The sequence below is a fragment of the Vulpes lagopus genome, chromosome 3 (genome assembly GCF_018345385.1).
Source record: "Vulpes lagopus strain Blue_001 chromosome 3, ASM1834538v1, whole genome shotgun sequence".
NCBI classification, from domain to species: domain Eukaryota; kingdom Metazoa; phylum Chordata; class Mammalia; order Carnivora; family Canidae; genus Vulpes; species Vulpes lagopus.
This window is the reverse complement of record NC_054826.1, coordinates 13,377,960-13,450,032: the sequence shown is the minus strand read 5'-3', so window position 1 is coordinate 13,450,032 and position 72,073 is coordinate 13,377,960. Positions and strand designations below refer to the sequence as shown.

The window sequence follows — 72,073 nt, the reverse complement described above, 5'->3', positions numbered from 1 at the left end:
GTCAAGGAAGATTTACCCACACGGTACATATAAGAGGAATTAGGTTTTCACAGAATTGCCCACGTTAAACATAAATAACATGCAGAGAAACGGCACACAGACTACCAACACAATGACCATGAGCAGTCTATACCTACATGTCACAACGTCGATGGATTCACAAGCCAAATGCTGAGGCCAAGAAGTCAGATGGAAAAGGACACATACTGTAGAAAGCTACAGGTCATTAAAGCCACGCAGGCAGAACCAGACTCTGCTGTGACAAGTCAGCGCTGACAACCCTGTAGGGACCAGGCTGGGTCTGGGGAACAGCTCTGCCCCCTGACTCCTGATATTTTCTTTTCTTTTTTTTTTTTTATTGGAATTCAATTTGCCAACATATAGCATAACACCCAGTGCTCATCCCATCAAGTGCTCCCCTCAGCGCCCGTCACCCAGTCACCCCCACCCTGCCCACCTCCCTTTCCACCACCCCTTGTTTGTTTCCCAGTTTGACTTCTGATATTTTCACTCAAGGCTTTCCCTTATCGACATTAAAATATATAAATATGTATATGACATATATTTATATAAAAATAATGCATTTATAATTTATATATAAATATTATATATACATAGTTTTATATAAATTCTTGATGTATATGGGCATCAATTCTGTGACAAAATCTTTACCTGCTGAAAAATAGCATAATACAGAACCATGTTATTCATTACTCACTATGAAAAAGACCTCATTGTGCAGCATGAACAGTACTGATTCTGCAGAAGGTCATGTGTGGGGACAGCTACAGTAATCGTGTTAGTCAGCTTGGGTTGCTATAACAAAATACCATACACCGGATGGTTTAAAACACAGACATCTTATTTCTCACAGTTCTGGAAGCTGGAAAGTCCAAGATCAAGGTGTTAGTAAAGTAGGTTTCATTCCTAGACCTCTTCTCTTAGCTTATACATCTCTCTGTGTGCTCACATGACCTCTTCTCGGTGCAAGTGAGAGACAGAGAGAGAGAGTGAGAATGTGAGCAAGCTCTGGTGCTTCTTCTTATAAGGACACTAATCCTATTGGATCAAGGCCCCACTCTAATGACAACCTCATTACCCTTACTCGCTTCCTTAGAAGTTCCATCTTCAAATAAAGCCACACTGGGGGTTAGGGCTTCGACATCTGAATATTGTGAGAACACATTCAGCTCGTAACAGGAGTGAGGCCAGCTCATGGGTGGAGTCTTATGGCCTCCAGTCTGTGAATGGGCTAGATCCCATCTCTCGATCCCCTTTGTCTGTGGTCCCATTAGGAGAAAATCCATGAAGCAGGACACACCCACAGGTGGCTTCCTCCTTCACCTCACCATGGAGCATTGCTGTGACTCACCCGCTTGGGGAGAGGAGGTATACTGGTCAAGCTTCCCAGTGGCAGGCAACAGAATCCGGCCCACTCGGTTTAGGTAAAAAGAGATTTGTTTGTAGGTCTGTATCTCCGAATCGCTGAGACGGCTAAAGAAAAAGACTCTAGGGCACCTGGGCACCTCAGTAGGGTAAGCATCTGACTCTTGATTTCCACTCAGGTCACGATCTCACGGTGGTAAGATTGAGCCCCTCATGGGGCCCCATGCTCAGCGGGGAGTCTGCTTGAGATTCTCTCTCCCCTGCCCCTCGCCCCAGTCACACGCACCAGCGCTCTCTCTCAAATAAATAAATCATAAAAAAGAAAAAATGTTTACATACTACTCGGACATCTCATGAAAACTGGAGATTCTGCTTCTCAGTGTCTGAAGTTGGGCCCAAATTTCACACTTCCGATGAGCTCTCGGTGGCTTGGCCATGGGCCTGAGCCCACCACACCCCACCAGCCTTCTCCCCTCAGCCACCACCTGCAGGCCGAGCCCCCAGGCCGACTGTTGTCACAGTCCATACCCCCAGGTGGCCCTGCACTGCCCCCCATCTCACCCAATTTCCCTTCCTTCCCTGGGTCCTCCGGAATCAGCTTCTACTGGCAGCAAATCCTCTAGCATTGCCAGCTTCTCCTCCAAGTGATCCCATCATGCCCATGTTTTATTATTATTTTTTAAAGATTTTATTTATTTGAGAGAGAACACAAGCAGGGAGAGTGGCAGAGGGAGAGGAGAAGCAGGCTCCCCACTGAGCAGGGAGCCTGACATGGGGCTCGATCCCAGGACCTGGAGATCATGACCGAGCTGAGGGCAGACACTTAACCACTGAGCCCCAGGCGCCCCTTCACCCCTGTCTTACAAGAGGCGCAAGGCCCTCTGAGGACACCACCACCCCAGCCCTCTTCACCGATGCTGGGGCTTCCCTCACTTGAGGGGTGGAGGATAGGGGTCCTCCTTGCTCCTTCCAAAGTGTGCTCCTTGTCCCACCCATATATTCCTCCTTCCCCTTGGGTAACGGTACAGGGGACCTCCAGCAGACACCACCTTAGCCAAACTGTCAAAGTGATCGCCAATAGTGGGACAAATAAACACGACGGACCTCCTGATAAGATGTACTAAAATTAGGCTACATCCTTGCCAAAAACGCAGAGCCTGAATTTAATCATCAGCGCACATTACACAACCCAAATCGAGAGATACCCTACAAAATAATTGGCCAGTGTATTTCCCAAATATCAAGGTCAAGAAGGATTGAGTAAGTGCTTCAAATTAGAGGAAACAAAGAAGACAGGACGAGAAAATGCAGTGTGTGATCCTGGACTGGAAACTGAACCAAAAATAAGGACTTTGGTGGGACAGTAGTGAAATTCAAGTAATGTCTATAAGACTACGTATTTCCTGATTCTGACGATTATACTGTGGTTATGTAAGATATTAACGCTGTAAGAACCTGAGTAGGTGCTTACCCCAATCTTTTGTGCTGTTCTTGTAACTTTTTAAAGTCCGAAATTATTTCACAAACAAAGGGTTTTTTTAAACTACAGATTATTTTGAAGTCAGATTATTTTAAAGAGCCCTCACTAAGCCTCTGTGTTAGTGTCACTTACTGACCTTCTGGTCACCCTTTCTTTTTTTTAAGATTCTTTATTTATTTATTCATGAGAGACCGAGAGAGAGAGGCAGAAACATGGGCAGAGCGAGAAGCAGGATCCCTGCGGGGAGCCCGATGCGGGACTCAATCCCCCCAGGATTATGACCTGAGCCAACGGCAGATGCTCAACCACTGAGCCACCCAAGCGCCCCTGGTCACCCTTTCTTCATGCCTCAAAGATGACTTCATCCGTTCAATATCCTCTTCCCTCCTTTCCCCAACCCTCTCATCTAAAAATCTCCTCCACTTCTCAGCCACCTCTCAAATCTTGAACTAAAGTACCCAAACTATAGCTTATTGACCCCAAGTCCCACTCCAAAAACATTGAGTTTGTTGAGACCCCCCCAATTTACTGACATGACCATTTTTCCAGGATCCATCACCTACCCTCGCCCCCAGCACCATACACTGTCTGCCTGCTTCACCCACCATATATCCCATGTCCAACACTTTAAATGCTCTCTTGCAAACATTCAAACATTCAACCCCCTTGGCCATCTCACCCTCTGTTCTACTTACCTGCAAAACTCAATGTCACAGAAACTCACTATCTACCCAAACAGCTCAATGTTGCTAGGGGGAAAAAAATCATACTAACATGCTGATTGGTGCCATTTGAAATCGTGAATATAGGTGGGCAGTAATATTCAAACAGGCACTAACACGACCAGAAAACCCTTCTTCATGTCCCTGATAAATATGCAATCCCACCATTGAAGAAACCAAGCTTGGGTTGTGTTTAGATCAGTATTTTCAAAGAGACTTCATTGCTGGCATTCCAATAATTGCTGGGAGAAAGTGAAAGTTGAGCACAGAATGTCTTTCTGGTTTACTTTCTTTTTCATCTGAATAATTGTACTGTCACCATGCAAACAGAACCAAAAAAGAAAAAATTACCAGGACTTTGCAAAGTGAATTCTGCAAGTTTTAGGTCAACTCTTGTCTTTATTCACATGCACCGACCAGTCTCCCTTAGCTGGTTGCTGTGCTCCGAAATCAAGTCTCAAATTCAGAGAAGACTCTTGAAAAACAACAGGATGTCAGTGACATAAGAAATATATATTTGGGGATCCCTGGGTGGCGCAGCGGTTTGGCGCCTGCCTTTGGCCCAGGGCGCGATCCTGGAGACCCGGGATCAAATCCCACGTCGGGCTCCCGGTGCATGGAGCCTGCTTCTCCCTCTGCCTGTGTCTCTGCCTCTCTCTCTATCTCTCTGTGACTATCATAAATAAATAAAAATTAAAAAAAAAATATATATATATATATATATATATTTGGTGTCTGTCTCATTTCCTGGCCCCTGGAATCTCTGAAGTGAGGGGTCTTTTTGAATGCTCATGAGCTGACTAGTGGCTGGGGGCTCCTGGCTAGCGTCAGGACTGGGCCTGGCTGCCAGGGGAACCGGGCATACAATTAGGTTAGAATTTCCTGCCCTACCCCCTTACCCCCATCCACTTCCTGGAAGGGGAGAGGGGAGAAATTGAGATAATCGCTCATGGCCGATGACTTAATCAATCATGTCTACAGTAATGAAGTCTCCATAAAAACCCTAACAACCTTAACTGAAGGGGTTTGGAGAGCTTCCTGGTCGGTGAATATGTGGAGACGGTGGGCAGGCGGTATGTCTGGAGAGAGCATGGAGCCCCCATTCCCCACACTTCGCCCTATGCAGCTCTTTCATCTGGCTGTTCCTGAGTTATTATATCCTTATATACTAAACTGGTAATCTAGTATGTAAACTGTTTTCCCGAGGTCTGTGAGCCATTATGGCAAATCATAGAACTTTCTGGAAGCCCAGGTGACACCTTGGACTTGCCAGCATCTGAAGTAGGGAGGGGGGTCAGTCCTGTGGGACTGAGCCCTTAACCTGTGGGACCTGATGCTAACTCCAGGTAGTGTCAGAACTGAACCTCACAGCAGGACACCTCACTGCTGTCCGGACAACTGGAGAATCACTCGGTATACAGGAAAAGCCCCACATACTTAGAGACCAGAAATGTGAGTGTTGTGTGTAGAGAAGGAAAACATTTTTCCTTCCAGAGTCCCTTACACCAGTGCTGATCGAAGGGTAGTACTGGTCCAAAACAAATCAAGTACAGAAGTTGAAAGGAGGTGCCAGGAACACTTCAAGTAACTTGACATTGGTGCAACATCCAAGCACTGGGTATGTGGCAAAGGGCAAAGAACATTCCAGGGCTGTCCCACTCGCTGGTGAGCTGTGTGCCAGAGATGAGTAGGAGTCCTGAGCAGCAGAACCATATTACAAGATGCACTGTTTTACATTTCTTTGTCAGCTGTAAAAAAAAAGCATGTGCAAATCTTAGAAAATGTAAGCATTTATTTTCACAACTTGTTATACAATAATACAATAATTTTAATTTTTAGTCAAGGTAGCTTTCTTTTAAATTTATGGTTCATACTACCAGCTAAATTAGGAAGTAATTTATGTTGTTTATTAATTTACTTATTTATTTTTACCTGGTTTAAAGATTTAATAATACTTGTAATCATGAGATAGATTTTGGCGGTGTGGTTACTTCCCAGTCAAATGATGATCTTTTCCTTTTCTTTTTTTAGTTTGAAATAATTTCAAACTTTCAGAAGAGTTGCAAGAATATATAAAGACTTTTACCCCTTACCCAGATTTACCAATTTTTAACATTTTGCCCATTTGCTTTATAATTTTCTGTGTGTGTGTGTGTGTGTGTATGACCCCTGGAAGCCAACCCCCTTACCCCTTACCCTCCTGTATTTACCCTTTTAAATCAGTGCAGTGCGCTGCTCCTTTAATTAAGAAGGTCTTGCTATATTAAAACAAAAACAAAAACAAAAAAAACAGATAATCCTAATAGTATGTTTATTACGTAGCAAAAATCGTGAATGACATAAAAGCTAATATTTCGACATGATAAATACTATGATGTGATAATATAGAAGCTGATTGTAAACAATCATTATCTCTTACTGGATATGATAGTTACTCAAGAGGGGAGTTTCACTGACAAAGTCAGGAACAAGCTCTTAGTTTAAAAAAAAAAAAGAAATTGGTTCCTACTTTTTAAAGATGTGACTTGAACAGCCTTACTTCTTTGCCTGGTAACATCAATACTTTTAATGATTTTAATAGTTTTATGCAACATGTTCTCCAGCTGCAAATAAGATCTGAGGGCAAAAACGAAAGTTATAATTTGGAAAGACAAAATTTACAGACCATAATATCATTTACCATAATTTAACAATAATTACCAATACTTTATATACTAGATAGAATATTTTGAATTTTATTTTCCATCAAAAGATGGAAATGGATCTTGAATTCATTTCATCAAAAGATGATTTAATTTTAACTATAGCAATACAGGAAATATTGTTAAAATTGATTACTTGTGAAGGATTGGTGATGACTTTTGAAAATATAAACTCCCTCGTCTCAATCTCCATAAAAGTAACAAATGAGCATCTCAAACTAGCCCCTGTGAGCTGATTCTCCTATTATGTAAGTTATTAAAAACAAAACATAGAAACAGCATAATATACATTATCCCCAGAGTAACATCATCATCTAGACTAGATACATTTTAAGAAGTGATCAGATAAATCTAGATTAGACAAATTTTCAATCTAGGTTAGATAAATTTGAACAAGTGAGGAAACAAGTTCACTTATCACATTAAAAATTTAATATTTGCGCATAGCAAATATTAGTACATTTATAACAAATATTTGATACAAAACTAAAATACTGGTATCTGTGGCATTTGTTCACAACTGCATTTAGGCATTTAACATGGGAAGATAGCTATCCCACCCTAACAGTTTGTTCAGTTTTATTTACATTTGCAGTGAATGATGGATATTTTTTATTTTCTTTCTACTTTTTGTTCTGATTATATTTATTAAAATATATTCTTTGTTGAATCTAATCATTAAGAATTGCGACTTGTACTCTGTGTGTATTTTCATATAACTTTTCTAGTAATTTTTTTGTTGTATTTTACAAAAGTACTGGTGCACAACCAATTGGAGAGATGATATGTCTTTCACCACAGATAATTTGAGCAGCGTTGCTGTCGCCTTTGACAGTCCCTAGATGGCCACTAGGTGGTGTCCAAGGATCTCCTCATCGACTGCCCGTGTGGCCTTTGGAATGGCATCTCCAACTGAGAAGGAACAGGCACTTTGCTATGAACTTTTCCAGCGTTATCGGGCAATATTGTCATACCTTTCCTATTTGTCAAGCTCACAGAGAAGGCAATTCAGTCTCCCTTGTACGAGACATTTGTAAATGTTGAGATGGACCCAAATGAAGATGTGTATTTTCATATAAATACATTTTGCTAATTGTTGCTAATAGGCTTCCTGCATGAACTGAAAGCATGTCTATACACTAAAGCTGTTAGAACAACTGTCATCAAGAAGATTCTCTTTGAGATTCTTTGTCCAATAATAACAGAAGCCAACTACATCCAGGTCAAATTACAAAGGAAGTCTATAACAAAGCCTTTTCAGTGTTCACAGCTCCCAGAATCAGCAGGACAGTGGAACAGTGGGAGAGAAATCTGAAAAATAACTGGCTGAAATTAGTCCACAGAACAGATTCAAGAGGCCACATGCCTTGCATGTAGCTCTCACAAATATCAGATCCACGGCCAATAGAAAGACAATCTCCCCACACTAATAGACGGCCCACGACACTTACTGCTGTTCCCTCAGGAGCCACTCACAACAGAATAGTCCGATATTTAAAGATATGCAGGATTCTATTAAAAACACAAATGAAGTATGTAAAGCTTTCCATTCACAGGTATGGAAAGCCATCCCCGATGAGCCCGGCCATAACCTGTGACGGACATTGAAGTTCACCAAAGCAAACCGTTCCTTTGGCCACACTGGAAGGGTCATAACAAAGACTTCCTTACCACCAACACTTTTATAAGTTGCCAAGTCCTTTACCTTTCAATACATTCCTTCCTTGTAAAACGATTTGCACCAGTGGGGCAGACAGCAAAGAGAATAAAAATCTGTCTATGGCAGAAGTTGACCTCTCACATGATGAACTGTCAAGGCTTCCAAGCCTGCCACTTGCGACTACAAGCTGATGTCCAACTTGTCTACCTGCCTTGACAATTTACCCTGGCCATTTTTCCAAAGTTGCCAACATCTCCCACCGCTTCCAAGTATAGATTCCCTCACGAAACAGAGCACTCCTCTGAAACCTTTCATAAGCCAAAAGGGTGGAAAGCAAAGAAGCGATCACAATTAATTTATAATGGAAAAAATCTGGAGCATTCCCAGGCCCAAAAAATAGCCTTAAGCTTTTCTGATACCTCAGTACCCATCTTGCTAACAGCTGCACAGAATCTATCAAGATAAAGCACAGATGCTCACAGACACAGTTCAAAGCTCTGGCAGCTTGATGCAGAGATGCTGCATGTAGTTCCCAGGGAAGCCGCTGGGTGGCGCCACCCTCACTGCTCTGGGTGCACAGGGCCTCTGTAAGAGCTTGCTGCAAAACACTGAGCACTATTTTTGCTTTTTGTCTTTGTATATATATATATATAAAAGAAAATCTTCCTTGAATTTCTTTCAGTTAGCCAAAACAGGTACAAGGTCTCTTGTAAAAGCGAAGTGGCCTACTGCGACCTTTTGAAAAGCAGAAGATACCTGCACCCAAACATCCTCCTCTTCCTCTCCGTTTGCCAGAGCCACTTGGCAAACCACTGCGGAGGCTGGATGTGCTGGAAACCTCTTCCTGGTCGAGTGGCAGTGGCAGTGGCAGGTGACTTCTAATCATTGATGCACAGCAACATGAGATTGCCGCTGATCTCAGGTTCCTCCTCACGACCTTGATTCTCTGGTTCTGAGATGGTGAAAATTTGCGGCCTGGGTAGAGAGGAGTGTGCCCAATTAAATTGGTGGACCCAACTTTGAAGAATTTTTATTCCTTGGGAAATCGATCGTTTTTAGTTGATGACTTTAGCAGTTGTTTCTGGTCATTAATATGACTGTTTTTAGAGGCCACTCTTCACCAGGAGAACACACACGGAGAAAATAACTGAAGGAAGTTCTTTGCAAGGCCAAAGGCAAAGGTTTGAAGACACACTCACTTGATCTTCCTTTGACTTTAATCCAGAGGACCAAGCAACAGAGCTTTCATCCCAGTACTAGTTCTCTCTAACCCTATCTGCCTGTTATCACTCAGGTTCCCAGTTTGAAAAGACGCACGCAAATTAGGCTAATTCAAGCAGTGTGTTCATTAAAATAGATTATTTATAAAGGTGTGGGCAAAAGGCACAGGAAAACCAAAGGTCACCATGCTCTAACACGGAACTGGTAGCAATGGAGGAACTGTTACCATCCACAGCCAAAAGAGGGGAAAGAGCAGTTACCGGAACCCAAAAGAAGAAATTCACATAGAAGTCACCTTGAGAAGAGCAGTGATGAGAAGCACAGCAGGCCTGAAGCGATTCCTTTCCACCCCTTTCTCCTTCCATGATGGACCAAACCCAACCAGAAACTAGAGAGGATGGCCTGTTGATGTGATCCATACATACGCATCAGCCTCCAGGACACAGAACAAGGTACAATGGATCTGGAGGGAGATGGAACATGTAAGACACACACACGCACACACACACACACACACACACACACTCCCCATCATCCTCTCTGGTCCTTCATCTGGTAGGAGGACTAAGCCCCCACCACAGGGTGGGCATGAAGTTCTATCAACTACCATGTCGTGGGATCCCTGGGTGGCGTAGCGGTTTGGCGCCTGCCTTTGGCCCAGGGCACGATCCTGGAGACCCGGGATCGAATCCCACATCGGGCTCCCAGTGCATGGAGCCTGCTTCTCCCTCTGCCTGTGTCTCTGCCTCTCTCTATCTTTCTGTGACTATCATAAATAAATAAAAATTAAAAAAAAAAAAAAACTACCATGTCGTTACAAGTTGATACTGATTTTTCTCACACTCCCACCTAAACCTAAAGCTTTAGCCAACACTGGTGTTACCCACATAACTTATTTCAGAGAAAAGGCCTGAAACTAATATCACACTATATGTGAACTAACTGTAATTTAAATTAAAACTTGAAAAAAAAAAAAGAAAGAAAGAAAGAGAAGGGAGACAAGAAACCACCGAGTAACATAAAGCACTGCTACGACGCTCCTGACGTCCGCGAGGCCTGTGTTGGGTCACTGTGGCTGCCCTTTCCCACTGTCCACTCATGGGCTCCTTAACCTCTCCCAGCACCTTGGGCAGACCAGGGTTCAAACTCTGCGTCGCTACAGCGTCTGGGACACTTGGGAGTATTTTATGGGTTGTTGCAATTTTTCATTCACCAGGACAACTGGTCAAGGGGATATAAAAGGTCATCAATAAATCTTGTTTCCATAGTTCCCCATAGCCCAGCTTCCTCTAGACAATCAAGATCAGTTAACTCAGCTGACAAGTCCACTGGTTCAGTGGCTTAAGTCCAAGACGGCCAAGGGCAATGTCCACCACCAACTCACTGGAACCATTCCTCCCTCCCACACTCCCCCAAACTTAGCTGCTTCTCAAAGAATTAAGAGTGGGGGAAGGTAGCCTTAAATGAAAGATCTGGCAATTACCTTAACTAACCTAGTGATCAGAGTGAAGCAACCTGGCCCGATGGGCCTGAGGGCGTGCTGTGTGCCCCACGTACAGAACCTCAGCTACGTAGTTTTCTTGCCAAAGACATTTTACCTGAAGGGAGCCATGAGGAAAATGAAAAGACAAATCAAGAAGGTGAGATATACTATAAGATATACTATAGTTGGCTTGAACTCTTTAAAAAACAGTGTTTTGGAAAACACAGATAGTAGGTAGTTATTCTAGATTAAAAGACATTAATAGGGATGCCTGGGTGGCTCAGTGGTTGAGCATCTGCCTTTGGCTCAGGTTGTGGTCCTGGGGTCCCGGGCTGATTCCCACATCGGGCTCCCTGCAGGGAGCCTGCTTCTCCCTCTGCCTGTGTCTCTGCCTCTCTTTCTGCATCTCTCATGAATAAATAAAATCTAAAAAAAAAAAAAAAAGACACTAGGGCAGCCTGGGTGGCTCAGCCGTTTAGCGCCCCCTCAGCCCAGGGTGTGATCCTGGAGACCTGGGATCGAGTCCCACGTCAGGCCCCCTGCATGGAGCCTGCTTCTCCCTCTGCCTGTGTCTCTGCCTCTCTCTCTGTGTCTCTCATGAATAAATAAAATCTTTAAAAAAAAAAAAAAAAAGACACTAATAACCAACTGAAGGGCGTGAACCTCAACCAGATACTGACTGCATCAGGGGAAGAAACGAGAACACCCTGGGGAACAATTCAAGAACTTTAAATATAAACTGAATACTGAATAAAATGAGTGAATTTTTCTAAGGTGTGGTAATAGTTAGTGAAGTTAGGCAGAAGAATACTTTTCTTTTTAGGAGATGCATACTGAGGGCCAATGGCTGTCTCAAGGAAAAGCATTAACACAACTGGATTATGAACCCAAACCGCTGTTGCCCTCCATGGAGCACCATTTTTGCTTGCAGGAATGACTGCCAAACTATGATTATTCAGACTTGTGGATCTGCAGACATTCTCAATTATAAATAAACTGGGTCTCTCATTTCAAGGAAAAAAACACATTTGTTGCCACTGATGGGATTCAAGCTTTCAAGCAAAAATCACACAGTGCAACTAACCCTCCAGAAACTACCACTTGTCAAGTTTGGTGGCTCTTATGAAACCTTATCTGCAAAGGCTACTAAAATACTCCTTTCTTTTCCAATCACTTATTTCTCTGAGGTGGAGTTCTCTTCACATACTTCAACCCAAACGACATATCACAGAAGCAGGTAGGATAAACCCCACTTTCTTCTATTAAAGAGAATGGTAATAGGTAGAGTAATGTGACCCCTTCCCATTTTTTGTTTTGGAAAACATGGTTATTTTTCTTTTAAAACTGTTATTTGTGTTTAGCATGTCTTTATTCCTAAGAAATGCATACTGAGGTATCGAGATAATAGCCTATGGTTTGGTTCGCTTCAAATAGTCCATCCAGAAAGATTTGTACATTATGTATAGATGAGTGTGTGTTTGCATACATATGCATTTACATATGTATCTGCAATTTATTTTCAAACGATTCAGAAAAAAAGATGAATGTTGCAAAATAATAGGTAAAGGATATAAGGACGTTCTTTTTACTGTTCCTTCAATGTTTCTGTAGGTCTGAAAATTCCCCAAATAAAAATGTGTGTTTGCTGGGGGGGGGGGGGGAGGTTTCAAGTCCAAGGTCATGGGATGGAAGGCAAACACTCTTCTCCTGGTTCCTGGATGTGAGAGTGAGAGGGACCACTCCCATCTATGACCCCTTTTGGTCTTAGATGCTTAGAGCTCCCCCGACAAACGCCCTCTCAGCCCCTCCTCCATTTGTTTATAGGCTCTCCTCCCCCAGCAGGCCCTGTAACCCTAACAGGGGTACATCAGGATCTCACTCTGGCTGTGGAGCTGGAGGCAGCAGGAGGTGCTGTGGCTGCCTCTGCAAGCAACAGAGGTCCAGGGAAATTTGGAGGTTCCAAGTCCTCAGCTCAATGCCGCCTCCTTCCCCAGTGAGCACCCTTAAGAGATCTACGAGCACTAAGCATCGAACTGGAGCCACGATGGTGCAGCTCCCCACCCCTCCCAGCCAGTCCTGGGCTCGTTCCAGCACTGCTCTGCCCCCACAGAGGAGGCTCCTCCAAAGCTGCCAAGGAGCCTCTCTAGCTCTTTCAGTCTTAGTTTTATGTGCGTGGCTTTTACTTTTTCTTTCCCTCTGTACCTTCTCCGGGCTGTCAGTCCCACTTGCCGCATCGATAAAGGGTCCCAAGTCCCACGGCTTGGTCCCTGAAGCCTTGCCCCTCAACTGCACCTCCAGGCTACCACACTGGGAGTCGGTAGCTGTGGCACAGCCACGGACCACGCTTTCCTCAGGTCTCACTGCCCCCACCGACCCTCGCCCTGTCCTCTCCAGATACATGTGCCCGCTACACAACTTAGAGGGTGTTCCCTGGGGCCGTTTCTGGTACCCATTCCCAGAGCAGTCACAGGGCCAACAGGAAGCAGGTGGCACCCTCACACCGCAGCATGAGAAGGGTTTAATGGAGACCGTTTACAAACACGAGTCGAGTATAAGACCACAGAGATAGTTAACATTAGGCCCAAAGGGACGAGGTAAGGGGGTGACTACTGGAAATCAGGAGAGAACTGGGTAAAGCTCCTTGAGAGGTCACCTTTAGTGGAGAGACACAGCCAGCCCAAGGGGACCTGGGAGGGAGGGAGGAACTCCAGGGAACAAATACCGGACCTCTATTCTTAAGTCTCTTCAATCTCCTAGTGAGGCTCTGCACCAGCCAGAAGCCAGAGCGCAGGGGCGCCTGGGGCTGTGGCCATCCGGCCAGCCTGCAGGGCCAGAGAGCTGAGTGGATTTAGAAGAGCCCTGGAAGACAGCACAGCCCACATACAGTGGAGAGCCTCCAGGTCCAATTTCATTAGACCCATTAAAAAGTTAAGAAGGAAAAGAGATCATAAGGCCAAATCTCATATAATCCTCTTCTTTTCCCCAGTATTATCATCACCGGTTGTTTTTCCTACACTATCACAAAGCCCATGGTGCCTGAAGTTAGTGGAGACCAAGACAAAAGGAAATCCTAGTCCCTATACTCAAGAATAGTTCCACCTGGGGTGCGTAGATGGCTCAGTTGGTGGAGCATGTGACTCTTGATCTTGGGGTCCTGAATTTGAGCCCCATGTTGGGTGTGGAGATTACTTAAAATCCTTTAAAAAAAAAATTCAACCTGTCTCAATTTTAGGAGCTCTGGCCAGTGGCAAAACCTAACAGGTGCAATCCAACACAGACTCTTTGTGGGAGTTCAGCCTTGATTAAAGGGTTCGACAAAGTCAACCTAACCCTAGCATGCATGCTACTACGTGCTGGGGTGCAAGGATGAACGACCGCCCTTCCCGTTGGTGCTGCGAATGTGGTTTGAAGACAATGAACAAGATTCACTGGGTCAGACAACAACCCAAGCTTATGATGCCAGTGAACATCAGGACGACGGTTCCTGCGGTCGAGTCTGCCGCCCAATCGATGAAGCGAGAGAATTCCGCCACTGGCCAAGGCCTGCATCAGAGGAACATAGTGAGGTAAACAGTCTCAGGTTTGGAGTTAGCCAGACGTGGATTCGAATTCTGCTTCTGCCATGTTCTTTGTTGCTTTACCAAGTCAGCTGTACTCTGGAAACCTCCACTGCCACTTGTAAAGTGAGAAGAGAACCTTCTCATGGCATGATGAATATTAGATGGGAAGAGCAGTAAAATGCCCACCACTCACCACACTTCTCCACCCTGGCACTCAACGAATCCAAGTGGTTACTACTCCACTGGGTAGTTTACAGGAAGGGACGGTGTACATGAACTTCATAATTCAACTTAGTGCTTCCGCCTTTCCGAAGATAAAAAATTCCTAAAAAGGAGTCTAACCCAAATTTTTTTCAATACGTACAGGAAAGAGATATAAGTACTCCGGTTCCTTTTCTCCCTCCTGGAGATTGCTGGAGTTGAAAAGGTTACAGACCCAGACTTCATTCAGTGCATTTTTAAATTTCTTTCCAAGTTCTCACACCCATTGACCTTCTGGAGGCGGTTTTCTAATGGAAGTGGCTTGAGACAATACTGCTCTGAACATTGCTTCACAGCAAGTTAATAGCTTCCTTTCTGTTTAAAAATTTAAGAACCACTGTTACAGGACTCTAATGCATTGAAAATGTTCTCAATTGTTTGAGAGCTTTCTCTGCCTACCAGCTAATGACTCTATGCTGAACAAGAAGCATTTCCCTGTATTGGGGGGTGGGGGGGATAAAAAAAAGTCACAGATGAAAGACAGATTTGAGTGCTTGGATGACAAAAAAAAAAAAAACAAACCTTTGTTTCTGAACAAAGAATTTTAAGGAGGGAAGTCTGGGTGGCTCAGAGCGTGATCCTGAGATCCTGGATGGAGTCCCACATCAGGTTCCCTGCAGGGAGCCTGCTTCTCCCTCTGCCTATGTCTCCGCCTCTCTCTGTGTCACTCATGAAAAAATATAATCTTAAAAAATTAATAATTTTAAGGAAAATCATAAAGCTTCTGAAATTACTTCCCAATTAACATAAAGGGTTGGTCTTCAAACCTGACCACCAGGAGATACTCTTGACCCTAGATTGAGGTTGAAACCCTCAAATTCCTGAAAACCTTCAGATTGCTACTACCATACACCTTCTCACTACCCTTTCATCCTTTTGTATCACTCAAGCGTGAATCCACGAAAACGTTCTCTCTTCATCTTCCAAGACCAACAGTGAACAGAGGAAACAGCTCATACCTCAAAAAACAATAAACGGGAGAGGCTCGTGACTGGCTCACGCACCAGGGATGACTGCACAGTGGCCAACACGCACTGAACAAGTCCATGCTCTGAACTTGAACAGCTGAGCTGCTCAGAAGAGCAAAAAGTGAGAACCAAATGATCTCATTCACATTAAAATGGAGTAGAGATTTTTTCCTTAAAAATACTGAAAGTATTCACAGTTCAGGTGGCACTTAGGAAGAAGTTACCAGAAAACCGAATTGGGAAGTGACTGTAACTGACACACAAAGGTCAATTTAAACATATACTGAACGTAGCCACAGCCAGATGTTGCACTGTTTCGATCACACACTGATTTCCCCTGACCCCACATCCGCCCACCTGTCATTTAATTTTTTAAGATTTTATTTATTCATGAGAGACAGAGAGGCAGAGACACAGGCGGAGGGAGAAGCAGGTTCCCTGCAGGGAGCCCAATGGGGGAATTGATCCCGGAACCCTGGGATCACACCCTGAACCAAAGGCAGATGCTCAACTGCTGAGCCACCCGGGTACCATCACCCCTCATTTCTCTTTATCCTTTACAGCCAAGCTGCTGAGTCTCTGCTTCTTGTTCAACCAGCCTCTGCCTTCCCCACTGTCACCATCACCAGCAACCTACAAAAGACAGATCTGCAGAAATGGCAAGGTTGTAAAAATCAAGGAAAGCCTGAAGAAGTGTGTCAGAACAAAGACTAAAGAGACACAACTATCAAATGGGTTAAGAAGCTTTTGCTATAAAGACATTATTGGAATAATCGGCAGAATTTGAATGGGGCCTCTAGGTTAAGCGATGTTACCATGGAGAGAATATATTTACATATGTACCACTATTGCAATAACTATGTATGGGGCGGGGGGGGGGGGGGGGAGTCAGAGTAGGAGCTATCAGAAGACTTGGTGTTATTAGAATAGGGCAAATCGGAACTTCACATGGCTTTCAACACACATGAGCCACGACATACACAATTTTAGTGAGGTTCTGGTATGGCTGGTAGGAGGAAGCACTTTCTACACAGTGCTTTTGTTACCCTGGGATATGTAATCCAACTGCTGAGATTCAGAATAAGTGTTTTTCCTGGCTGAGCTAGAGTAAGAAAGTGCCCTAAAATCATTTCCAAGCTAAAATAAGTCACCCAAGAAGAAAGATAAACTATTTAAGCTTGATCAAGAGCCCAAGAGTGAAAGGAGTGTTTCCCTTTCCTCAGAAACACGTCATTGTTACTCTAGGGCTGAAATGGCTTTAAAAGCAGGTACAGGATGGTCTAAATTCTGTAAAGGACTTACAAAAAGCGAGTTGAGGAAAAAGTCCTGTGTAGCAAGACCTTGTACCTTAAAATGTATTAAGTCTTGGATGAACTGTTACACAGTAAATAATTCCATAATTTTTTAATGTTTTATGCTTTTTAAATCCATTTTTAATCCCGTAACTTGAGACATACTACAAAACTGTAAAGTCAGTGATTAACTGTGTAAATTCCAAGTATAATATTTTCCTTCTTGACTGGACTGAGTCAGTATGCTCTACAAATTTACAGTTGATTGGATGGACCAAGAAGAGTCATGGGTAGTCTTCCATGGATCTTTCTATCCCTGTGTAAGTTTCCCTGAACAGAAATCTGAACAATGAGATTTCAAAATATAACAAAGCAAAAGTACTAAGAAAAGAGAGACACTTTCTAAATGAAAATGTAAGTTTAAAATACTCAATGGAGTCTAGCATTCAGTGTAGTTAAGTATAACAAGAAATAATCAGACTACAAAACAAAAAGGTTAAAAAAAGAGAAGAGATTCTGTACACCTTAGAATTTGCAGTTCCATCTGGATTAGACAGATGGGGAAAACAGGCCCACACCACCTCAACCTGCACATCCTACCCCACCCTGTTCCATCCAGTCCAGTCCAGTCCGGTCCCAGAGGTCTTCAGAAGATTTATGCTAAGAATTCACATTCCAAAAGCACTCACGCAGGAAGGCATTCTATTTGTTAAACAAAACCCATTCAACAGGTAACTAAGCCATTTGTCTTGAGGTCTGTGAAACTGGGATGACACATAGGGCACATTTCTGATTTTTATTTGAACATTTAAAATATTCACAGATGGAATACTATATTCATTGACATCTCCATGGAAGATGCACCGAACAAAGCACACAGGTTATTCCACGATTACAGAATTACATATTTGTGACTAAGCCAATGTTTATACCCTTAGACTTTATCTGGAAAATACCACTTAAAAAAAAAAAATTTAAGTGTTTCACTGGATTACTTTCTATAAAAAGTAAATAGCAAAGAATTTTAGGAGATACCTAAAGATTAGCCAGTACTTTTTTAAAATTTCAAACTTTATAGTGCTCTCCTGACATCCCTAATCAGAAACACATAAGTAACACTCAGTTCTCTCTCCCCTCAATAGCCAAGCCAGGATGTACATACTTTTTTTTTTTCCCCTAAGTCCTTTTTTCCTATGTAGAAATACGTACATCATCACAGTAACTTGACGAGCTAATGAGGTAGGAGTAGTCTTCAAAAGCAGTTATGAAGCAAAGCAAAAGAGAATAATCAAATTATAGTTTTTCTTTTTTAGTGGTTGTTCTTTAAATAAAATGCCAACAGCACTGGAAATTGCTCAAAAGCTACTCATACTTTAAAAGATAAAGAAGATAACCCCATTAGGAAAACTCTTCTACAAGTACACTCAGGGCTGGCATTAATTAAATTCATTCTGGCATTATACAAAGTAAGAAACCGCTGCCTTAAAATGCCAAGTTTTCTTCCTGGAAGAAATCTTACCAAGAAGGGAAGTTTAAACAGGAAACCTCAGTCCTCTAACTTCTCAGTACAATTAACCAGTCTCTTCTTTTAAACCTTTTCATTTCCTATACCCAAAAAAAGACAAAAATTTCTGTATATTACATATCCAGTAATAGATTCAAATGAATTTAGCAGTCAGCTTATCAAAATATGTCAGGGAAGCACTCCTTACATGAAGGTTTTAATGACATAATGCTATACAGCTAAGAAAATGCCTAGGTAAGAGATTTCAGCACCATCCCTGTATTAGCAGATTGCTTCAAAATGTGCATACACCCTGAATTCATATATACCTAGGATATTTACCCATCCTCTCCTCTTCAACTACACCAAAATCAAAGTTCTGAGTTCTTATATCCTTTCTGTATATGTAGTAAAGGAATACTTTAAAAATCCATCCAATTAAGTTAATAGAACATATGTGTTCCCAAATAAGGGGAAAGTTTTCAATCAAGTATAGTTTGTTTAAAATACCATTTTGAACATTTTTGATACCTATTATTTGAAGGAGGCTAAAATACCAGGAGAGATTCCCCCAATTATGCACCTATTAGGGTTACTGCTAAAAACACTAGAAAAATTATCTAAAAACTGTAAAAACATACTCAAAACAGAACAGCTGCCAGAAAAAAAATGTAGTAACTATGTGTATCCTGGCAACTAATTTTGAAATCAAGTCCTCGACAATTCTACTATAAAATGTTTTAGACGCAGTAATCAAACTTGGTATAATAGTGCAACTCTCTGATATGGCAATAAACCATTTAAGATTAGCTACCAAAAACAATGTTACCAAGAATTTTTTTTTACAGGTCTTTAAACCTTTCAACTATTCCATCTAGAATTGTGTTCTATAAATGTGCTCAAAATATCATGTGTTTCATTTAGTTTGAAGAGAATTCCTTCTTCTTCACTGCCACTTTCTTTCATTTCAGTTGTAGTTCCCTTAAATTCTCCTAAGGCACACTATGCCGTGTTTATTGCTGCAAAGCCCCTGAAATCTGTGCCTCAATCTGGATCTGCTTATCACTATGCTTCAATGAAAATGATTTCAGAGTGCCTGCTAGAACTTCGTAACATTAAGTCTAGAATACTACTGTTCAGTAGACTAACTGCAAAGGAATCAAGTCTACTAAGAAAAGGCCAAAAAACAGAAGTATATGTTCCATATACTCTTTCTTCCAAAAACTAACCACATGACCTACTATGACAGTAAAGCTCAGCGATATTCCTGGCTATATATAATCCATACTCAATGTTACAAAATAAAATGTTAGGCCAGTAAGCTTTCACAATTTTTATTAAATCCTAATCTAATATAACAGTATCTGATTTTTTTATAGACATCATCCCATGGTGAACAAGTTTAATAAGTGAAAGCAAATCAGACATCTAAGTCATTATTCTCTGCAGACTAAGCAATAAGGTAACTACACAGAACACTACAGGTAACGACATACACTTACTTGCTCAGTTTTCATACAAGCCATGTTTATCAAACTATATCTCCTAATATTTAATACAGTAGAATTAGTGATTGTAGTTCTCATATATTTTAATTACAAGTACCTTATTGAGATAACTAACATTTTGACAGTTTCACTGACTTTCCAAAATTAGTATAATATATTCAAGAAAAAGAGCAAAAAGTGAAATGAAAACGGAACATGACAAGTTACTAAAGGAAAACAATGTAAAGAAAAAGAGGGGGGAAGGGAAATATCACTGGAAATACCAACAAGTCTAGACATTGGGCTGGAAGAAAATAGATCAACTATGGTTTTCACAAGTCAGAGTTTATAAATTCAATGCAATACAAATCCTTTTGAATGTAAAAGCCAAGGTGAAACTAATAGGTCTATAAACTGTTACTTTTGGCCTTAAACAGTACCAATTCTTTTGAAAAAAGGCCACAACAGTTAAGATTGTATTACTTGATTTTATTTTACACTAGGTGGCGGGCACAAAGCAATCCTCCTTAATCAAGTTGACAATTAGCTTCACTCAGAACACTTTTAATAATGCACATAAAAAAAAAGTATTCAATCTTACAAATTGTTCTGCAATCCAAATATACAATAGCTTGGAAAACAACGTTTAGAAAACAAAAGCCAATGTAAAAAGACAGATTAAAACAACTAGAACAGTACAGGTTTTATATGGCTCTGATTTTACAGTTTTCTTACTGCATCATCAATGTCAGAAATCTGTTCCTTCAGCTGGCTCCATTGCTCAGGATTTAAAGAAATACCTAAAACAAAGTTTTAAAAGTTAAAAGTCAGAAATCTATTTAAGCTTTGACAATTTTCATACTCCCAACTAAAATACTTTTTTATAGACAAATGCCAATGGTACCATACTGAGAGTCAAATCTTGTTAATTACAGATTCATCACAATTACCCGAGCAGACCAGTCTTATGTTCATTTTTATGTCCAACATTGTATCCTGCATAATACTTATTATAGCCTGTAAGAACAAGTGATTTGAAAATGTAACTCACAAAAGCTTGCAACCAAGCAGGCCTAAGTGGCCAGGTCCAGATTTGGCATGTGACACTCCATTTCTGTACCTAATTGGTTCCAACATTTGCTCAAAATTTCTATAGGAATTCAAGGTGAACAACTTTGTGCTAAGTTCTCCCAGAAGCATTCATTTCATTTTGGAAAAATTCCTGGGATGTGACCCATACAGGAGTTCTCAGAATGTACACAGTGACTAAAAATGCATTCTGGAGTCCTGCTGTCCGGGTTCAAATACCAGCCTCCCTATCACTAACTCTATGACCTTAAAAAAGAAAGGGGGGGGGGGAGGGATATTATCTGAGCCTCAGTCTCCTCACCAGTAAAATGGTATTTACACCTCAAAGCGCTGTTGTGAGTCAATAAATGAGCTACTCTGAATAAAAAGCCTATCATCTGACACATAAGTAAACATTTAAAATGTCAGCTAATAACAGGTCTTTTCTATTTAAGAGGTAAAAATGTAAAGAGAAAGTACTTTGCACTTGGAACTTCTAATATTCTAATACTTGACCCATACAAACAGAGAAATAAACTAAACAGAAATAAACTAGAAGTGGAAGAATTACTGTATTTCTCAGAAAACTGCTGGGAGACCATGAAATTGAGAGGAAGGCAGAAGAACATAGTGGGTCAACACTTTGGAAGGACTTTAAAGCTATCAAATTGTTTTAGTAAACATTTGCAGGAACAAAAAGAAATCCAGCATAGGGCACAACGAAATGACTTGAATGAGCAATCCAGCAGTAGCCCTGAATAAGAAAACAGGTTAGGTTCAATTAACCTAAGATCTGTATGAAGCAAACAAGTGGTCCTTCAAGATGACAGGCAGAGTAGAAGATGATAAGGAGGTATTTTTTTTATTAGCTAAAGATCAACCTATAACAGCCAACTACCCAAATATATGAATTTGTTAGTACATAAACATTCTCTAGCTATATGATAAGTATGCTTCTACAATGCGGATATGCCTGGGACTGGGTGAAGCACAACAGAAAAAGGACAAAGACCCACTAAAAGGATACTCACACTCCCCCCCCCCAACAGATATCCTTCAGGAGACGAACCCAAAGGAAACACTGTAAACCAGAATTTTTGATTCCTAATTTTACAACTTCCCAGATAATGTCTACCCAAGAACTCATGTAAATTTTTTTTTTAAGTTCTATCCAAGCAAATGAAGTGATATTAGGGGTATAATTTTTTCTGGGTTGTATTCCAACAGCTATTTAAGATATGTCACTAAAACAAGTTAAATACCACGTCTAAAAGATTACTACTCCAGCATCACCTTAATTCCGAAACCAGACAAAGACCCCACCAAAAAGGAGAATTACAGACCAATATCCCTGATGAACATGGATGTAAAAATTCTCAACAAGATACTAGCCAACAGGATCCAACAACACATTAAGAAAATTATTCACCATGACCAAGTAGGATTTATCCCTGGGACACAAGGCTGGTTCAACACTCGTAAAACCATCAATGTGATTCATCATATCAGCAAGAGAAAAACCAAGAACCATATGATCCTCTCATTAGATGCAGAGAAAGCATTTGACAAAATACAGCATCCATTCCTGATCAAAACCCTTCAGAGTGTTGGGATAGAGGGAACTTTCCTCGACATCTTAAAAGCCATTTACGAAAAGCCCACAGCAAATATCATTCTCAATGGGGAAGCACTGGGAGCCTTTCCCCTAAGATCAGGAACAAGACAGGGATGTCCACTCTCACCACTGCTGTTCAACATAGTTCTGGAAGTCCTCGCCTCAGCAATCAGACAACAAAAAGACATTAAAGGCATTCAAATTGGCAAAGAAGAAGTCAAACTCTCCCTCTTCGCCGATGACATGATACTCTACATAGAAAACCCAAAAGCCTCCACCCCAAGATTGCTAGAACTCATACAGCAATTTGGTAGCGTGGCAGGATACAAAATCAATGCCCAGAAATCAATGGCATTTCTATACGCTAACAATGAGACTGAAGAAAGAGAAATTAAGGAGTCAATCCCATTTACAATTGCACCCAAAAGCATAAGATACCTAGGAATAAACCTAACCAAAGAGGTAAAAGATCTATACCCTAAAAACTATAGAACACTTCTGAAAGAAATTGAGGAAGACACAAAGAGATGGAAAAATATTCCATGCTCATGGATTGGCAGAATTAATATTGTAAAAATGTCAATGTTACCCAGGGCAATTTATATGTTTAATGCAATCCCTATCAAAATACCATGGACTTTCTTCAGAGAGTTAGAACAAATTATTTTAAGATTTGTGTGGAATCAGAAAAGACCCCGAATAGCCAGGGGAATTTTAAAAAAGAAAACCATAGCTGGGGGCATCACAATGCCAGATTTCAGGTTGTACTACAAAGCTGTGGTCATCAAGACAGTGTGGTACTGGCACAAAAACAGACACATAGATCAATGGAACAAAATAGAGAACCCAGAAGTGGACCCTGAAATGTACGGTCATCTAATATTCGATAAAGGAGGAAAGACTATCCATTGGAAGAAAGACAGTCTCTTCAATAAATGGTGCTGGGAAAATTGGACATCCACATGCAGAAGAATGAAACTGGACCACTCTCTTTCACCATACACAAAGATAAACTCAAAATGGATGAGAGATCTAAATGTGAGACAAGAGTCCATCAAAATCATAGAAGAGAACACAGGCAACACCCTCTTTGAACTCGGCCACAGTAACTTCTTGCAAGATACATCCACAAAGGCAAAAGAAACAAAAGCAAAAATGAACTATTGGGACTTCATCAAGATAAGAAGCTTTTGCACAGCAAAGGATACAGTCAACAAAACTAAAAGACAACCTACAGAATGGGAGAAGATATTTGCAAATGACATATCAGATAAAGGGCTAGTTTCAAAAATCTATAAAGAACTTATTAAACTCAACACCAAAGAAACAAACAATCCAATCATGAAATGGGCAAAAGACATGAAGAGAAATCTTACAGAGGAAGACATAAACATGGCCAACAAGCACATGAGAAAATGCTCTGCATCACTTGCCATCAGGGAAATACAAATCAAAACCACAATGAGATACCACCTGACACCAGTGAGAATGGGGAAAATTAACAAGGCAGGAAACAACAAATGTTGGAGAGGATGCGGAGAAAAGGGAACCCTCTTACACTGTTGGTGGGAATGTGAACTGGTGCAGCCACTCTGGAAAACTGTGTGGAAGTTCCTCAAAGAGTTAAAAATAGACCTGCCCTACGACCCAGCAATTGCACTGTTGGGGATTTACCCCAAAGATTCAGATGCAATGAAACGTCGGGACACCTGCACCCCGATGTTTCTATCAGCAATGGCCACAATAGCCAAACTGTGGAAGGAGCCTCGGTGTCCATCGAAAGATGAATGGATAAAGAAGAGGTGGTCTATGTATACAATGGAATATTACTCAGCAATTAGAAACGACAAATACCCACCATTTGTTTCAACGTGGATGGAACTAGAGGGTATTATGCTGAGTGAAATAAGTCAATCGGAAAAGGACAAACAGTGTATGTTCTCATTCATTTGGGGAATATAAATAATAGTGAAAGGGAATATAAAGGAAGGGAAAAGAAATGTTGGGAAATATCAGGAAGGGAGACAGAACATAAAGACTCCTAACTCGGGGAAACGAACTAGGGGTGGTGGAAGGGGAGGGCGGGTGTTGGAGGGGAATGGGTGACGGGCACTGAGGTGGACACTTGACGGGATGAGCACTGGGTGTTTTTCTGTATGTTGGTAAATTGAACACCAATAAAAATTAATTTAAAAAAATAAAAAAATTAAAAAAAAAATAAAAGATTACTACTATTCATGAACTGAATGAGGATGCTCCAAATGCACTGCCAACATTATTTGTTTCAAATAAAGTAGGTTACTTTATTTTTAGTTTAGTCCTCATATTAGGACCAAATTCAGGAAATTAAATCTCACCTTTTCTTCCAGGTTTCATTTCACCTTCTGGATCCATCCAATATTCTCTAATATCAATTAGGACTTTCCCTTTAAAGTCCCGAACACTGACGTACCTCATTTTCCCAATCTGCAAAAGAAATAAAAACATGGAAAGGTATTCATTTTTTTAAGATTTTATTTATTTATTCATGAGACACACAGAAAGAGAGGCAGAGACATAGAGGAAGAAACAGGCCCCCTACAGGGAGCCCCATGTGGGTGGGGACCAGGATCACACCGAGCTGAAGGTAGACGCTCAGCCGCTGAGCCACCCAGGCATCCCAAGGTATTCATTTTCAACAGTGGTGTCCATACTTATATTCACAACTTGCTGCACATTCCTTCTACTTTTAATCATGAAAATAACTACTATTCTCAGTATCAAAACTACAACCAAAGGAAAGGTCACTGTTAAGAAGAAACCTTTCTTAAAAAGATGGAATTAAAAGTACATCTCATACTTTCAATCATATTCATGTTAAAGGAATCATTAGTAAAAGAGAGTAATACTATGAAAAACAGTATGGAGGGTCTTCAAAAAAATTAAAAATAGAATATATGATCTCAAAATGATCCAGCAACCCCACTTCTGGGTATGTACCTAAAAGAAATGAAACATCTTGAAAAGATATTTATTTATATACCTATGTTCACAGCAGCATTACTCACAACAGCCCAAAGATGGAAACAGCCCAAATGTCCATTGTCAGATGGATGGATAAACAAAATGTGGTATATATACATGCCGTGGAATATTATTCAGCCTTTAAAAAGAAAATGCCATCACATGGATAACTTTGCTGACCTATGCTAAGTGAAATAAACCACTCACAAAAAAATGCATATTGGGGCACTTGGGTGGCTCAGTCAGTTGAGTATCTGACTCTTGATTTCGGCTCAGGTCATGAGGGTCATGAGATGGAGTCCCATATAGGGCTCCACACTGGGTGGGAAGTCTGCTTGAGATTCTCCCTCTACCCCTCCCCGCCACACTCAAACTCTCACTCTAAAATAAATAAATCTTTTTAAAAAAGATGCATATTGTATGATTCCACTATACAAAAGAGCCTAGACTAGTCAGATTCAGAGACAGAAAGCAGAATGGTAGTTATCAGGGGCCAGGGGAGGAGGTAAGGGGAGTTATTTAAGTATTGCTAGATGAAAAGAGTTCTGGAGATCTGTTTCACAGTAATATGAACATATGTAACACTATTATTATATGCTTAAAAATGGTTAAGATAGTAAATTTTAGGTTGTCTTTTTTACAATAAAAATCATTAGAAAGTAAACTTTTGCAGTACCAACTACAACCACAAGGAATCCAGGCCCCACTAGCTATATACCATTTTAAGAATCCAGATACCCAGCCAACAGAACATGAGAAAGCTTTTCCTTTTAGACATTCATTTCAAATAACATCTTTAATACTTCACCCAGTCTCAAATTAAGAACTTAAAACTATCCATAGAAAACCATTTTTTGCAAACCTTATATTGTGTTTAACAACTACAAATTTCACAGGGAAGGAAAAGGCTTTACTCAACAAAATGTCTGGAAGCACTTTCCAGGATGTCGTACGCTACTGTAATATACTAACACCTCAACTAAGAAATCATACTTTCTGATCAAAACTTTTAACTCATTCTAAGACTATACTTCAATTTTAACTAAAAACTGGCTGTGATATTTGTGCTTGGAACACATTAACATGTAAAGATTCTGGATTTAACCTGTTCCTTTCTCTTCCAACTGGGTCCATTGATTATTAAATAATCCTTTTATTGGGATACCAAATATTACTGTGCTGTGCTGTGCTGATCAGTAAATTTTATTTGGCATCCATCTTGCCTATGTGCTCTTAGACTGCTTTTCCTTATCCCAGCTAGATCTGGTTCATTTTCCTTTAGTTTTCTACCCTCACATAAGTTTCATGCCCCTACTTCCAGGGTATGCCCCATGCTTTATGGAGAAAATGAAGTCCAATGCGTATGGGTAAGTGCCTTCAAATCTCTCTTCTCTGTACTCACATCATGATCAGTTCTTAAAATTTCTTTACTTTCCCTATGCCATTTCTTGCATATGAATTCTCTTTCCATTGGAGTAATTCTTATCTACCATTTGCTAACATGCTCATTCTCCTTTTTCAATAAAGCATTTCTCTACACTGCAACGTTTTATAACTTTCTCCATGTTTCCTTCTTCCTTTTATTGCTAAATTTTAAAAGGAAAAAAATACTGTTTTTAATCATTGAACTCCCACTGCCTAAAGTCACCAGTGATCTTATTGTCAGTTTTAATGGCTTAATTTTTATACAGTCTTCTTTGCACTGCACCCCCCCCCCCCGCCTCAATGCCTATCAATACTGGGTTCCCAGTAAACTGTTTTAATGGATAAATTAAATAGGAACAAAACAATTATCATAGTGAAATTGTTAATTGTGATTTATAATGCTGATTTAGTAACTAAGAAATGTAGAAGTATCTTAGGTAGCTAAGCACTGAACTGTACACATTGTTTCATTTTGGTTTTTACAGTAAACCCACTCTGTAGTAAGCCCTCTAGCTAGGAAGCCCACCAGCTACCTGTATATATATATATATTAAAATGTACTGAAACCCTACTAAATAAAGTGATACTGAAAAGTCAAGTAACAGTTTGGAGTGGGCTTGAGCAAGTGACAGAGACCTTAGGTATTAGGATCTAACCTTGAACATGACAGCTCATTAATTAAGTAAAAGAAAAAAATGACAAGGGCATAGAAGGGACTAACAGAAAGATACAACACTGCTGAGACTCAAGACAGGTTGAACAGATGGAGCTATACTGAAGAGGACTTGAAAAACCAGGAAGAGAACTCTGGAGCCTTTGTAGGTTCTTGAGCTAAGGACAAAAAAAAAAAAAAAAAAAGGCACAGAAGCAGAAAAAATACTGCCATTACTCTCTTCTGCAAGGCTTGTATTCCTGAGAATCTAAAATATGAAAATAGGGGATCTCTGGGTGGCTCAGTGGTTTCGCGCCTGCCTTTGGCCCAGGGCGCGATCCTGGAGTCCTGGGATCGAGTCCTGCATCGGGCTCCTGGCATGGAGCCTGCTTCTTCCTCTGTGTCTCTGCCTCTCTCTCTCTAGGTCTATCATAAATAAAAAAAAATAAATCCTTAAAAAAATAAATAAAATATGAAAATAGACTTAAAACTTTAAAATCTCACTAGAAAAAGAATAAAAAAAGACTGAAAACAAACCTTTCTTTTAAAGAGACAAACATGTTAATTACATTAATGGCATTTTACTACTCAAATTACTACAAACAACTATTCAACTATTTTAAAGAACATGGAACAATACAATGAACACACAACAAATGGATAGCTAGGTACTTTAATTTCTACCCTTGCTCCCTAGAAACTTCTCAGAAGCTCCTTTACCCATGACTTCATCGAGGTGTATTATAAATATTTTTGTTTGCTACAGATTAACAGAAGCGGCATTTTCTTCCTCCCAAGGGTGCTTGAGCTGAACCACATGAAGGCTATTCTTCAGCCATTTCTACCATGATACTGGAATTGAACACATTAACCAAATAAAGTCGAAATTAAAAAAAAAAAAAATGCTGACCATCCATAGCCAAAACTTTGTGAATTTACAACTTAATGTCCTTAACCACTTTCCAAATACCTTGTTTTTGATGTATATAGTAAACAAGAAACTATCCAAAGAAAAAAGTATAGATCAGTAAAATGATAATCTAAAATTTGCTAACGTTTCAGAGAACACCAGCACTGAAGAGCTGTGGGGCTGGATGGAAGCAAAAATGTGGAAACACAGACTAATAGTGCTCTACCAAAATTTGAGTCTCTTATTATAATCTAAAATTTACTGTGCATTTTGTAACTAATCCCCAGGGTATCAGTGTTCATTTTAACATAGAAAGTTTTAATGAACATCTCCAAAGAGGGGGCCCTACAGGAAAATGCACCATGTTTATCCCTATGGCTTTTCATTCTCTGCAACCACACCAGCAAAACTACAGCAGTACACATATTTGCTCCAGAGTTTACACAACAGTGGATGGCATCAGAGGAAGGAGAGAGTTAGAAGGATGCTTTGCCCCTAAGATCAAAAACAAGGCATGAATGTCCATGCTCACCACCTGTTTTCAGTATTATAGTGGGATATTAACCATAAAGAAAAAGAATTAAAAGGATGATTAAAACTCACAAATCAACACCACCACAGAAAGTTATAAGAAGTCTCTAAAAAGGGCACATGTAACCTATAATAAATATACATACAATACACATATATTTACACTAAATTATATAACATTTTTTCTAGCAGTAAACTGGAAAATGAAGAGAGAATACATTTATGATAGTATCAAAACACATAAAATAGTAGGGGTACCTGGGTGGCTCAGTCAGTTGAAATTCTTGGTTTCAGCTCATGTCCCAATTTCAGGATCATGGGATGGAGACCCTCTGAGCTCTGCATTCAGCAGGAAGTCTGCTTCTTTCCCTCTGCCCCTCCCTTGGTCCCCCACACAGCATGTGCACACTCTCTCTCTCAATAAATAGACCTTAAAATATATATATAAAATACTTAAGAATAAGTTTAACAAGACCTCTACAATGAAATTCACAAAACAGAAATTCAAGAAGATCTAAATAAATGCAGAGACACCATATTCATGAACTGGAAGACTCAGCACTGCCAACCTGCCTATTCCCAAATTGATCTTCAGCTTTACCCAATCCCAATCAAAATCCCAGTAGGTTTACAGTAAAACTTGACAAGCCTGATTCCATAATGTGTATAGAAATACAAAATTCAAAGAAGAGCAAAAATCATCCTGAAGGTGAAGAATAATGTCAAAGAACCTTTGCTACCTGATTTTAAGACTCACTATAAAAATGCAGTAATTATGACTGTGATACTGAAGTAAAAGACATACAGGCCAATAGAATAAGAGAGATCAGAAATAGACACATACTTTACATATTTACAGATTTTCATTACAAAGACCCAACATGAGGGACGCCTGGGTGGCTCAGTGGTTGAGCATCTGCGTTTGGCTCAGGTCGTGATCCCAGGGTCCTGGGATTGAGTCCTGCATCAGGCTCCCACAGGGAGTTTGCTTCTTCCTCTGCCTGCTATCTCTGCCTTTCTCATAAATGAATAAATGAATAAAATGAAAATCTTTAAAAAACAAAACAACAAAAAACTAAAATCCAACATGAGTCAATGTCTTTTCAACAAATGGTACAGAACCACTGGATAGCTCTGTGGGGGCAGAAATGAGCTCAACCTCTATTTCACACCACACACAGAGAAACTAAATTCGACATGGATCACACACCGAAACATGAAAGTTAAAACTATAAAAATTCTAGGTAAAAAAAAAACTGGCAAAATTTGTGTGGCCTCCGGAGCAGGTAGAGAAATGTCATTAAAAAGCATTACCCAGGGTAGCCCAGGTAGCTCAGCGGGTTTAGAGCCACCTTCGGCCCAGGGCATGATCCTAGAGACCCGGGATCAAGTCCCACGTCAGGCTCCCTGCATGGAGCTTACTTCTCCCTCTGCCTATGTCTCTCTCATGAATAAATAAAATCTTAAAAAAAAAAAAATTAACCAAAAAAGAAAAGTGATAAAAACTGATTTAATCAAAATTAAAACTTCTTAAAAATGCCTAAGAAAATTAACAGGCAAGCCACAGACCTAAAGAAAATATCCACTATACTGATAGCTGACAAAGAACTTGTATCTAAAATACATTAAGAACTCTTTCAACTCAATAAATCAAATGACCTCTATTTTTTTAATGGACCAAAAAAAAAGACTTGAACAAAATCTTCCAAAAAAGATTAAGACAGGAGACAAATGCAAAGTAAACTGTAACAAGCTCCTAGTACACATCCAGTAACTTAGGGCAGTAGCATTAAACCCTGACAAAACCCAATGAGGATATGAAGCAACTAGAATCTCACATGTTGCTGGTGGGTGCATAAAATGGTACAGCTACTACAGAAAAGAGTTTTGACAGCTTCTTATAAAGCTAAACATACACTTAGCCTATGGCCCAGTAAATGCATCTGATACTGACCCAACAAGGAAAAAAATAAATCCACAAAACTTGAACAAGAATGTTCCCATCAGCTTTATTCCTAACAGCCCAAGGTCTATCCAAAGTGAATGGATAAACAAACTGTTATATAACCCTACACTGGAATACCACTCAGCAATAAAATGGAACTACTGATACAATAAGAACTGGCCCCAAGATGTTATGCTGAGCAAAAACCAGGCCCAAAACAATACAAATCGTAGGATTCTGTTTATACGAGCTTCTAGAACAAGCAAAAAAAATCTATAGTGATAAAATCAGATCAGTGGTTACCTCAGATGGAGGGAATGCCTGCAAAGGGAAGGCAAGAGGGAACTTTCTGGGATAATAGAGCCTTGTTACAAGAGTGTGTTCATTTACCACAGCTCACCAAATTATGCTTAATGTGCACATTTCATTATATATATATAAACTATCTCTCAATAACGTTTTTTAAAAAAAGAGAGGAACTTGCCCAACAGTCATCACTCCCTTGAGGAGAAATGAACCTGACAAAGTCACCAACTCCCTTCCCGCCACCAAAAAAAAAAAAAAAAAAAAAGAAACGAGAAGGAATAATATATAGACAAGATTAATAAAGAGGGATGGCTGGGTGGCCCAGCAGTTGGGGGTCTGCCTTCAGGCGTGATCCCAGGGTCCCAGCATCAGGCTCCTTGCATGAAGCCTGCTTCTCCCTCTGCCTGTGTCTCTCATGAATAAATAAACTCTTTAAAAAAAGAGAGAGAAGAATAAATATCTCTACAATTGTGTTAGGAGAGGAAATAATAAAATCAGATGACAGAATGCATATAATCTTACATGCATATAATGTGGAATTTAACAAGGGGGGAAAAAAGCATGTACATTATATTGAACACTAATTCTTAAATTTTTTTGATTAACTTCTCCTTTAGAGATCTGATCAAAGTTATGAATAATTCTTTCATATACCAAAAAAAATTCAAAGAAGAAAATAATTTCATGAGTTTCTAGAATACATATCTGAATCCTCAACCTCACACCAGCTTAAGAATGGTCTCTGTTGGGGTTCCTGAGTAGCTCAGTCAGTGTCTTCCCTAGGCTCAGGTCATGATCCTAAGGTCCTGGGGTCGAGTCTCACATAGAGCTCCCTTTCCTACTCCCAACTTGTGTGCGTGCACTTGCTCTCTGTCCAATTAATAAAATCCTTTTTTAAAAAATTGTCCTGGGCAGCCCCGGTGGCTCAACAGTTTAGCGCTGCCTTCAGTCCAGGGCGTGATCCTGGACACCCGGAATCAAGTACCACGTCAGGCTCCCTGCATGGAGCCTGCTTCTCCCTGTGCCTGTGTCTCTGCTTCTCTATGTGTCTCTCATGAATAAATAAATAAAATCTTTAAAAAAAAAACTGTCTCTGTAATGACAGAATTTTAAAGGATCAGGTTTATCCTTAAATAATTAAATCAACTAGGGTAGTATTACTTACCCTTGTTTACCTTTGAAGAAACATACAGATCCAAGTCCCCTGTCTCAACCATTCTAACATTCTAACCTTTTAGGACACAGGTTCTAAATCTTTACAAGTAGGTCTCTGGACTGTCTTTAAGATCGTAAGTCCTACCTCAAGGAGATGATGTCTCTTTGAAACCAAGTTCTTAAATTCAGAGCTGAAGGAACCAGACACAAGCCAAGCATCTAGTAGTATTTCCTCTCTAGTCAAGATTCTGCCCAAAACATTCTGGAGTTTGAATGATCAGTGCAATGACTTTCCTTGGGTACAATTCTCTTCAAGTATTACATTTAAAGAGCTGCTTATGTTTACGTACGCTGCTTACCAGACGATTATTTCTCAAGTGATGGATATGGAGATTAAAAAAAAATCTTGTCTTAGAGTTACTAATAGCCAAACAGTTCTAATTTAGATCTTATTTGTTTTTGACAAAGTATGACTGAGAACTTGAGTCCTGACAGATGCTAGCAATGTCTTAAGTTCCATTTGGTGAGCTGTCTTCAAGGCCCTTTCTTGGTGTTAAAAAAAAAAAAAAAAAAAAAAAAAAAAAACCACATAAAAAACACATAGCTATTTATAAACACACACACCCTTTACAAAACACGAGTTTAATTTTTCCTTCCAAAAACCTCACCCTTCACCCGGCTAATAAAATTATCAAACCATTATTACAAATGAAAATGAAGCCCTCGTTTTATATTATACAACCAATGTATTCTAACATGCTCTTAAACCAATTAAAATTAAGTATTACCACCCAGCTATTTTTCTGTAGCCAAAATACCATTACAAGGAAAAAGCTATAATGGCAACAAAACTAAAGATTATCTCTTAGGGAAAAAAAAAAGATTATCTCTTAGAATGCCTATCACTACTAAGGTCTCTGAAAAGTCACTTTAAAAATAAAATACCTGGTTCCTCCTAGAGGCACTTTCAAATGGGTGAGGAGCCTCGTAGCTGTATGTTCAAGAAGCTTTCCAAGTGAGATTTTAAAAATGAACTCACTTTATTTGGTGAAATAGCCATCCCCTAAAAATAGATCTGGTTTTCCCCAAGCTGTTCTAACAGAATACAATCTCTAAATGTGGGTCCTGGTTTCTTCAATGTACAAGATAAAACCCATTAAAATAACACAGATACTCTTATTACACAGGCAAAAGGTAGGTATATGGTGAACAAGAACAGATCAGAGAAAAGCCCAAGATAGTTGCCCAGGTACTTGAAAGTTTTTACCTCCATGGCACATATTAAGTTAAAATATTCCTACGCAGCACTTCATTCTACATAACAGAGTCTATGAAAGGAAGGGACAGCCTCTTACAGATATCACATTTCATTCTGCCCCTTAAGAGAGCTTCCCACAGCACTTAGAATAATACTCAAACTCCTAAAAATGACCTTCCAACAGGAAAATGGCACAAGACCTGCCCCTCAACCTCCTTACCAACTAGATCTACACTCAACCAGAATTCCCAAGTTCCAGCCACAAAATATTTGCACAAGTCTCTCTACTCTGAAAAGGATTCCCTCTTCATGTGACTGGCTCCTCCTTTATGCCTTAAGCTTCAAGTACCACTTCTTTAGAAAGAAATTCCTAGAGGAACTTCTCTGTTAAAACAATCTGCCTTTTTACTTCTCAGCCCCTATCATAACTTAAATTATGTGTTTTATGACTATAATATTTATCCTCATAAATTCCATGGAACCAGAGACCACATCTACTTGGCTCATCACTACACACCCAGAATTCAGCAAGGTCTGATGAAATACAGTAATCATTCAACTTATTATCAACTCAAAGAAATGAGGGCCCTTTCATAATTCTTCCTTATATACAATGACTGATGTTCTCTACCAAATTAGTCTCCTCCTAAAAAAAAAAAAAAAAAATTAGTCTCCTCCTCTATTCTACCCATAACTAAAGAATTCATCTGCATTTTGTCTATACTTTTAATATTTTTTGACAGAGAAATACATGACTCGATATAATCATAGTGAAATGATTACTAGTCAAGAAAATTACAGTATCAGTTTAGTTACCATTTATCATGGGATCAGTGTACCTGAAATCTGTCTTAGCATATTCTGTGTTCCATCGTATTATATATAGCCATTATGTGTGTTTTCCTTATCCACACACAGAACTAAGCAAAAGCGAGTAAAAATATCCAACTTCTATTTTCCCAATCTTTTTTTTAAAAAAAAGATTTTATTTATTTATTTGAGAGACAAAGAGAAAAAAAAAAGCAGGGGGAGAGAAAAGGGAAAAGCAGACTCCTCCTGGAAGCCTGACTGGCTCGATCCCAGGGCCAACCGTGGGGCCCTTGGACAAAACAAAGGCAGACCCTTAACTGAGTGACCCAGACACCCCTATTTTCCCATTCTAACCTTAATCCTGGCATTATCTTTCAAGGCCATCAGGAAGTTAAAAATATGTATAAAAAATATGTATTTAACCTTAATCCTGGCATTATCTTTCAAGGCCATCAGAAAGTTAAAAATATGTAGTTTAAAATATATATTATGAAATAATGTATTTTATATGTACATACATGTGTGTACATATATGCATACATGTATACAAGTCAAATGTTTGCAGCTTCAATCTGTCCAACATTTTGGCTTCAACTAATATTTGCCCCCCCCCCCACCTTCTTGAAACATTTCCCTTGTTTTACCTAGATTTTCAATCCTATTTTATTCCCCATAATATACAGAGGGCCAATTTCAGTAAATCCATTTGCCACTGTTTTTTTTTTTTCTTTTTAAGGTTTATTTTAGAGCATGAGCAAGCATGAGTAGGGGGAGGAGGAGAGAGAGAATCTCAAGCAAGCACCCTGCTGAGGGCAGAGTCCAACACAGGCTCTATCCCAGAACCCTGAGCAGAAATCACGAGTCCGACGCTTAACCTACTGAGTCACCCAGGTGCCCGTCACCTCTTCTTATCAAGCCCAAACTATGTAGGCCAAATTGGTGCTGCTTCTCCAGTAATATCCCATCCATATCACACAGCCCAATACTAGACCTACCTCCTCCAAACTGCTTCCTAATAAATGTGCAGTTATCAATCTTTTTGGATGTCTGTAGCTTTTAAATTGTTTTACACTTAGCCAAACTATAGGCTTCTAGACTTTAACAATAATCTAGCATCTTATAATTTCTATGAAATATCCTTAATATGATACATGTTAGATTACTTTTAACATCTGTCAGATCAATTCCTCTGGATCTAAGGAAATTACCTGAAACATGTTATCATCTCTGCTGCTGCTGCTCTGCTTAGAGGATGACAGGGCTCTTGAAGTTTCGCCAGTCTTTTGCTTCTTCACAGGTTTCTCTGGCGTAACTTGCTTTTTCCTCTTTAACTTGAAAGAAAAACAAGCATAATGGTTAAAATTTGCAGACATAAGACACATCTCAGGTTCAACACTTCATTACTTTTTAAAACTTAAAAGATCAAAGGTCAAATAACAGTTCTTTTCTAGACCAGTATCCCACATATGATTTCCTTGGAAGGGGGTAAAAAAGATAGAAATGAAGGCCTGCTGCTTTTGAATAAGCTTTTGGAAGCCGTAAGTCTACTAAAGTTAGCAACTTATTTCTTATAAAAAATATGTATTAATTAGAAAAAACATAACCAACTAACTCTAATCTAGGATGTTATTTATGCCCTGCCTATTTCAAAAGGGACTTAAATTGACTTTGAAAACTTAGGAATATGCTAAGAAAGCTATTTACTACTGGGCATTAGAAGTCAACAACTCAAGAACTCCCTTATCACAAAAAAAAAAAAAAAAAAAAAAAAATTTCACTGGAAGTGGACAGCAATATGCTAGATTAGCATTCAAAATCAAAACAATGTTTTAAATAAAGCAGCATTGTAAAAACTTTATATAGCCTCATTCTTAATATAACCTAACAGCCAATGAAAACCAGCAGAGTTCCAAACCTAAACAGCAGAGGGCAGTCATGTTCCCTAATGGGAAGTAAAAACTAATGTTAGTATATTACTAAATTAGATGGAAGTAGGTAAAATATACACATGTATATAAACTTAAAAAAATGAATGTATTTAATGTGTTTATAGGATTAATAGTACTATTCTGGACAAACAGCAAAAATTAACTCAGCTCAATAAAGCAGAAAGTGATTTTTCTTTACATCAGGGCCTGGATATTCTCTATGGACTGGCACATAAGAGCTCAGTAAAAATTTATTAAATGAATATCCAAAAGCCATACTTCGTGCAAATTAAAAAAAAAAACTAATAGATATTTTTTTCTGGAGTATAGCTATGTATGCTCTTTGAGGTCTTATTCCAACCTTTAGGTTAATATTCTGTATTTCCTTAAAGGTCCATCTTCTCCAAGAGTTTCCCATAAGCTCACTTAACTAACACTGCCAAATGAACTTGAGACATCATTATGCAAGCTCCTAGGAAATAAAAAACAGTTCTGCATTGAAGGAAGCTCTGACTACAATGTGAGTTGCTCAGTTAGGCGGAATACAACACTTTCAGCAGAGTTGTCATCTCATGTAAAAAAGCCCGCTGTCAAAATGAGTAATTTCATGTTAGCTTTGCTGGGTCTTGATTTAACTAAAAGGAGAGGACCAGAGTATATAATAATCTAACCTAAAATGTAAGCTTGGTACATTTTAAGTAATCCTAGTGGGCTGGATAAAGATCAATGGCTGAGAAGGCAGTCAAATTTCTGAATAAAGGCAGAGGCTCTGGCCTAATTCTAATGCTACTCCCCTTAGGGAATAAGGTGGTGATTCTATAGCTTTAGGGTTCCTAGAAGTCCTCGATGTGAGACTCCTTTAAGTCTAAAGATTTGCTCAAGTCAGGCGTAGGGGCCAGGAGCCTGCTGGTCCAAGTACCCTAGGCACCTTGATCAAGTGGTCCAGGAGCCATGTGCACTTTCAGAGACCCCCATCTAGGCTCTCCCATTACCATTCCCATACGCCTTACTGTCCTTCAGACCTGAATGCGAGAAATACTGCTGAATGAAGTATCAGAGAAATGACTTGCATTAATAGTCACCTTTTTGTCAACCTCACTGTCAGAATCGCTGCCAGAAGAGCTTGAAGAAACAAGTTCCTTTGATTTAGGCATTCTGAAAGAAAAATACATTATACACAATAATTTACAAATTGTTCTATTACCTTCGACTTAACTCCTTCCGAAGCAAAAATTCAGGAAGTTCCATGGTTCTACCATTTTGTGGTACTGGAGTTGCTACGCTAAGCACAATGCTAAAATTCTTAGTCTATACTCTTCCAATTGAAAAGAACACCCAGAACTAGCCAAGAGAATCCCGCAAAGAGAAAAGAATTCAATGTCATACACATCTCACACTCCTATACCCCTTTCTCAAAGCCCATTGAGTCTTTTAATACTTCATTTTAGACGAGTTAGAGATTTATGAGTAAAACAAATTACAAGGCAGCTGACAGCAATCTCTGTTAAAACCAGGAATAGGAAAATTCTCAGCACTACTTTCTATTTCTCACTGATGAGACCTAACAGCATTATTCATTGCATGAACTGACCTCAACATTCAGAGAACACGGGGAACAGCTGCACTATACAGATGTAATTCATTTGCCCGTAAAATCCTATTTTTTCATATTTTGTTTAATTTTCCTTGGCTTTTTGACCATGCCATCAAAATAAGCACTAATTCAGAGTTCACACGGCTGTACATAATTTTTTACAGTTCATTACATTTCACACTGATGTCCACTCTGAAATATAACTAAATTTTGAAGAATCTGCTTAGGGGAGGGGCAAAATCTTTTCTCAAATTCATACTGTGACCCTAGCTCCCCCAGAGGTACATAGTACATAACCCAGTATCCTGCTTTCCAGTAGACTTTTACTGAGTACCTGAGCACAGCAGGACAGAGTCCTGTGCAGATCTACATTTGCAGAGACTTAAAAAAAAAAAAAAAAAAAGCTAAAGCCCAAATTTCAGAGCATTCCAAGACACTCTCTTCAAGGCACTTTATAATACCAGGTGAATTTGAATTATCAAAGTATCTTAGGCTGTCTCCATCTCCAAAAAGACTGAGTCCTATTAGTTTTTGTACTCCCTAAAGGGACCCATCTATGCAGCACACAGTCTGTAAATGTTGAATAAAAGGGGAAAAAAAAGAAAAAAAAACTTCATTTTCTCCTCAAAGAATACTAAGGAATCCAGCTCTCCAGATTAAACTTGCCTTGGCACCAACGCTAAATGTGTTCCACAAGAGGAGGTCAAGGTAAAAGAAGTGGGCCATCCATCCCGATCCTGGCCACTAATTTCAAAAAGCTCAAACATGCTCAACCAGCCATGCTGATTTTAACTGGTAATTTCTTGATGAGAACAGTAAATTCGGGGGGGGGGGGGGGGGTGAACCAGCAGCGTTCAGAACCACATTTTATATCCTATGGCTGCTACTGCTCCATTTTACAACCAGAACTCCAAAAAGCAATTCAGGTTTTTCTACGCTAGAAGCTAATAACGTCAACAATCATTTTTTTTAAAAGGTAATTAAATTAGACATAACCTTTTTTTTTTTTCCACTTTGAAACAGTCAAGCATAACTATACGGTCTATTAAAAGCTGCGGGCGACGCGGGGGGGGGGGGCGGGGGGGGGGAGGGGAGGGCAGCCTAAGCTCATTTCAAAGAACGACCTCGTAATTAACCCAAATTAGAAGGCCATTCAACAAAAACAAAAACCAAAACAGAACCTTTAAAAAAAAAAAAGAAGAAAAAGGTAATGCTAACTGAAGCCACTCTGAGCTCTGGACAAGATACATTTCCTCGTTTACTTCATCAATCTTCACCCTTCAAAAGAAAAAGGAGGAAGGCCAGTAATTCAGGCAGGTGATACTGAAATGCTAAAGCGTAGAATAATATACAAAAACGCCACGGAGGGGGGGGATCTTCGGTCCTTGAGAAATGGCGTGGAGGGAGGACTGGAAAAGCCGAGGGGAGAATCAACCGGGACTAACTGGGGTCAGGCGGGCGTGCGGGCCCCGCGGCCGCGAGGGGGGCGCGCGCGAGGACGCAGCCGGAACGCCGGGCCGCGGCGGCTGAGGAGGGGGAGGCAGGCCGGTCGCAGGGGGCGTGGGAGGCGGCCGAGTGCGGAGGAGACCGTGTGGAAGGGGAGGGACTTGCACCAAGCGCCATTTTCTCCTCTCGAAGCGTGAGCTCCCCCGCGCGCCGGCCGCCCTCCCCCCGCCCCCTCAGCCCCGCTCCGACGGGGGCCGCCCTCGCCCTCCCCCACACGGCCCCCCCCACCCTGGGCGCCGGCCCGGGAGCCCCAGCCAGGCCTCGGGGGGGGGCCGGCGTCCGCGCCGCCGCTGCATTGTCCCGGGGGGCGTCCCGGCCCCGTCCTCGCGGCTCCCCGCCCCCGCCCGGCCGCGCCCCGCCGCCCCCCGCCGCCCGCGGCCGCCGCGCCAGAGCCAAGCCCGGAGCCAGCGTGTGGCGCCGAGGGGCCTGCAGCGCCGGGGCGCGGGTCGCCGACGGAGGCGAGCGAGGCCCGGCGGCGCCGCCGTTCGCGCGGCCGCGGCCTGCGGGCGAGGGAGAGGCCGCGGGCGGCTCGCGGCCCGGGGCGGGGGCGGGGGCGGGGGCGGCCAGGCCGGGTTCGAGGGGTGGGGGCGGGGAGCCGGCACTCACGCTCCACTCTCGCGGCCGAACTGCCTTCTGCTCGCTCGCTTGCAACTGACAGAGAAACGGAAGTGACGGAAGCCCGGAGACGCCGGCCCCGCCCCTTTGGGGCTGCGCACACGTGACGGGGCGTGGCCTCGCCTCCGAAACCAACACCGAAACCCTTTCCAGGGCCTTAAAGGGACCGGCCCTCGCCCTGAGCCGGGCCCTTGAAAGTGAGGTGCTCTGCAGGTGGAGTCTCACCTGTGAGTGGATGAGGGCACGAATGAAACGGGAAGGAGCAACATTGAGCTTTGCACGTGTTCCACAAATATTTCTTTTTTTTTTTTTTTAAGATTGCATTTATTTATGAGAGACACAGAGAGAGAGGCAGAGACACAGGCAGAGGGAGAAGCAGGCTCCCTGCAGGGAGCCCGATGCAGGACTCGATCCCAGGACCCCGGGATCACGCCCTGGGCCGAAGGCAGGCGCTAAACCTCTGAGCCACCCGGGCTGCCCAAATGTTTCTTGTACTAAAGTGAAATGTCCAAACTGAAAAAGCCCATTTTATGGCCCTTACCCCCATCCCCAGTATTTAACTCTGGTTTGTAAAATCCGAAGGAAGTAAGCCAAAGTCACACATTTAATTCCAGAAAGTATAAGAAATCTTGACAGAAGTCCTTGGCCACACACACCCTTATGTTTAAACTGATTCCTAGAGGTAGTTCGCAGAAGACAAGAGAAATCTATAGTACAAGCAAGAACACGGCCAAGAGATTATTTGAGTGTATGTTTAATGAATGCCTACTCTAGCCAAGAATATATATAAAGCTTTATTTATCCAACACACATTTATCAAGCACCCACTATGTGCCAGGCACTGCATGAGGCACTTTGCATACATTACTCATCTTAACAAGCACTTTCCAAAGTAGGAATAATTAATTACTCTATTTCCTAATGAAGAAAAACCAAGGTTCAACAAGGCTGAATAAGCAGCTGGAGGTTATACAGGGAGTGAGTCACGATTCAAACGCCCCGCTGCCTGACTCACACTACTGCAGACGGAGGGAGAATGCAAAAGTTCTTATCCCTTTCCCGTTCATGCAGCGTCAGGCTAGATAACCACTTTCAAAAAAATGAAACGCTTACTGTATAATTCCTTTTATATGATGTTCCCCAAAAAAGGCAGAAATAATCTATGGGGATCTAGGTCAGGTTACCCTCAGGGGATATCACTTCAAGCAAGAAGGAATCTGCTAGGATGCTGAATACGTCTTGGTCTGGGTGACAGTTACACAGGTGTACACAGATGTAAGATTTCACTTAATATTTGTACATTTCACAACACACAAGATACACTTCAATGAGAAAGTTGAAAAGGTAACAAGTACTTAATTTGTAAAAAAAAAAAAAAAAAAAGCATGGTTGCTTGCTAGCCTAGAGCTTGCATACCCAAAGGAAGTTTGGGGAGCTCCCTCATCAACACTATGGCCGCTGACCAGAGTTCCCCTGAGGCCAACAGTGCCCCAGGGCATTGTAGGGGGCATTGTGGTTGTACTGAACTCAATACTAGGGTAACTAGAGGATCACTGGGCTTCCCAGGCCCTGAAAGCCATGAATGTGGCTCTCCCTGGAAACCTGGGGCTGGCTGAGAAGGGACAGGGTTCAGAGCTCTGGTTGTAGCCTTCTGCCACCCAACCTCTCCTCCTCCTTCTTCACAACAGAGTTACAACTCTCTTTGCTCAAATGCAAGAAACGGTCCAAAGGTCCTTCTCCAGTTTATGTACTCATTCAGTAAACATGTGTTTAGCACCTACTATATGTTAGCACTATTCTAAGTGCTGGGAATGCAGGAATAAACAAGATTGATAGGGCTGCTGTAAACACATGAAACAGCATAAATAAGCAAACATTTTTCAGATACGTGCTATGAAAAAAAAGAAAAACAGGATGATGCCATACAGACTGTTGGGTGAGGTTAATTTAGATATGATTCGGGATGAAATGCAACTACTTGGGCATGGACCTGAATGAAAAGGGACAGCAGGACTAAAAATGTTGGTGCTGGAGGTTTCTTTCTTTCTTTCTTTCTTTCTTTCTTTCTTTCTTTCTTTTTTTAAGATTGATTGATTGATTTGGGAGAGCGAGATGGTGCACATGTGCAAGCAGGAGGAGCCCAGGAGCTGGAGGGGCGGAGGTTAGAGAGAATCTCAAGCAGTCTCTGTGCTGAGCACAGAGCCAGATACCGGGCTCCATCTCACCACCTTGAGATCATGACCTGAGTCCAGATCAAGTGTCGGCCACTTAACCAACTTTGCCACCCAGGCTCCCCGGTGCTGAGAGTTTCAAAGAAACCAAAGGCCCTAAGGCCCGGATGAGTGAAGATCAAAAAATTCACTTGATGTAGAAGCCCATCAGAGACCAGAGGCTACAACAGATATGGCCGACATGACAGCTACCCAGGCTCAGTGCCAGGGATGCCCAAGTCCTAGGAAATGCTGGCTCTGCAGAGCTGCAGGGGCCCAGTTCTGACTTTTCTCCAGGATCCAAGACAGCACCTCTGCCTTTTCCTTACTCATGATTACTAATCAATGCCAAGGAATCCCACAGCTTCCCTCCAGAGGTGTCTGTGCCCAGAGAAATGGATCTGTGTTAGCCAAGCTGTTGTGTTTTGAGATATCGATGTACATGAAATAGCACAAGGCTCTGTATAATTGTCAAATGACAGCTACTGCCACAAATACTATAAAATTCCACAGATAGCTGGGCCTCCAGATTGGAATAAACTGGAAACACTTTGAAGAGAAAGACAGTCTTAAGCTTGACCTGGGGGGATGAGAGAGAACATGTGGAGTGAGAAAAGAGGAACACTCTGCAAGGTGTGACCACAAAATGACTAATGCACATTGAGAAATTACAAGTATCAATCAATTGGAGTAGAGTCAGCACAGAGGAAGAGTAAGAAATTCTTCGGAAAAGTAAGATGAAGCCAAATGGGAAAAGGCCCTAAATGAAGTCCAAGGAGTTTGGATTATCCCTTATGAAAAAAACAGTGAAGTGTGGAAGATTTTTGAGCCAGGGCAGTTAAAATGATTGGGAATGTCTGGAATGATATGAACATAGGGTTGAAGAATGAAAAAAAGAGCTAGAGGCTAGAAACACTGTCAAGGAGGTTTCTCTGATTCCTAAAATAAGAAGTGATACATTTCTAGAATATCAAAGTGACTGTCTATGGGCTCGGCCCCTGCTGAGCTCTCTGTGCACATGTCTGAGTCCAACAGAGAGACCACCAGGAGTAATAAGGAGAAGAAAGAGCTGTTCTAAACTTAAACCCACTGGGTCCAAGTGACTTTGCTTTAAACCCATTTGCCTGCATTAAATACAGAGGAAACAGAGTCGACCTTCCTTCTTTATGATTATGGTACCACTGTGAAATTGTGCGGCCTCAAGGTGACTACCAAAAAATAAACTCCGAGGGCCTCAGTGTGTAAGAGAGGACACAGTACCCAGGACAGAGCAGAGGCCACAACCCCAGCAGAGCAACACTTGGTAAAAAATAGTACTCAGCAGATATCACCAGGCCCTGAGTCAACCTCACTCCCTATAAGTAGAACAGAGATGTGCATTCTCAGGGCCACCCTAGCAGGAAACATGGTTCAGAATCTCAAAACATGAAGAAGAACAGCAGGTAGAAGAATGGCAAAGGAGTTGGCAAAGTAGCTGCAGAATCCTAGAGAAGCTCAAAATTATAGGCCTGAGATGCCATGGAAGGGTTGAGGGGGCAGGGAATGGTTGGGACTATATATGGAGCAAGGAGATCAGTGGTTCCCATCCACCCCATCACACAGAAGAAGGGAGCTGTATCTTCTCTGGAAAAGCTGGAGGGAGTATGTATGGCCTGTGTGAAGGGTTTGAGGAACAAGCTGAATCCAAAAGCTGCGTCTAAGTCTGAACACTCCAGTGAAACATCTGTCTTCAGACCCTTTCCCTTCTAGGATTATTTGACTTTTAAAAGATTAAATGTAGACAAAAATTACAGGTTAGTTCCTTAAAAATATATATTTTGTGGGGCGCCTGGGTGGTTCAGTAGGCTAAGCATCTGAATCTTGATTTTGCCTCAGATCATGATCTTGGGGTCGTGAGATCAAGCCCCATGACAGGCTATCCACTGACCCGGAGTCTGCTTAAAATTCTCTCTACCCTCTTAGGGTCTTCACTGAGTCTGAGAATTTAATTGACATAAGATAAAGAGGAGAAAAGCATACAAAAAAAATTTAATGCAAGTTTCGCCTGGCACTACGGCCCACAGAAGGAAATGAAGACTCAAAGTAGTTGCAAAACCTACAAGCCTTTATATTAGGTTGAAGTAGAGGCAATTGTGGAAAAGTAACTCAGTTATGTGGGGGAGGCTAAAGAAAGATAAGAATTTGAACAGGGCCTATTTGTACAGAATTCTCTCAGTCTCAACATCCTGTCTTGATAAGAACGTTACTTTCCTTCTGGTTTGGGAAAGACATCTTCCATATGGGGGTTTTATCTTCTGCATTTAGTTAGAAAAGGGGGGATAGTCAGTGTCATTCTTGTACCTGATGGGTTTTTTTTTTTTTAAGTACGTTTAGCTCAAAATAGTTTTGATATCAATTTCAAGGCATATTCTGGAATGACATATTTGGTCTCCTTCAAAATCTTGCTTACTATTCTAGGTAAATCCAGCACCAATACATATAAATACAGCGTCCTCGGTGTCTCCATTCCCTCCCCCTTTAACAAAAGTTTTCATTCAGTTTCTGTGTCACTGAGCGAACTGGGCGATATGCCTGCAGCCGGTTTGGATTTCGATTCTCTGAGCTCTGGGAGGAGGAGAACTGTTAAGGAAGTATGAATTTTTAGAAGCAGGGAAATGTGAGGCTTTGCATGCAAATGTAGTTGGCTGTTTTCTTGGGTTTTGAAACTTGGTGAAACTGTTAGCAAATCCTTGAAAATAAGTGACTTCCACTTTTTAAAAAAATATGCATATAATTCAAAACAGTAATAAAAATCTATGTTTACATGTAGGTGAAAGAGGAAGGAAGTTTTTTTTATTTACAGCAAAATAGGACTGTGGTTGTTTTCAAATAATAGGAGGGAGGTGAATTCATGAACCTTTGTACAGAACGGGGTGGGAAATTGCTCCTTTTATAAAAAAAATTATTTCTTTATTGTAAGTAATCTCTATTCCCAATGTGGGACTCAAACTCACAACCCCAAGATCAAGAGCCACAAGCTCCTTGGACTGAGCCAGCCAAGCGTCCTGGGAATTGTTCCTTTTATAGGAAAAATCCCAGAGGGAATCTTTGGATTTTTGGATCTTTGGAATCTTTGGATGTGAACGTCGTCTGTGGAGGCCCTTCCTCACTCCAGGTCTTGCTCTGGAAGAAGTGGATGATACAAACTGAGCTGAATTTGGAGTATCTGTAGGTAGACAGAAAGGGAGGCGCTTTGGGGAGCAGAGATGAGAAGAGAAAAGAAAGAGTGAGGGAACCAGTTTATTTGCCCTGGAAGATCAGAGCTTGAGGACGACGAGACAGATGGGAGAAATTCCTAGAGCCCTGGAGGGGGTAGGGGTGGACTTTTCAGTGATTCCCTGCCGTGCACTGCCCTGCGAACACCTCTGTTACTCATTGCTTCCAAAACTTCAGAAGAAGATTTGTTCAGGCGGCAAGATATTATTTTGAAATGTTACCTGGAGTAGTGCCCATTCCCCACACTTCCCACTTTCTGACCCTTACCCTTTCCTGACTTCCCACTTCCCCAGCTACAGCATTCCATGAGGAGCAGGATATTAAAGCAGAGTACTGGGCTGTGTTCTGGGCTTTTGACTTTTAAGGTCTTAGGATTCCATCCAAACCACAGTGAGATACCACTTTACACCAGTAAGAATGTCTAAAATGAACAAGACAGGAAACAACAAATGTTGGCAAGGATGTAGAGAAAGGGGACCCCTCTTGCACTGTTGGTGGAAAAGCAAGATGCTGCAGCCTCTCTGGAAAACAGTGTGGAGGCTCCTCAAGAAGTTAAAAATAGAGCTATCCTACGACCCAGCAATTGCACTACTGGGTATTTATCCCAAAGATACAGATGTAGTGAAATGACCTGCCCCTCAAGGTTCACCGCAGCAATGTCTGCAATAACCAAACTGGAAGGAGCCACAATGTCCTTCAACAGATGAATGGATAAAGAAGATGTGGTCTATATACACAATGGAATATTACTCAGCCATCAAAAAGGATGAATACCTACCATTTGCTTCGATGTAGATGGAGCTGGAGGGTAAGGGAAAGGAGGGAAACTGAGCAGGGAAAAATTAGAGAGGAAGACAAACCATGAGAAATTCCTAACTGTGGGAAACCAAGTGTTGCAGAAAGAGAGGAGGGTGGGGAGATGGGGTGACTGGGTGACGGGCACTAAGGAGGGCACTTGATGGCATGGCATGAGCACTGGGTGTTATACTATATGTTGGCAAATTGAATTTAAATAAAATATTAAAAAATAAAATAAAAAAGAGGGGAAAATTTTTTTAAATGAAATCTTAGGATTCCAGGCATAAATTATAGATTTAAAACAATAGGTAATTAGTCAAATCCTGTTCTTTCTGTTCCTACTCCAACCCCCTGGAGATGTTCTCCAGATTATGGAAAGGGAGAGCCAGAGAGAAATAAGATAAAAGTTATCTTTGGTGTCTTTGAGAAGTACTCCTGTGCCCTGTTTCTAGACCAGCCCTGGGGGAAGATCCCCAGAGAATTTGAGGATCTGAGAGCAAAGCAAACCAGGGACTTGCTAGCCAGGTGGGAAAGCTCGCAGAAGTCCTCTGTACCCCACATGGTGTAGGGACGTCTGTGTGCCAAGAAGGGCAGGCCTACGCCAGCCTCACTCATTTCCCCGGGCCCACCAAGGTGCCGCAGGACTCAGCAGAATGTTTTCCTCACTTGCCAAGAGTTGCCCAGATGTGGAGCTGACAACGAGGAGATCTGTGGAGGCCTTGCGGTCAGGGCAAGGAGATCCCACCAGCCGTGATTGGAATAGACTGCACAGAACAAAGGACATCTCAACAAACACCAGTGTGAAGAAGCAAGAAAGACAAGAACCAGACATGACCACTCTTAACTGAAGACCTTGCATGGGCAGATGGGGGAAATAGGCTGGATCCCACCACCACCATTCTTGATGCTCTGGCAGCATAAGCCCACCCACCCCACCCCTGCACAGAATTTAGAAGGGGAGAAAGTAGGAAGGGGAGAAATCAGGGGTTTAACCTGAAATTGGCCAGGATGAAGTTTCTGCCACTAGATGGAATGAATAGTGACTGAAACGCAATCATAGAAAACCTCCCTGGTCAAGAGGATCTAGGCTAAAATAGGGAACCAGACTACAGCACAGAATGATTAGACCTCCAGAAGATTTTTAGACAACTTAGCAAGACTACTGGAGATCCTGCAGCAAGTGAAGTGACAACCATTCATCTGAATATTAAAGTATTGGGGTCTTTGGACATCTAGAGGTCTCAGGAACACCTAGGAGGGGGGCATCTGGATCATGCATGCAGATGAGGAAAGAAGTGCAAGTGAGCCCGGGGCACCCTTTGGTGCAAGGATGCTGGGCAAGTGGGAAGAGAGAGGAGGGTACAACACGACAGGGTGGTGCAACCTCTCCCTAAGAGGAGACACTGGAAATATCTATCTTCACTAGCTACAAGCTACATCCCTCAGAGGAAGAACAGTGAGAAAAAACTTCACAGGCTTTGAGGAAGGTTGAAAAAGTAGTTTTCTTTCTCCTCTTCCTATCCTGCTAAGAGTCTGGGAACTTAGATCTAGAGACAGGGAGGGAAGGAACTAGTGAGAATATTCACCCAGTGGGGGCACCTGGGTGACTCAGTGGTTGAGCATCTGTCTTTGATTCAAATCCTGATCCCAGGGTCCCAGGATTGAGTCCTACATCAGGCTCCCCATGGGGAGCCTGCTTCTCCTTCTGCCTATGTCTCTGCCTCTCTCTGTGTGTCTCTCATGAATAAATAAATATTTTTTAAAAAAAGAATATTCACCCAATGTCATGCAGGCCTGGCTTCAGGGAGACCTAACACCAGATCAATTAAAAAAAAAAAAAAAAAAGCCAACAGCAATCAAAAGCAAAGAGTAAAATTCCTCCTCTGTGGACAGCTAGAGACCAAAATGGACAAACTGATAGGAATGTGGGGTGAGAGGGAGGGTTGTGTTTGCTCCTGAATGTGTGGGGCTATGCCCTTCTCACACGAATTTTCTTCTACCAAACAGGGTACTACAGGCTTTTTTTTTTTCCCTATTTATCTGCTGAAATTAACTTTCATAGTAGAACATTAAAAAGTTAATAATTTATAGTTCCCAAAGTTTAATACTTCTCACTCAAGTAATTATAAATAAATATAAATTATATGTAAGGTCATATGCAAAGAGTAACAGGAATATATTTAAGGAGGCTATTTAAATACAAACTGCTAAGCATTTTTTCCCCTAGGGTGACTTTTCCGAACTTGGTAGTAGAGCTATTCTTAGATCAAACTTTCATTAGAAATGCTACATCACCTTTTATAGAAGACTGCATTTTATAATGACAAAAATATACATACCGTTTTTACTGGGTGAATAGCGTAACTCCTCTTACTACCTATACCTGACATATTGAATACCCTATAAAATGGTGTAGTTTCTAGTAAATATGCCATAACTTACATCCAAATGAATATTTTCCCCTTCAGAAGTCTTCTTAGAAGCTATGCGATTATCACAATGACTCTGACATTGGTCAGAGTTAACTTTCAGAACTCTGTTTTGAGAATAGCTGTCAGAGCTTAAAGCATGGTCTTTTATTTGTCCCTGGTGACGGGAAATATTTAGCATTTGAGGTCAATTTTTATTTGTTAAGAGCAAAAGAAGTCTCAGATCCATGATTATATGAGTCATTAAAACATTCATAATAAAATGATATCCTTATATGGATGACTAACTGGCCTTGGTGGCAACCCCCACCCCTCAAAAAAAGAAGAAGTATTCCAGCATAAATGTGGTATCACTGAACAAGTATATAACCTCCCAAGGAGACTACCACGGAGGACTGTTCATTTAGGTGTTGTATTGCTTAGTCAAACTTTTTGGGAGGGCTCCATACTTAACATGCATCCTATGTTGCCTTTGATAATCAATGAAACCAATATGAGGGGATGCCTGGGTGGCTCAGCGGTTGAGCATCTGCCTTTGGTTCAGGGCGTGATCCTAGAGTCCAGGGATCAAGCTCCACATCGGGCTTCCTGCATGGAGCCTGCTTCTCCTTCTGCCTGTGTCTCTGCCTCTCTATTTCTCTGTATCTCTCATGAATAAATAAATAAAATCTTAAAAAAAAAAAAAAGGAAGAAATAGAGAAAAAAAGAAAGAAAGAACCCAATAAGAAAATCCAATCCAAGCATTTTCCTCTTTACCTAGGGCCCAACCCTCGTGTTTACCTGGCTGATTGGCCATCACACCCTAGGAAGACTGTCTATACGCAGCATGAGCCATATCGGCCAACAGGGTAGCATAGTGACTGAAATGACAATCAAATACTGTCATAGTCTCTGGACTATGGAAACAAGAACTCCATCTGCCACAGCCCTGTTAAGCCACTTAACCAGAGACCAAAGGGCTGAGTGATGCCTGCATTGAGAAACCCAACTAATCTAGTGAATACCTCTGAATAATGGAGTTCAGGGTGGCTATGTAGGATATTGGATCTGGACCATCACAGAAACCTACAGATCAGGGTCCACATGGCAATGCTACTTTATCTCATTTAGAATTGTGGTCTTTTTACATCACTCTATCTTTAGTAAATACATGTTGTTCAAAAGCAGTCAACTTCTTACTTCCAGTTTCAAACATTTAACTATGATTGAGGAATCAAGATAGATATATAGATTCTGGTATCTCTCTCTGTTTGTTAAAAGTTCTACTTTTTAATAACACTTTAGGTGGACATATGTGCTTCAGTGACTTCTGCTAGGTTGTTAGGCCTAGACTGCAAGCTTAAATAGTTTGGAAAGCTAAAATAAATTAAATTAAATATTAATTAAATTAAATATTTGGAGTTACATAGAAGCATATCTAACTATGTCAGACTGAAACATAGAAAAAAATAAGGAGGGGTTGGCTCAGACAGTGGTCAGTGGAGCGTGCAACTTGTGATCTCAGGGTTGTGGGTTCCAGCCCGATGCTGAGTGTAAAGATTACTTAAAAATAAAACCTTAAAAAAAAAAAAAAAAAGCCAAATAAGGAAAACAGGAACCTACACACAGAGGGACATAGCAAGGTGAAGAAATCAGTGACATCATCTTTATTTTAATTATTTTTAATGGAAAACATGAATGAACAATTTTAAATGATTTAAAATTTAAATGACTTAAAAGTCATTGTAAATGATTCCTCTCCAGATATTTTTTCTATTTATTCTCTAAAAGAACTTCAACTGTTATAACCATTAGCAATTTCAACAACTCTGCTGTTTTACTTCTCTGCTTTTTCTTGTTCTTCGCCATTGCTCAAGGTTTACCTTTAAAGAAACTTCTGGAGACCCCTTACCACATTAGATTCTGCAAAAGTATATTCTCAGATTACTAATGTCTCTTCCCAGAAAATCTAGATCTTTTTTTTTTTTAATTTTTATTTATTTATGATAGTCACAGAGAGATAGAGAGAGGCAGAGACACAGGCAGAGGGAGAAGCAGGCTCCATGCACCGGGAGCCCGACGTGGGATTCGATCCCGGGTCTCCAGGATCGCGCCCTGGGCCAAAGGCAGGCGCCAAACCGCTGCGCCACCCAGGGATCCCTAGGTCTTTTTTTAAGATGAGATGTCTTCTATGAAACTGAGTGGTTCTTCTCCAGTATAGTTTTGTTATAAAACTTGCCTATTTTAAACACACTACACAAATTTACATCTATTTAGGTTATTTATGCAATTTTTATTAATTCTTTGCTATTCAGACCCAAAACTGGTTTACTGGTTTATTCCTAGTACCTGTGGATGTACAATGTTCATTTGGAAATAGAGTCTTTGCACATGTGATCCAATTAAGATGAGATCATACTAAATTACAGCAGGCTGTAAATCGAAGAACTGGTGTCTTTATAAGAGAAAAGAGACAGAGATTTGGATACAGAGAAATGGAGAAGAAAGCCATGTGATGACCTCGGCAGAAACTGGAATGAAGTGTCTACAAGCCAATGTCCAAGAGATTGCTGGAAGGCACAGAAGCTAGGAAAAGGCAAGGAAGTATTATTCTTCCCTGAAGCCATCACAGGTAGCATGACTCCGCTGACACCTTGATCTTGGACTTCTAGCTCCAAAACTGTGAGAGAATACATTTCTGTTGTTTCAAGCCAGCCAGTTTGTAATAATTTGTTAAGGCAACCCTGGGACACCAGCATCACACAGCTGGTGTGAGTAAAGGGGCCAGAGTTTGATCTCAACTGCCTGCATCCCAAATATCAAGCACAACCCATAGTCCATGCTCTCAAGGGTGGTGTTTGTTGTTACTTGATTCCCAAACCTACTCAGGGTTGCTCCAGACTTCATAAGCTAAGTAGAAGTGTTAAGCCTGCAGAATTCAAGGTAAGAGTTACAGGTGCCCAAACTCCGTGTTATTGTCACTCAGAATTGACACATGGTGGCTGTATAGGGTGACAGAAAGAATGCTGAACAGCCGAGTGCAGAGACCAATCGTGATATCCACCAGAATAGGGCGAGGGCAAGTCATTTCACCTCTCTGCCTCTCAGTTGCCTGCTCTGTCAGCAGTCGAACTAAGTATTCCATGTGATTCCAGACAACTGTGTAACCAGCTGGCAGGACCCACTGACCCACCATGGGCTGTTATTATTTTCACTTTTGTTCCTCCATTTGGTCTGCAAGTTTTATTTTGATTATTCATTTTTTAAAATGTTTTATCAGGGGCAGCCCAGGTGGCTCAGCGGTTTAGTGCCTGCCTTCAGCCCAGGGTGTGATCCTGGAGACCTGGGATCGAGTCCCACGTGGGGCTCCCTGCATGGAGCCTGCTTCTCTCTCTGCCTGTGTCTCTGCCTCTCTCTCTCTCTCTGTGTCTCTCATAAATAAATAAAATCTTAAAAAAAAAAAAGAAAGCTTTAAAAAAATAAAATAAAATAAAGTGTTTTATCACCAAATTGGTCACATTCACATTTAAAGATTTCTTTCTTGTATCTTCTGTTCATTCCTAGGCATCAGAAATTAAAATAATGGAACTATTTTGATTTCCATGCAGTGGCACAGTATTTCTTGCTCCTTCCGAGGTGACAGCAGCTCACACTTTTAAGGAAGGACCCAAGCCGGAACAATGCACTGGTAGCCACAGCAGGTGCAACAGCAGAACTGTTTCGAAATCAGAGCAATGAACCGTCTCCAAAATAAATATAGTTCAGTGATTAACTATTGAAACCATCCACCATGCAGAGTAATGTAAATACTCAAGTGGGTTGTTTTCCAGGATGACCTTTCTTTAAGAATGTAAAGTAGGCAAAAATGCATCTGCTTCTACAGCTGTGACTGAATAGAATCAAGCCAACTCCCCCAGTGACACATCCTGTCCAATCTGACAGGTGTGGAAAGTAGACATTCTTAGCTGTGAAGGACTATTTCACTTTGACTTGCCCTGCTTTGTGTGTGCCCAAAATAGTGCTATTTGTAAAGTGCTCTAAAATAAAAAATTAAATACAACTGAGGAACTTTCTAGGCACCCTCCTAAACACTGATTCTGTTTCTTCTCTTGAGGCTCCAAGAGCGGAGGAGTATGAAGAAGGTCACTGCATTCGAGAAGGATTCCACTCTCTCCCATGATTCTCTCCCAGACTTGGAGGTAGAGATCCCCACAGCCGCACAGCATCGCAATGACTTCCTCATGTCTTCCTAAATACACAGCCAGGATTGTTACCCGTGTTATTATTGTTATTGTTATCTTTGTCTTTTTTATGATTCTGGTGTAGGAGAATCTGATTTCCTGAGCTTCAATGTGAGATGTCCATGATTATATACACTTAACACACACATGCACACACACATGAAATTGGGCTCCCAATTGATGAATAAACAAGTAATGTTTATTTAACTCTATAGGAATTAAAATTAATAAATACTGAGTCCTATAATCAAGTACTCTCAGCAAGGTACTCTCAACAAAGTTTATTCTTTCAAAAAATAATTGATTCCAATTATGAAATAAATAAAGTCACAGGGATAAAAGGTACAGGGGATTCAGTCAATGGTATTGTAATAGCCTTGGATGGTGACAGATGGTAGCTACACTCGGGTTGAGCATAGCATAACATCTAGTTATCGAATCATGTTGTTTCATACCTGATTCCAGTGTAACATTGTGTGTCCACTATACCTCAATTAAAAGTAAGTTAATAAATAATAATATTAAGGAAAAAAGATGATTGAATCCAGGACTGGAGTAGCAGTTAGAAGATAATTAAAGTGACTGCTAGGGATCCCTGGGTGGCGCAGCAGTTTAGCACCTGACTTTGGCCCAGGGCGCGATCCTGGAGACCCGGGATCGAATCCCACGTCGGGCTCCCGGTGCATGGAGCCTGTTTCTCCCTCTCCCTATGTCTCTGCCTCTGTCTCTCTCTCTCTCTCTCTCTCTCTCTGTGTGGGACTATCATAAATAAAATTTTAAAAAAGTGACTGCTAATTGGATATGAGGTTTCATTTTGGGATGGTGAACATGTTCTGAAATTGGTGGTGATTGTTGCACAACTCTATGAATATACTAAAAACCACTGAATTATACACTTTAAAGAGGTGAATTTTATGGTATGTGAATTGTATCTCAATTTCTTTAAAGATAGTTAAGGAGTAGCTAGTATGTGCCAAAGAGCCTGAGCTAAGCACTAGCCTTTTGAGCCACCTACTATGTGTCAGACCCTTTACTAGGTCCTTTGCATTCATCCTCTTATTTAATCTGTATAACCTCCCTAGAGGGAGGGAGTATTGGTACCCCATTTTACAGCTGAGGAAATGGATTTAGAGTCTCTTGCTTAAAATCACACATGTAGAATTAAGCAGAATCATGTGAAACTGCCATTTTGTAGGCTATTTTTGTGTTCAAACATCATCAGTTTCTTACAGCTCAATCTAATGAGTAGCTATATCTGTCCAAGTTCCTAACGGTGCACGTGGGAAAACCGCTTTGGGGAGACGAGGCAATAAAGAACTATGAGACAGCCAGAGCCTAGCTCCCTGAATGACAGTGCACACCAGAAAGGGCTTCGTGTGAACAATAAGCTTCTATTGCATGGAGCCACAGAGAACTTGAGTTTTGTCTGCTATCCCACTGGTACCACTTATCCTAACAAATATGCCAGGGCTATGGAACTCCAGAGACTGTGTTCCTACCCGCTGGTAATTTGCCTCTTTCAAGAAGTTTAGGGCCTGGTCACAGATACATGTACAACAGATTAGAATATACTAGAATCAAAGATAAAAATGGCTAAGTTCCATAAAGTGAAAGAAATGATAAATTATAGGGTTAATGTAATAAAGGACACACAAAAAAACAGTGGGTTAGCCTTTTAGCCAGATCCTCCATCTTCCAGTAACACACCAAGATGACCAACAAGAAGAAAAGAGGAAGGGCTCCGGCTATATGTTCTCTAGGCCTTTTGGAAAATAGATTTGTTCTTCCAGCCGCATCCATGCAAGTGTACAAGACAGGTGATACGGTGGCCATCAAGGGAGTGAACACTGTTCAAAATGAAATGCCCCACAAACGTTACCATGGCAAAACTGGAAAAGTCTACAATGGTACCCAGCATGCTGTTGGCATTGCTGTAAACAAACAAGTTAAGGGCAGGAGGCTTGCCAAGAGAATCGATGTGCGTAGTGAGCATATTAAGCACTCTAAGAGCAGAGATAGATTGCTGAAGCCTCTGAAGAAAAATGACCAGAAAAAGAAGGAAGCCAAGGAGAAGTTACTTGGGTTCAACTGAAGTGCCTGGTGGCTCCATCCAAGAAGCACACTTTGTGAGAACCAACAGAAAGGAGCTTAAGCTGCTGAAGCCCACTCCCTACAAATTCATGGCATGATAAAGTGTATAAAAAAAAAAAAAAAAAAAGAGGGAGGTCTGGGTGGCTCAGCCGTTGAGCATCTGCCTTCCGCTCAGGTGGTGATCCTGGGGTTCTGGGATCCGGTGCCCGCATTGGGCTCCCTGTGTGGTGCCTGCTTCTCCCTCTGCCTGTGTCTCTGCCTCTCTCTGTGTTTCTCTCATGAATAAATAAATAAAACCTTAAAAAAAAAAAAAAGAAGACCTCTAAACTGTAAAATGTTTCTCCTAATTGAGAAGTGTGATAGCCCGTCCCCCAAAGAAATATTTAAAGCAAAAACAAAGAGAAAACAGTGGCTTCCTGAAACAAAGGGCTTATTCTTCCTACAAAGTAACAAGCCTGGAAGTGTGCGAACCAGGCTGGAATGCTGTCTCCATGGTTCCACCAGGGACCCCCCATACGTCTACCTTTCCACTCCGCCATCCTTAGCTTGTGGCCTTCAAGTCAAAGGGCAAAGGCTCATGCTAATCAGAATCAATCCTTTTTAAAGACCTTCCTCTGAAGCCCCTCCTAGAAAGGACCACAAGGCCAGAACTGTCAGTGGCTGCTGTAGCTTCAAAGGAGAGGGTGAGGGATCCCTGGGTGGCACAGCGGTTTGGCACCTGCCTTTGGCCCAGGGCGCGATCCTGGAGACCCGGGATTGAATCCCACGTCGGGCTCCCGGTGCATGGAGCCTGCTTCTCCCTCTGCCTGTCTGTCTGCCTCTCTCTCTCTCTCTCTCTATCATAAATAAATAAAAACTTTTTTTAAAAAAAGGAGAGGGTGAAATGTGATTGTTTTTAAGACGGTCACGTGTTCCACATTCACAAAATCAGAGTTCTCTTAGTAATGGAAAGTGGAAAATGAATATTAGGTCACACGGTCCTCACAGAGGAAGAAATTCCAAAAGCCTGAGGGGACAAAACATTGGCAAATGTCCACTACAAGGGGTGGCCAGAATTTGAACCCAGGTTTGATTGCTCCAGAGCCATTACTCTTAATCCCAAACCACACTGACTCCTTCATGCATGTACAGTCTAGAAAAACGTGCATACTGTTTACCAGAACACAAGGACAGCATACCAGCTTCCTATCGCTGCTGAAGCTAACAACCACAAACTAGGTGACATAACACAGATTTCTTCTTTTACAGTTGTGGTGGCCACACGTCTCACGGAGTTTAAGTGCAAGATGTTGGAAGGGATGTTTCCTTTTGGAGGTTCTGAAAGGAGACCATGTTCCCTAGTCGTCTTGGCTTCCAGCTTCTGAGGGCCACTCACAGTCCTTAGCCCATGGCCCTCTCTGGAGTCCCTGCAACATCACACCTCCTGCTGCAGTCAATTCTCCCTCTGCCTCCGTCTTGTAGGGGCCTTGGGATCCCATTTGCAGCCCATCCGGATAATCCAGGAAAACCTCCTCATCTCAAGGTCTTTAGCTGAATCACGATGGCCAAGTCCTTCTTGCCACCTGACGTACATTCACAGGCTCCAGGGATTAGGATGTGGCTATCCTTAGTGGCCATTATTCAGCCTGCCACAAACAGTACGTTATAAATTAATAAGTGCAAGAGAAAAAGGATGACAGCATTGGCAAGTGCTTTGAATAAAATGCTAAAGTAACATGTAGAATCTTAAAACAAACAAACAAAACCAGACTCTTAAATACAGAGAACAACCAAGCCACGTAATCAATACCACGGAAAGAGGTGGGTAGGTAAAGTTGATGGAGGGGATTAAGAGACACAAGCTTCCAGTCGTAAAATAAATAAGCCATGGAGATGAAAAGTACAGCATAGAGAATATAGTAAAAAATATAATAACGTGGTATGGTGACAGATGGCGATGACACTTGTCATGGTGAGCACGGAGCACAAAATTGTTGAATCAGTCAGTACATTGTACACCCAAAACTAATATAAGATTGTATGTGAAGTGTACTTCAACAACACATTTTTTGTAATTAAAAAAAAAATTATTGTTAAGAGAGCTCACGGAGAACCATAGGATTCAGAGGGTCGAAAGAGAGATACTGCTTGGCTAGGCAGAAAGAGGAGCACCCGCGATTTGGAAATGAGAAAAGTACTGCGGACATTCTAGGGAAGCAAGACAAATAATCCGGACTAAGAATAGGCTGGGGCAGAGCTGGAAGGAAGAATCTGAGACCAGGAGACTTTGTGAGGGTTTATCTCTAAAGCTGGACAAAAGGAGATTCAAGATCACTCAGGCCCCTGGGAACGTCTGCTCGCAAGCATCCTGTGACCTGCTGTACCCTTTCCAGTAGCATAGGCAGCTCCAGCCCCTCTGAAGCTGGGGGACCCACAGGCCAGGCGGAGGGGAGGCAAGAGAGCTAGCTGGAGCGCTCTCCAGGTGGTGCTGCACTGCCCCTGGCATCGCAGGACCCCAAGAGGGAGCGGCTCTGTGCATTCTGCGCCCTAGGCCCCTTGCTAGCTCCTCTCCTCTCCAGGCCTGGGGAGCTTCTAGATGAGCAAGGCTTGTCTGGGCCTTGACCGGTACACCTGAACAATGTAGGATGTTTTATTTTTTTTTATTTTATTTTTAAAAAAGATTTTATTTATTTATTCATGAGAGACATAGAGAGAGAGGCAGAGACATGGGCAGAGAGAGAAGCAGGCTCCCTGAGGGGAGCCCATGCGGGACTCCATCCCAGGACCCCAGGATGACGTTTTAAACTGTATACTTTATCAGCCTTCCTCCTACCTTCCTCCTGCCCCTTGCAGACACTTTAGTTTCTGAGCCTAGACAATCGTGCTGAAGCAAGACGTTCCCTCACACAGGGGAGCCCGCAAACAGACACTGGTTTCTGCCATTTGCTTTCAGTTAACTCCCTTCACAGTCCATGTCCCTCAAAGATGTAAAAGGAGGCCCCAGCCGGCTGGATCCCCTCCTGCACAGGGGCCCCCCTGACCTCAAGCAGGTCTCTCTGAGGACTAAGGGAATTGCATAGGAGGCCGGGCCCTCACAGCCCCGTGTGAGCCTCCTCCTGTGGACTGCCCCTGCACACCCCACAGGTTAACTGGTGGTGAAACAAGGCAAGCTGAAGAAGAAATAAGGGTTGCAGCTCTCCAAGTCTGAACAGGAGTGCTTGTTTTCATTACTTTTAAAAATATGTTGCAGGCACCTGGATGACTCAGTGGTTGAGCATCTGCCTTCCACACTCAGGTTGTGATCCCGGGGTCATGGGATCGAGTCCCTCATCACACTCGCTGCAGGGAGTCTGCTTCTCCCTCTGCCTGTGTCTCTGCCTCTCTCTGTGTCTCTCATAATAAAGAAGGAAAAATAAAATCTTTAAAAAAAAAAAAAAACATGTTGTTTCTCCTGAGGAAGTTATCCCAGGGAAAGGACAAAGCGGCCCTAAAATGCAGAAGAAAGAAGCCCAGGAATATGCCTGTTGCCCACAAAGACTGGGAAGAGGAGCCAGTCTGGAGGATTGCTGATTGGCCCTTGGGCAGAGTTTCTCAACCCAGAAACTATTGCGTATGGGGTGGAGTAATTCTTTTTCTTTTTCTTTTTCTTTTTCTTTTTCTTTTTCTTTTTCTTTTTCTTTTTAAGAGTTTATTTATTCATGAGAGACACAGAGAGAGAGGCAGAGACATAGGCAGAGGAGAAGCAGGCTCCATGCAGGGAGCCCGATGCAAGACTCTATCCTAGGACCCTGGGATCACTACCTGTGCCAAAGGCAGATGCTCAACCACTGAGCTACCTGGGTGCCACATGGGAGAAGTAATTCTTTGTTGTGGGGCTCTTCTGTGCATTATAAAATGGGAAGCAGCATCCCTAGCTTCTACTGGATGCCAATGACACCCCTCCCCCAGTCCTGACAACCAGAAAACAGCTCCAAACATTGCCACATATCCTCCAGGAGGCAAAACATTCCTCACTTGAGAATTGCAGCTTTGGGGAGCTGACTTAATCAGAGTGACTTTGCCATCCTAGGACATTCATTCCTGGGAATTCTGAATAAGAAGAAAGATGACATATCACAGAGCAATAACTCATCATTCGAGTGATCCTAAAATTATATCCGGAAGTATATTACAATGGTATATTTTACATGTTATGTAGGAGCCCTGACTTAGTGTAGGGGGAGTGAGCAAGGGGCCTTGCTGTACCCTCATATCTCCGTACACAAACACTCACCTGCAAATGTTCCCTTCTTGTCTGAAAATTATGCCAGTGGCTATAACTAATATCTTTTTGTTTTAATATTTTATTTATTTATGTGAGAGAGAGAGAGAGAGAGAGGGAGCACGTGCAGGGTAGGGGAGGCAGAGAGAGAGGGAGAAGCAGACTCTCTGCTGTGCAGAGAGCCTGAGGTGGGGCTTGATCCCAAGACCTTGGGATCATGACCTAGGTCCAAGGCAAACGCTTAATCAACTGAGCCACCCAGGTGCCCCAAATAATAACCTTATAAAATGTATAATGTAGTGAATAATTAGATAATTATAAATAGTTGTCTATCCATAGAGAAGCATATAGATAGATGACATGTATTGTTCCCGTTGGCATAGCAACCTGGCTATAGGAGTTCATTTTCTCCAGGTATCAAAGGTAATGGTAAAATGGGTGCTGTTGGTATAGCTTCGGGTGCTTCCACACACAGCAGCTCTCGGGATGCTCACAACAAGGCAGGAAAGTGATTAGTGCCATTTCTTGTGTATTTTGCATCCAGAACGTTCCCAAGGACAATAGGCCCCTAACTACCTCTGTCAGCAGAGAGGATGTACAGGGCCCCTGGAGAGACATCACCAGTCAGGACCATCCCCCTCTGCAGCCCTTGCACTCTGTCTCGTGGCTTTCCAGGTAATGGTGTTGCTTAAAGGAGGCCAGGCTTTCCGGCCCAGCCCATCTTCTCTCCTGCTTCCAGCCCATCCCCTCTCCTACTGGTTCTGCCTGCAGCTGCCTCTGCAGCTCTCTCCTCCCAGAACCTCAATTTCAACCGCTTCAAGCCGGCCTCTGAGCATCAGTAAAGTGCCTCCCCTGCTGTCTCCTGTCCACCTGGTGGGGTGATGAGCTCTGTTAGAGCACAGAGATGGACCATTACTTCCTTGACTGAAACCCCCACCCACCCCCGCCAATGAATAAGCCCAGGGATGGGGACTGGTATCTTGCAGGTGCCTCACAAGAGTGAGAAAAACAAACAGCATCAGAGAGGGAAACAGACAAAAAGCTATAATGGGGGGAAAGACCATGATTTTTTTAAAAAAGGTTCTTTCAAAACAAGCTGCTATAAGGATGGTGGGTACTGTTTAAATTGGGCTGTCAGTGTGCAATGTATTTCCTTCTGTGCCTCCTCTGGTTTTTCCTAAAACCTTGTCCCCAATGAGACGGGGCCTGAGAGCTAAGCTACCCCCACCAGCTGTAAATTCCACCCTAATACCAAATTACAGGAGCACCAAGGCCATATATCTTTGGACATTGAGGTAGTTGCATTAGGGTTCTCAAAACACACACACACACACACACACACACACACACACAAAACCAAGAGTTTGTATGTGTGTGTATGCGTACATGTATGCATAGCAAGAGAGATTTTAAGGAATTGGCTCACATGATTGTGAAGGCTGGAACGTCTGAAGTCTGCAAGGCAGGCTGGGAAGAGCTGATGTTGCCGTCTTGAGTGCAAAGGCAAACAGGAGACACAATTCCCTCTTTCTTGGGGAACTTCTATTTTTGCTCTTAAGGTTTTCAACTGATTAGATGAGGCCCACCCATATTATGGAGGGTGGTCTGCTTTACTCAAAGTCTACTTATCTAAATGTTAATCACATCTGAAAACGCCTTCAAGCAACATCAAGGCTCGTGGTTAACACAGCCATCACCTAGCCAGGTTGATACATAAAATTGACCATCACTGTAGTCCTAAAATCCTGCCTAGAGGAATAGAAGTGGATTCAAGAGGGCTTGAATCAGAGTTGAGATACAGGTGACTGCCCCTAGGGAGCCCCTCTGCAATGGTCTCGAGAACCCAACTGGATAAATGATAGCTTCTGCCTTCCACACGCCTCCCCTACTCTCGTCTTGCTCACGCTTGTTCTAAAACTAAAACTCCTGCTGGAACCCCCATTCCCTCTATGAGGGCCTGCTGGGTTTTGTCACTAGTTCAAAGTTAGGAGGGTTGGTGAGCCCCTTCAAGTAGGTCTGGGGCAAAAATTATTTCAGTGGCAATGTGGAGAACCTGGAGACAGAGAGAGAATAGAGATTCGGTGGGGGCATTAAACAGCAACATGGTCCTAGAATAAACAAGAATCAGACTTGTCAATAGGCCAGCATTCAGGTCCTGGTGAGCCACCTCTCCTGGTATTTCACTTCTCCTGCTATATCCATCTCTATGACATCGGTTAGATGTCATCAGCTAGAGACCTCGGGGGTCCTTTTCCTTCCTCTATAAAAATCACAGTGGGGAGGAGAGAGGACATCTACGGGTGGATTCTCCATCCCTTCCACTTACAAATGCCGTTCCAGTTCTAGACAGTGGATAAAAGTGTGTAACAACAGATGACTAACGTTTCCAGTGTAAGCCTAGCACCACCTGCCCTTACCTCCACAGGCCACGCCAGTTTCTCCAGCCCTGCAAGATTGGGCTAACAAGATCAAGCTAACCTCATCCTCTGATTTAGAGAGAGAACAGAGTCTTCAGAGTGAGAGGTGGTTCATCTAGGCTTTCAACTCTGACCTGGAGACAGCTGGCAAAGCACTGGGACATCCCAGGCTCCTGTCCTCCACAATGGTGGTAATCCGACCAACCACACAGGGCTGCTGAAAATGTTCTGGATTAGAGAAGCATTTAGCACAGTGCCTGGAACATTGTAATTGCTTTAAAAATGTCAAAATTAAAATTATGATCTTACTTCCCCAATTGAATTTTAAGATTGAAGCAAAGATTCTGTCTGCTATCTTGTATATATTTTTCTCTTGCTGACAGCCCCTCTTCCCAGCTAGCATTGAAAATGAATGAATGCCACCTCACACCCCCAAGGATAACTACTGTCAAAAAATAATAATTACAGTAAACATCAAATGTTGGAGACATATAGGAGAAATTGAATCCCTTATGTACTGCTGGCAGGAATGTAAAATGATGCCACCACCACCATGGAAAACAGTATGGTAGTTCCTCAATAAACTAAAAAGAGAACTACCATATGACCAGCAATTCTGTTTCAATTCCCAAAGAATTGAAAGCAGCCACCCATGGTCAGAACATTATCCACAATAGCCAAAAGATGGAAGCAACCCAAGTGTCCATCAACAGAAGAATATGTGAAAAAGTGTGATTGGTATATTACACACACACACACACACACACACACACACAGAGGAATATTATTCAGCTCTAAAAAGGCAGAAAATCCTCACACATGCTACAACGTGGATGATCCTTGATGATATTATGCTAAGTTAAATAAGCCAGTCACAAAAAGACAGATACTGTATGGTTCCACACACATGAGGCACCCAGAAGAGTCAAATTCATAGATACAGGAAGAGAATGGGGGTTGCCAGGAGCCACGAGGAGTGCAGAATGAGGAGTTGTTGTTTAATGGATATAGATTTTCGGCTTTGCAAGTTGAAAGAGTTTTGGAGATTGGTTGCAGAACAACATGAACATACTTAACCCTATTGAACTATAGACCTAAAAAGAGTGAAGATGATAAGTTTTGTGTTATGTGTATTTTACTACAACTTTTTTTTTAATTTTTAAGATTTTATTTATTTATTCATGAGAGACACAGAGAGAGAGGCAGAGACACAGGCAGAGGGAAAAGCAGACTCCTCACAGGGACCACAATGTGGGACTCGATCCCTTTGGATCATGACCTGAGCCAAAGGCAGATGCTCAACCACTGAGCCACCCAAGTGCCCCGACAATTTAAAAATTTTTAAGGGCAGCCCAGGTGGCTCAGCAGTTTAGCACTGCCTGCAGCTCAGGGCGTGATCCTGGAGACCCGGGATCGAGTCCCATGTCGGGCTCCCTGCGTGGAGCCTGCTTCTCCCTCTGCCTGTGTCTCTGCCTCTCTCTCTCTCTCTCTCTGTCTGTCATGAATAAATAAATAAAATCTTAAAAATAAATAAAAATTTAAAAATTTAAGTATGAATGTACTGATACATGTTTCAACGTGAATGAAGCCAGTGACAAAAGACCACATTGTATGATTCTGTTTGTATCAAATGCCCAGAAGAGGCAAATTTGGAGTCAGAATGTAGAACAGTGGTTTACAGAGATCAGAAGAAGATGGGGAATGAGAGGCAATGGTGCATGATCACTAATGGGTACAAGGTTTCTGTTTGGGGTGATGGAAATGTTCTAAAATTCAAGAGTAGAGATGCTAACTCCATGAATACGCTAAAAGCTACTGAACTGTACACTTTAAAAGAGTGACTTTTACGATATGTAAATCATATCTCAATAAAAGCTGTTGTTTAAAAATGCATGAACAAATGAGGTTTTAATTACATCCAGAACATTGGGATCGTTTTAATTCAGTGTCAATTCCAGGAGAGGGGAGGTTTGTCATGAATAATTTGGATCAGAAATATGGGTAGCAAGAGGTTCAGATGGGTCTTCTTGGCAAACCTGTCTTGGTGTGCCATCAACATTTGAGATTTGTTGGCTAATGGCCTGAAGGAGGGTTGCTAGAAGCCCTTAGTTTTGGCAATATGACCACAGGGCCTTCATCTCCCTGCAACCACTGGTTTGTCTAACTGTGGAGTCTCTTTGGGGCACTGGGCCTAGAAAGAGGCCATCTATTCTCCCAGAAATGCCCTACTGAGAATTCCATTTATACTTGCCATTATAATGATGTAATTGCACGCTACTCATTGATAATGTGCAAAACAATCACTAGAGAGCATAAACAAACAGCTGATGAGTAACCTCCTTGCAAAATGCTAAAGGCAAACTTGAAAAGATTTTTTTTAACTGGTTTTGTAAACCTGATGCAATAATCCCAGATGTGCAGCAGAGCATATGTGGCAGCTCCGAAGCAACAGTGACACATTCTGTAAAATGGCACATTGTCAGAACCAGTCAAGGGAGAAAACCCAAAGGCGGTGATGAGCCAGAAAGTGGAATTATGATTCCCTGGCAGTCCTTTTCTCCCATCAATGATCCAAACTTTTCATGCTTAAAAACACCTTCTGTCCCCCTAAGGCATTTTCATACAGCGTGTAAATTCCAAGTTGCTGTTCCTCAAAATACTTTCCTCACCCACCCAACAGGATGCTGTCAGACTTGATCAGGAGATTCACATGACCCAGGCCAGTGTACCTGTTGTCTGGTGAGCTTATGTGTCTAGTCCCCAAGACCTCCAACCTGCACTATAGTAGGACGTGGCACTGAATGTCTGACAACCAGAATGAGCTTCTGGAACTGGGTGTTTGAAAAATAGCAAAATGAATTAAGTATTTGAAAAGTAACAAACCATTCCTATGGCTTGAATATAAACATATATAAAGAACATAGGCCCAGAAAAAATTATTATTATTATAAGTGTAACAGGCATAGTTTTGTTCATCGCTAATCCCTCTTGTCTGAGAGACTTGTTTTTAAAAGATTTTACTTATTTATTCATGAGAGACACACACACAGAGAGAGAGAGAGAGAGAGGCAGAGACATAGGCAGAGGGAGAAGCAGGCTCCACGCAGGGAACCCGGCATGAGACTTGATCCCGGGTCTCCGGGATCACAACTCAAGCTGAAGGCAGACAGACGCTCAACCACAGAGCCATCCAGGCGTCCCTCTGAGACACTGATAAACTCTTCAAACCCTGACAAAGAAAGGCAGTCTTGGGCCTGACCAGGTTTGTCATCTGAACCCCGGGTTGCCTTCTGCAGCTGCTTGTGGGTTCTGGCTAAGGCACGACAGGCTCTGAGTATTGTCTTAGTTCTTGTATTTTTTAAAGGACTTAAAAATTTTAAGAGAGTGAGAGCACAAAGCACAAGCGAGGGGGGGGCGGTGGCAGGCAGAGGGAGAGGGAGAAGCGGCTCCCAGCTGGGCAGGGAGCCCAACGTGGGACTCCATCCCAGGACCCCGGGATCACACCCTGAGCCAAAGGCAGACGTTCAACCACTGAACCACCCAGGCATCCCTGTCTTATTTCTTGGACACAGAACATTGGTTAGCATTATTGTCTCTAATTGCTTCTTTAAAAAAAAAAAAAAAAAAGATTTTATTTATTTATTTGAGAGAGAGAGTGGGGAGCACAGCTGAGCGGGGAAGCCTGCTTCTCCCTTTGACCCTCCCCCCTGCTCATTCTCTCTCTCTCTCACTGGCTCGTGTTCTCTCTCTTAAATAAATGAAGTCTTTTTAAAAAAAAATTTTAGATTAAGATGTCATGTACATGTGGGATGCCTGGGTGACTCAGTGTTTGAGCATCTGCCTTCAGCTCAGGTCGTGATCCCAGAGTCCTGGAATTGAGTCCTACATCAGGGTCCCCAGAGAGAGCCTGCTTCTCCCTCTGCCTATGCCTCTGCCTCTCTCTGTGTGTCTCTCCTGAATAAATAAATAAAAATCTTTAAAAAAGAGAGAGAGAGAGAGCTATCATCTACATGTCATAAAATTCACCTTTTTAAAGTGTACAATTCACTGGGTTTTAGTATGTTTACAAAATTGTGTCACTGTCACCACTATCTGGTTTCAGAACATGGACATTACCCCCAAAGAAACTCCTTGCCCATTAGCAGTCACTCTCTACTCCCTCCCTCCAGTCCCTGGCCACCACTAATCTACTTTCTGTTTCTATAGATTTCCTTATTCTGACCATTTTGTATGAATGGAATTGGACAATGTATGGTCTTCTGAAACTGGCTCCTTTCACTCCCTATAACTATTTTAAGTTCATCCATGCTGTTGCACATTATCAGCCATATTTCATTCCTTTTTATGGCTGAATAATATCCCACTGTGTGGATAGATCATACTTTGTTTATCCATTCATCACTTGGTGGACATTTAGGTTGTGTCTACTTCTGGCTCTCATGGATAATGCCGCCATGAACTTTGGTTACGTGTTTTTGTATGGCCATGCATCTTCTTCTCTCGTGGACATATAACTAGGAGTAGACTTGAGGGATCATATGGTGATACTGAGTTTAACTTTTTTGAGGTACTCCCTATTTCCCACAGCAGCTGAACCATTTTGCAACTGTGGTTGCTCCACAGTTACGGTAGTGATAGAGCATCTCCCTGGCCTCTGTATTTTGTGCCTCTCGTTATCCTGCCTGACCCACAGATCCCTCTTGCAACACACTTCCACGTACATTTCGTCCTCCACATCATCCTCTTGCTTAAGTGACCTGCTCCCCACGCACAGAGAAGAGAAAGAAGATGCAGCAAAGGTGGGCTGCACACCATGCCCTATACCCCATGCTTTGTGTTTGGTTCTTTTGTTACTCACAGTAAGACCGTAAGGTGTCCCCACCGAATCGATCAAGAAACTGAAAGCCCGTCTTAGTTTTATTGCTGCAAACTGCTTCCCAGCCCTCCAAGGCAGCGGTTCTCAAACTATATACCACAGAATCTGGTGGTGCTTCAGGGATTCAGCAAAAACCAGTATTTTCGGCCAAAAAACAAATATTTAAAATTCCTGAAAAATCCGCTCCTTGTTTTTATCTGTTTCATATTTTGAAGCTCTACAAATACATTACTAATCTCATTCACTACTGCTTGCCCAGGGCTTAGAACAACACATGACATATAGCAGTTGTTCAATAACTATCTAATGAATGAACCATTCTGCTAAAAATTTGGCAAATTGAGTACTAAGGCGTTGGTTCCTAAACCTGACTGTCTATATAAAACTGCCTGATGAGTGTTTTTTAAAATATAGTCCACTGGGCCCTGTTGAATCATCCTCTTTGGTGTGGGCATTGGAATTGTTGTTATTAAATTCCCCCAGGTGCCATTGATGGAGCTTTCCACAGACCCTTGCCTGGGTGCCACTGCCCGAGAAGTGTTGTTTTTGGCTACAGGGCCAATGACTTCTTATCCTCCCAGGCCTAGGGGATCTCATTCTGGTCCAGAGGCATATGGTCAGGGATTTCTTTCTGGATCCATTGGCATTACAGTCCATTGACCACTACTGGCTTCACTCCAATAGACCTTTTTTTGTTTAAGATTTTGCTTATTTATTCATGAGAGACACAGAGAGAGGCAGAGACACAGGCAGAGGGAGAAGCAGGCTCCATGCAGGAAGCCCGATGTGGGACTCGATCCCAGGACTCCAGGATCACACCCTGGGCCAAAGGCAGACGGTCAACTGCTGAGCCACCCAGGCGTCCCAACCTTAGACCCTTCAATGTGACCAATGATTCTCCATGTCTGCAGCACACCGCAGGTAGGTCTTTCCCTGTGCCTCTACCTGAGGTCTGCTTTCTTAGTATTAGAAAACAGAGATCAAAGTCACGATGGTTTGAACATCAGAAGTCTTCCATGGCTGTAGAAAAGAATCTCACCACTTCTTACGTCCTAGAACTCTCCTCCCTACTCCCCAAGGACTAGAGGGATGAGTACATGCCATGCAAGAAAGTTTAGGGTTCCTCTTTACCCTCCACCTATCAAAAAGGGGCAGGAGTTCCCACAGCCTCAGACTCAGCTCTTCTTTCAAAGTCAAGGCTAGTGTCTGTGGCTGTCATTTCTGTCCCACAGCAGATGAACCTAAAGAGAAAAAAGAACTCCTGACTTATCTTTATTTGCTTGCTCAAATTTTACTTCCCCTTTTCTCCCAGAAAGGACTTTGTCATATTAGCAAATTTAAAGATTCTCTAGGGAATCTATTCAGCTATTTATCAATAGTCAGATGAGGCTCCCAGGGTGAGGAAGACTGGGGGCTTGGCAGTGGGTTTGCCCCTTAGGGCCGAGCAGGGGTAGCAGAGTGAGGTGGGAGTAGGGGTCAGCAAGAGGAGGGAAGAGTGAGTCTAGATGACCACTGGGTAGAGCCCAGTCAACAAAGCACAGTATCCATGAGTGTGCCCCAATTTCCAATCCCAGTTCAAGCAAGCCACTGGCACCAGGGACTTGAGAAGTCTCAAGACAGCCTCACAGGCCTGCAGAGCATAGCAACGTAGACTGTCCAGCACTCTGCCCCTCCAAATGTGGTCCTCCAACCACAGCAGCATTTGTTAGAAATGGGGAATCTCACGTCCCACCATGCAACTTAACAATGATTTGAACACACACATTAAGTGCTCAGGCCCAACTTGAGAACAAGCACGACTCGATGTTAAAACCCAGTAGATGATTTGACTGAGACTGGGACGAGAACACTCTTGAGTTTTAGTGCACATAAGAGTTGCCTGGAAGGCTTCTGATTCAACAGACTTTGGGTAGGGCACAGGAGTCTATATTTTTAGCAGGCACATAGGTGATTCTGATTCCAGATGTACAAGCTGGTTTAGTTCTGGGCAGATGACATGAGGTTCCCACCTATGCACATGCAGAATAATATTTTGAACCTTTAACTAATTTTTTCTATGTATTTTTCTTGTCTATCCATTTCCAGCCAATAGTCTATTTCATGCCTCTTGCCTTTTGGAAGGGCAAGAGCAAAAGAGAATGAGAGAGATAAACAGACAGACTTCTTCCTGACTGTGGCTTCTAGAAGTCTGAAGCCCAGAGAGGTACTGAGAAGAGTCAGGCAGGGTCAGATGTTTGGAAGCAGGATGGGAGGAGGGCACCTTCTCCACTCTAGAAAAAAATTGCTTTGTGCTGGTGAAAAGAGGGATGGGCAACCAAGACAGATGTCACTGTGACAGGGCCTAGAGCTTTGTGCCCTAATTGCTACAGAAGAGTTCATGCCTCAGAGTCTGTTGCCCTCGAGACTAAGACAGGAGTAGCATGGGAAAGGCCCTGGGACTTGAAGGAACCAAGTGGACAGGAACGAGGGGCATCCCAGGTGCAAGCTGCATGAGCTGGTGTGCTGGAGGGACAGTCGTGGCAGACACATATGTGGACAGATGAGCGAAGATCAGATGGGCCTTCACTGCCACCATCGCCACACTTCCATGTTCACAAGCCCTGCAGATGCAGATTTAAACTCAGATAAATGTCCAGGACACTGAGGGTGAAGCCCTGGTGGATTAGGAACTGGGAATTCAGTTGTTACAGAAAATAAAGCCAGAATGTGGAATGAAAATTGCATAAGCCGCATAGGAAAGCTGGCAGGACTTCAACTCAGGAACAGCTTCTAAATGACCCTCTTCTGGGGGCCCCTCCTCTGGCACCTCTTGGACAACAGCCCCTGTCACCACTACCTCCAGCTTTTCTCTTCAAAATCCCCAGCTTTTCCCCCTCAAACTTCCTATTTTCTTTATTCTTTCTTCATTTTCTTTCTTTTCCTCAAAATTGTCTCTAATGGACCAGCAGGAAAAGCCTCCCTGACCCTTCAAAACTAGACTCTCAACAACAAGAAAGAAGCAGTCATTCTCCTTTTGATCCACTTTCTTCTAGGACAGGAGAAGACAGCTTTTCAAAAAAAAGAGTTGCTTCACTTTCCTTCCCTGAATGAGAGGGTGAACCCAGTGAATGCCTGACCAGGTGAGGCCAGCCTCCTGAGGCCCCAGAAAAGGACAAAATGTTTTTGGATTAAAACAAAATAAGAGGGCACCTGGGTGGCTCAGTTGGTTAAGCATCTGCCTTCAGCTCAGGTCATGATCTCAGGGTTCTGGGATCAAGCCCCACAGCGGGCTCCCTGCTCAGAGGGCAGTCTGCTTCTCCCTCTGCCTCTCACTCCCCCTGCTCTCTCTCTCTCTCTCTAATAAGTAAATAAAATCTTAAAAAAATAAAATATAACAAAATGAGGCTTCACATCTACTACAAGTATTCTCACCAATCATCATGTTTAATTTGAAGTCAAGATGAAAAGTACATTAGCTTTTGAGAAAAACACCAGCTACTAACAGCTAGCTAGGGCCCCCATTTCCACCCCTCACGTCTCTAGTGACAAAGTGCAGCTTCCTAAAGATTCAGGGTCTTTGCAACCGGAAATGTCTCCCCCACAAAGACGATGTCATAGTCAGAGCATTTGGCCTGTGATTGTTTATGGAAATGGAACTGTTAAAGGAGTGCCAGGACTAACAGTTGCCTGCCAGGGGCAACAGCACCCCAACTTCCCTTTCCTGACGTGGGACCAGGATGGAGCTAGAGACCCGCTGAGCACAAGATGAAAATCCCACGCACGTTTGCCAACTCTTTAATTCTGGGCAGGAACTTTTCCTACTTAATCCAAAACACAACAGGATCTGGCCTTGCGCCAACCGCACATCTCCACACCTGCCGTGAGCCTCTTCGTGGCAGCCTGCTTCAGTGCTCCCTGGGGAGAGCAGTGGGCCACTCCCCCTCTCCTCCAAACCCAGCAAGATTTTTGTTCACTCTTTTCCAGGCTCAAAGAAGTGGAACAAGTTGTCTGAAAGTGGGTTCAGACAGTTAACATAAGTGACTCCGATTACAACCACCGCCTCAAATTCCAGCCTGCCCCCCACATCTTCATTTTTTTCGTCATCTCTGAGAGACACCTATGGGGGTCTCCTGCACTTACAACCCTCCTAGTGTGGCTAGCACCTATATGATGGTGTGACCTATAGTGTGACCTCCTAGTGAAGTCTAGCACCTATATGATGCTATGTGATGGTGTGACCTCACCACATTATGGTGGGACAGCCAACTGCAGGGGAAGCCATCCATTCTTTGTAGGGTATCCAACCATGGTCATGCAGGCAGAAAGGAGAAAGAGAGAAGGTACGGTACGGAGGGAAGAAACTATGAAATAGGAACGTGAGAGACCATCAGCCAGTCCTGGTTCGTGTCTTGCTTCCATAAAACTTGACAGCCGCTGGGTTTCATAAAGCAACACCATGCCTCACCCCAACATCTTATGTCTCCCTCAGAGAGACACTCTTTCTTCACTAGATTGTCTCTAGATTATCCAAGATCTCTTTGGCACCAGAGACCTTTTTTATTCTATTTGTAACTTCAGCCCTTGATGGAGAAGTCTGGAAGAAAAAAGATGATTCAGATGTCATTGAAGGAATGAGAGACAACTCAATTATGACACATTGTCCTTAAAGAGTTCATGTTTCATGAACATAGTTGTTCAACATTATGTTTGATGCTTTGCACGTGCGCACACACACACATACACACACGTTAAACTTCTTTCCTTCCATCCATGGAAGTTTATCTGTCATGATTATGGCAGCCTGGAAACAAGGGCTCCTCAATGGTATGCACACTTGTGGAATCAACAGCAAGACCTTCAAGAGTGAGATGCTGCCTACCTCACAGTCCTTCTCCCTCTTAGCATTGGCACCCACGTCCTGCTGCAGAGATGAGCAAATTACCAGGCTTGTTCGTTGCTAGAGCACAGACAGGTGACCCAGTCCTTGCTCCTGGGACTTGCCGTGGCTTCTGTCGAGAACCTCTGGGAAAGCAGGTCCTCCTTGATAACCGAAGAGACAAGCTGGGAACCTCCCTCTCTTCTGGCTGGAGATGAGGCCTTGCGAAGGTGTGATGCTTGGAGCCCCAAAATGACTTTAAAGCCACGAAGGAAGACCTGAAACACTGTTGTACACCTGATACTAACAACATTGTAGGCCAACTATGCTGGAATTTTAAAATTAATTAATTTTTTAAATCCTGAAGGGAGATACCACCAAAATATTGAGAGTGGCAGAGCAGAAAAACAGAAAGAGCCTGGGCACTTAACAACTCAAACAACCTCCTCAAAGATATCCATGCTCTAATCCCCGGAACCTGCAAATCTTACTTTATGTAAAAAAGGGACTCTGCAGGTATGATTAAGTTAAGGATCTTCAAATAAGAGTTTATCCTGAATCATCCGGGTGGGCCCTAACTGTTCGCCACAGGGGTCCTTAGGACAGAGAGGCCAAGGGAGGTTGGACAGCGGGAC

At 42.2% G+C, this 72,073-nt stretch overlaps 1 protein-coding gene and 1 pseudogene across 1 annotated transcript; one reads left to right on the top strand and one right to left on the bottom strand.

Moving 5' to 3' along the window:
- Positions 1–17,517: 17,517 nt before the first annotated feature.
- SUB1 (SUB1 regulator of transcription) lies at positions 17,518–40,131 on the bottom strand. The gene is made up of 5 exons (XM_041749840.1): positions 40,039–40,131; positions 37,415–37,487; positions 35,613–35,735; positions 24,767–24,875; positions 17,518–20,526 (listed from the first exon to the last, which is right to left on the bottom strand). Exons 2-5 carry the CDS (start codon positions 37,484–37,486, stop codon positions 20,447–20,449), a joined length of 384 nt encoding a protein of 127 aa, XP_041605774.1. The 5' UTR covers position 37,487; positions 40,039–40,131; the 3' UTR covers positions 17,518–20,446.
- A 2,028-nt stretch (positions 40,132–42,159) lies between these two features.
- On the top strand, positions 42,160–55,148 carry LOC121486955 (annotated as a pseudogene).
- The last annotated feature ends 16,925 nt before the right edge of the window (positions 55,149–72,073 follow it).

Bases quoted from the DNA above. Each gene is read 5' to 3' on its own strand.
- SUB1 (XM_041749840.1), bottom strand. From the start codon at position 37,486: ATGCCTAAATCAAAGGAACTTGTTTCTTCAAGCTCTTCTGGCAGCGAT. The intron at 24,876-35,612 runs GTAATTTCCTTA...TTTCTTTTGCAG, and splicing joins GAGATGATAACATGTTTCAG to ATTGGGAAAATGAGGTACGT. The intron at 20,527-24,766 runs GTGAGATTTAAT...ACTTTGTTTTAG, and splicing joins AATGAAACCTGGAAGAAAAG to GTATTTCTTTAAATCCTGAG.